Source organism: Cyclopterus lumpus, chromosome 14, assembly GCF_009769545.1.
Source record: "Cyclopterus lumpus isolate fCycLum1 chromosome 14, fCycLum1.pri, whole genome shotgun sequence".
Classification (NCBI taxonomy): domain Eukaryota; kingdom Metazoa; phylum Chordata; class Actinopteri; order Perciformes; family Cyclopteridae; genus Cyclopterus; species Cyclopterus lumpus.
In genome coordinates, this window is record NC_046979.1 from 12818587 (window position 1) to 12886147 (window position 67561).

At 40.7% G+C, this 67561-nt stretch overlaps 4 protein-coding genes across 10 annotated transcripts in view; 1 reads left to right on the top strand and 3 right to left on the bottom strand.

The window, feature by feature from the left end:
- Positions 1-3635, bottom strand: part of LOC117742842 (olfactory receptor-like protein COR8) — a 7760-nt gene extending 4125 nt beyond the window's left edge. Inside the window, 1 exon segment of the mRNA XM_034550492.1 lies at positions 3572-3635. Coding sequence (XP_034406383.1) covers positions 3572-3635 — 64 coding nt within the window.
- Positions 3636-6343: 2708 nt separating this feature from the next.
- waif2 (Wnt-activated inhibitory factor 2) lies at positions 6344-7486 on the bottom strand. The gene has a single exon (XM_034550493.1). The coding sequence runs from the start codon at positions 7484-7486 to the stop codon at positions 6344-6346; it is 1143 nt and encodes a 380-aa protein (XP_034406384.1).
- A 10824-nt stretch (positions 7487-18310) lies between these two features.
- On the bottom strand, positions 18311-25307 carry smyd4 (SET and MYND domain containing 4). Of its 5 annotated transcripts, none has more exons than XM_034549593.1 (10): positions 24931-25307; positions 24522-24666; positions 24023-24112; positions 22047-23076; positions 21047-21292; positions 20270-20478; positions 20001-20148; positions 19785-19901; positions 18934-19057; positions 18311-18788 (listed from the first exon to the last, which is right to left on the bottom strand). In XM_034549593.1, the coding sequence occupies exons 1-10, from the start codon at positions 25065-25067 to the stop codon at positions 18665-18667; spliced, it is 2370 nt and encodes a 789-aa protein (XP_034405484.1). In that variant the 5' UTR covers positions 25068-25307; the 3' UTR covers positions 18311-18664. The 5 variants fall into 5 exon arrangements, with proteins under 5 accessions (XP_034405484.1, XP_034405483.1, XP_034405485.1 ...); XM_034549592.1 differs by having other exon boundaries at positions 19998-20148; positions 24931-25275; XM_034549594.1 differs by having other exon boundaries at positions 19998-20148; positions 22047-23009; positions 24931-25042.
- A 54-nt stretch (positions 25308-25361) lies between these two features.
- On the top strand, positions 25362-60732 carry LOC117742361 (replication protein A 70 kDa DNA-binding subunit-like). Of its 3 annotated transcripts, none has more exons than XM_034549598.1 (17): positions 25362-25495; positions 26034-26084; positions 26475-26553; positions 26758-26866; positions 26963-27054; positions 27193-27243; positions 32886-33159; positions 34940-35042; positions 35172-35240; positions 38287-38479; positions 42538-42674; positions 43231-43379; positions 45823-45952; positions 52981-53157; positions 53314-53421; positions 53530-53616; positions 60002-60732. In XM_034549598.1, exons 1-17 carry the CDS (start codon positions 25463-25465, stop codon positions 60101-60103), a joined length of 1944 nt encoding a protein of 647 aa, XP_034405489.1. In that variant the 5' UTR covers positions 25362-25462; the 3' UTR covers positions 60104-60732. The 3 variants fall into 3 exon arrangements, with proteins under 3 accessions (XP_034405489.1, XP_034405488.1, XP_034405490.1); XM_034549597.1 differs by having other exon boundaries at positions 25366-25495; positions 27145-27243; XM_034549599.1 differs by having other exon boundaries at positions 25366-25495; positions 27145-27243; positions 53537-53616.
- Positions 60733-67561: the final 6829 nt, after the last annotated feature.

Below are 67561 nucleotides of genomic sequence, written 5' to 3' on the forward strand. Positions count from 1 at the left end.
GTACAAGTGAAATAAGACACAGTTGTTTTCATCAGCAGCATAATATCACAGCCATAAATGAAGGTCACCTCTATTCACTATACTGCATACAGAGCCACTGAGTAATATGAGAATATAAGAGACCCTCGTATTTTCTATTTTGGAAGTCAGAAGAGCATCCATGGAGCTTTATGTGTTTGTGTGTGTGTGTGTGTGTGTGTGTGTATATATATATATATATATATATATATACATATATATATGTTCATATGTTAATTTATTTCCAAACTGGTAAGTATTAAATTATTAAATTATTATTTAAGTACATAGACTGTCAGACAGATGTTGATTCAAGTCTGTGGTAATGTTCTCGGACATACTCTTTTATTGCATCATATCTAATGACATCATCGTAAACAGGAACTTATTCTGAGGAATTTTAAAATACAAATGAAATGGGACAGGGAATGAATGGTGAAAGCATCTGTACTGTAACATGCTTTTGTTGCATGTTTAAATTCAGTTTGTTATAGTTGGCTTGAGATTGTACTGAGAGGAGAGAGCTCTGCAAATGCTCAGAAAGTGACGGACAGGTTGTCAGAGCAGATGCTATTTCCTCTGAGGTAACGAGCCAATGTGACCGCTCAGAGGATCTGCAACTTTTCTCAAGCGAAGGACAACATTAAATATTCAAACTGCTGAAACTGCAATTTTTTCACAGCCTTTTGAAGGAGAAGCAGCCTGTTTCATACTCGTACTGCTCCAACAGGCTCGCTGGCAGCTAATTAGCAGAGCTACTGTAGATGGTGCTGTGATTGATGGGAGGGAAATTTAATGAACATCAAACATTTTATAATTAGGCTGAATATTTGTCACTAGGAATTTAAATTATTTATTCTAATTTTTAGAATTGCTTCAGTGATTACAAAATAATGTATTGAAACGTATTTGTGTGTTACTGTAATTTGAGCCACAGTGGTGTGCTATATTCACCAGTGCTACAGAAACTTAGGCAATGATTTGCGTGAGAAATGCAGAGCTATTTGTCTGATATATAAAGTATAATTCTGTTTCACAAGCATATGAATGCTCTGTGTTCTTACTGCAGAATTCAGATCTGTGAAAGCCAGCACTTTACCCATAATTGGTATTTTTCACATTAGATTAGATGTGAATTTCTCTTGATCTTAAATGTTGACGAATAGTAACTGTATACTGTTATAAGTGACTCGTATTAATTTTTTTAATGACGGCAGTGTAGCTTGAATGTTCTGAAATAAGGTGGGCATAGATCAATAAACATCTGCATGTAATTTCTCTTGGTGTTTGTACCTTCATTACTGATTTCAAGATATCATTGAAAGATGGGTATTACAGACATGGGTTATTCCATTACTAAAATTGGCTGCTCAGCATGGCTTAATAAATCATCAATAACTCGACACCATAGACATCTAATTATTCATTCAAATATTGATGGAGTGATTTCTGCTTATATGTCCTACTTGTCCTTGAGAGTACATCCCAGCCAGTAAAAGCTAATTAGTGCTTAATTAGTGCCTAATTAGTAGTAGCTGCTGATAATTCAATATTCAGTACCAGAGACAGCAACTTTGTTTGCCATACGGTCATCAGAAAGTTTGTCCGTGATTCATTAGAGAAGCAGCTATTGGAGTTAGTTGGATTTGTTTAGTTCTCATTTTGATAACATGCTATGGTGCCGATGTTATGTCTTGTGCATCAGCGTCACCTTTTCAATCATAGTACTCAAGAACGGTCTCGGCCTTTACTCTCCTTGTCTTGGTCTCAGACTCTCAGAGTCTCGGGCTCTTGGTCATGACTTAGTCTTGGTTTAGAGGGCCTTCATACAACACTGCAGGGAGGTGAAGGATATATTGGATTATTGTTATCAACAAAAAGGAGCACCTTGCTGGAAAGAACTTGATTGAAATTAACATGTGAAATCTTAGCAATTGATTTTTGATTTACAGCGAGGGATTAAGGTCTAAACTCTCTCCCAGAAGCTCATCCTAGGCTTCTGCTTGGAAATTGACAGGCAAGTCAACAGGTTTAATCAGTGAATATATCTGAGACACCAGCTTGTTAAGATAGAATCTGTCCTCCAGGTCAAAGGCCAATCGACTAGCTGTGTTTATCCACAGTCCAGGAAATAATCAAAACTCCACAGAAGGACTGCAGTCATCCTCTTTAGAACCTGATGTGGTTCTGATCAAAACCCACAACCTTTGAGCTTAGAGGCCAGACAAAAGTTCACAGTATCACACTTCAGAATATTGGTTCCCATGGTTTGTAATTACTCTGCAGAGTAGCCAGAAAATGGAAATATCGATTGGAGTAGTCCAGATGTAAAATGGGATTGATCATTCCATAATTTTCTTTCATGTCTTGTACAATACTTTTATGGTAGTCTCTGTTGGACTTACTAATCTAATCGTACTATGTGTGAGCTTTGGCTGAATGAATTAAGTCAACAAAATAATATGATGAAATGCCAAATGTTAAGTATTCCCAGAGGGAGCATATATCATCAAACAGGGCTTGGTGACCCTGAACAAAAGGATTCACTCCTGCCTCCTTGACTCCTGGGAGTCTCTCTAATGAGCTCCATTTATGACGGCATTACCACTGCCGGTTAATGACCTTCTTTAAAACAAACAAACACACTTTTTATTGTTCAAATTTAAGCTTAATTAATCTCATAAGAACCTCAGAGTTTTAAGCATGCCCTCAATTCTATACAAAAAAACTTTTTTTAAATGTGGGGGTGCATGCTAATAATGAGCTTTGAATTTTGGTCTTGAAAGCTGACATTTAAATGAAAGTAACCATTGTGAAATGATCAGCCCTTCTCTGACCGATTTTCAAAGCTGTATGTTTTTAAAAACCCTGGTGGACTTCCCCTGGGCTCTTCCTCTTTGGGGAGTCCCCATCCCCAACTTTAATTCCAATCCTCAGAAATCTGTCTAATCTTCGGGGGACTTCTGAGAGATCATCAGAGATCTTCAAGGGCAGAGAGAGAAAGTGAACAATGACAGACATTAGAGAGTATATTTACCCAGAATGCATTTCGATCTTTCATTGTGTCCTCTGTGCTGTGGACTATCAATTGATATTCAAGTGTACAGGGCTGGGTATGGTTTGAAAATTCTTGAAAGTTGCAGTACAGAGATGCCAAACAAATTCAGTCAACATTACATAGTTTGTCCACCAGAGAGCGCTGCTAAATATGTATACTTATCACAATTAATAGAAAAGAAATGCCATCAAGATTGTATGTTTGTGTTTTGTGTTTGGTTAAAATGAATTTACTTACAGCCCATATTTAGTAACTTCCAAATATAGATATCATAAAAATTGAGGAGAGGAGAAATAAAAAGCAATGCCATACACATGTCTTTGTACACCACCCCACTTTTTTTCATTCACATTAACAGCTGCTTTCTCCTTCTGTATGTGAACATTTCTGCAAATACTAAATCAGAAATGCAATATATTTCTGTTTGCTGTGGCGGTGTGTTAAAGATTTGGACATCATAAAAAGTTAAGCAGAGTCTAACCAGATAGATTCTACGCTCAACCTTCTCCTTCCCACAGAAACCACTCTGCGTCTCCTCTCCCACAATGACAAACTGCATCCTTTACCTTCAGAAGGCAGCCAAGGCACATCCAACTATCAATAACTAGTAATCACCACACTACAAATTAGCAGACTCTTTGTTATATGTCACATCACAAACTTCTCATATTTAGCTATTAGGGGAAATATGGAGGCGATTTAAAAAGTCGCCTAAAGTTCAGATGCTCAGATATGATAAAATGATCTAATAGCAGCAGCTGTTAAACAATTAAGATGATTGTTCATTTTAGACATCTCCCATAGTTTGCAGTCGGGCTTCAGACATTCACATAAAGAGCAAGAAGATGAGTCATTGCTTTGCATAAGTCAAGGACGTTTGGTGTCTGGACTGCACGAACTCTAATGAATCTTTTCTCTACTCCCCCTTTCTTTATCTGTCTCTTTCCGTTCTTTCTTTTTCACTGGGCTCAGCTTAAACCCTGTCCCTGCGTCCTTTACAAAGTCACTCAACTGGATAAAGTCATTTACATGGATGAAGGGGAGTGAGAGAGAGGAATAGACAGAAAAAGGGAGGGTGTGTCATGTAGGGCTGAGAGCAAGTTTTTTTTACAAACACAGACTGTAGCAAGATTGCAGAGGAACAAAGAATGGAACAATGACAAGTGATGTGCATAGTGATGCCTGAATGCTTTTAAAAAAACTAATTCATTGTCGTTTTGACCAACAACAGAACACTGTGTCCCAGAATCCGAAAGAAATAGGAAAAAAAAAGGGTGACGGGTAAAGAGGGAGGTATGGGGGTGTGCTGTGAGGCGACACACTGTCGCCTCACAGCAAATGGGATGCTGGTCTGAATCCGATGGCCGGCCTTCTGTGTGGACCTTGTATGTTCTGCCCGTGTCAGCATGTCACTAAGATGGTGATCAACACATTATATCTGCTAAACATCAACATGTTGGCATTTTTACTCTAAGGTTGTTTGCATACTGATTTTAGCATTTAACTTTAAGCACCATCGTATACAGAGATGCCTGTATGCACACACACAGCATATTTCTTACTCATTGTCATGTGTATTTTATTTGATGTTCTTATATATTTATTTTTCCTCATCCCATCCTCGTAGGGAGCGAACAGAAATGCCTATTTATAACCAGCCTTCTGTTTCTAAAAGATCTATTTATTAATCACGAATAATTTATTGTATTGTTGTCTTAGACCTGCCGTATTAATCATGTTTATTATGATTTACAGAAGAGTGAAAGCAGGGGAATTCAGACAGATAGTTGTGTTAGCCGCTTGTTCTCATGCACAAACACATTAATTAACCCGTACATTATGAAAATGCAGACTGTTATTTGTATATGAAACAAATCAAAATCAAAAGCCAGAACATTTTCTGTTGTTTTCACTTTCATCTATTTTTTGTCTAACGTGTCAGTTGGACTTTGTTCAATGACTTAAATGGATATTCTCACACACAAATTCCTCTCCTGCTGTTTTCCAGCTTTTCACGTTTGACCTTTAGTTAAGAGGGATGAGCTCCGGGGTGCAGAGAGATACGGACTTCACGGGTTCATTGTGATTCTCTGCGGTTTATTCGTCACAGAGCTGATGAGATTAACGCGGCCATGCCTTTCTGCTATACTGTATATCGCTCAAGCAGCAGAGCTCGACCAGCCTTGGACTATTTGGTGCATTAAAAGGAGGTGAGATGGTCGACATCTTTTCTGGTGAGAAGAAACGCTGAAGATTTGACATCTTACTGTAGTTCAGTTAAACTTACTCAAAACATCACATCATCACATGGAGCCGATGCACTCACTCACACCTGCTTGGAGCAAACTTCTTTTTTTAATAAACAAAATACGACCGGGAAACACTTCCTGTGTTTAATATCTGACACAATGCCGCATGAAGTCAACATTTCCTGACAGAGATGATAAAATGCACTGACGTAAAGAACACTGCTAACTCGCCATTTTTTATTTGACCTTTTATTTATGTTTTGGTTGGTTTTCTATGCCTACAACAGTCACATGCATGTAGATTATGTCTCTTCCTCTTCTGCCCCTTCACAGATAAACTGACCTGGTGTCAAATGATACACATTTTCAGAGATCAAAGGCTTTTCAGAAAGGCCAGGTTAGTAACTTATTCCATGTTCTTGATGACATTTGACAGTTTACTCAAGCATCACCTGCTTGCACTAACATGGCACTCACCAGCTTCCTTGCCGCATCTTCTTTGCCCAAGTCTCCTTCTCTACCACATTTCTCTCTCACCCTTTGCAATATGCACTCCCTCAGTAACACAAATACCTTGTTCTTCCTGTGGAGTCTCCTGGATGTAGGCCATTCATTTGCAATAATTTGCAAAGGGCTGCAGTTTTCAGAAATTACAGTGATTCACAATTTCATTCCAGTTTTTCAAATCAGAAGTTATATATACCTTCACTGTATATTTGTCACTTAGTTAATAATATAACTAATACTAATATAGTCTGACAAGCTGCTGTAGACTGCAAGTTAACATGATGCATGACAAGCATTCCTCTATTGAGGAGATGAAATGTGTGCAATAGTGCTAGGAAGTTTAAATATGCAGTTGTGCAAGATGAACACTTATAGTCTTAAAAGTCATTTAACTGTGTTTGTCTGTGTGCATATCCCAGTGTGAGAGGAATTCCACATGCAGTTCATTGGCCAGCTGCCGAAAAAAATGAAACTGTTTGTAAAAATCGATCGATTCTATTAATTTGGATCGTCACAGGGCACTGCCAGGGACACGTTGCCTCCCGTGCCCTCCCACTACACGGTCGGATGTTTCAGGAGCTTCAACAGCCACGTTGGCCAGTCTGGGGTCTGAGTCCTGCTCGTAGCGGTAATGGTAGACCTCCATCTGGTCCCGGCACGCATCTCTGATGTTGTTGAGCCACCGTTTGATGCCTCGCCGGTTGAGATACAGCACCATTAGAAACACCACACCGATCAGAGCCAATACTATACCGAGGAACACGTATGAAACCGCCTCCAGGTTCTCGTTCATACAATCCACGTCCTCTTCCCGGAGCTTTTCCACAGGAACCCCCCTCTTTGCCTCCGGCTCCCTGCACAGGAGACGCCCTGCATCCGGGCACTGGGATGAGTTCTTCAACCAGTAGTAAAACGCCTCCAGTTCACAGTTGCACCGAAACGGGTTTAAATCCAAGTAAACGCGTATGCGCTTTTGCTGGTACAACATGGATACATTTCCTCCTCCTATGCTCTCTATTGAGTTATTGATCAGCACTAACGCGTGGAGATTATGCATATCTAATCGCAGCAGGGGAATTGACTTCAGCGTGTTTCCCGCTAACTCCAGTCTGTGGAGGTTGCGCAAACTTTGTGTGTTGAGCGCATTTGAGAGCTGCTCTGTGGCCGGAGGTAAAATGGAGTGATTTAGATAAAGAGAGCGAAGCTCCAGTAACCCGTGGAAAGCTCTGGCTGAGATGTACTCCAGCTGGTTGTGGCTCAGATCCAGCACATGCAATCGGGGAAGTCCCAGGAAGGCGTAAGGTTCAATAGCCTCTATCCCATTATAGGACAGCGACAGTGTCGTCATTTGCAACTCCGTCCCGTTGCTCATGAACGCACCACGCTGTAAAGTTGAAATGTTTCTCCCCTTGAGTATCAAGGTAGACGTCCACTCCGGTATGTCTCCCGGCACCTCGGTGTCCTCACCATCACCGCAGGTCACTGTCCCTGAGTCTTTGGCACAAATGCAGGACGACGGGCAAGCATGATCCATCCTGACAGGAGAAAACAACAAACACGCCACTGCTGCGTAATACAAACACCACTGGTTCCAAATAGAAAAAAGACACGTTGAATTATCGACACCGTAAAATATCCACATCTTCTCCCTCATTTAAGTCTCGAAGCAGGTATGTGCCGATGTGTCTCGCAAAGAAGGTGACCGACTACTATCCGGCATGTAAAGTCGATTCAGTCCGGCTTCGGTTACTTTGAACTCTCAGAATAGAAAAGAAAATCGCTCTTTCAACAGTCACTTCCGTGCTCTGTATCTTTGTCCGGAGAAAAGATTAGTTTTTTGGGGGATATTTACGCATCGGTACGGTGGACAACAGCCGAGTGTGGCTGCGAGAAAAGCTGCAGATATGCGCTCCCTGGGTGGTATTTTTTGACGCCTGTCACTGAGAGAGAGAGAGAGAGAGAGAGAGAGAGAGAGAGAGAGAGAGAGAGAGAGAGAGAGAGAGAGAGGGGTGGGGGTGGGTGGGGGGGGGGGGGGGGGGGGGGGGGGGGGGGGGGGACGAGATAGAGATGCATGTGACAATATAAGTATTCTACTCCCAAGTCATCCTAATTCTAGTTATTCTTTTTTAAATATGATTAGTAGAAAGGACATGTAATACAGATATCACGCAGAAATGCTCTAAAAGTTATTGAGAGCAACATTATTTTAATTTTCAGACTCTTGAGTTATTGTCACGTCGTTTTTCACAGTGGAAATAAACCCGAATCCTGGCAGTTTGAACAACAAATTAGCTCCTTTATCATGAATTCAATGCTTCAATGGTTCCAGAATAATGGTTCTCCAATACAGTTTGTTGTTTCCTTTTCACATAATTTTTCCATGATTACAGTCTTCATTAATGGCATCTTGTGTTCGTTGCAAATCAGTTGCTCCAACTATGTGCAGGCAGTGGAGCCTGTTAGAAGGGGGCCTTGGTCAATTCTTTCCGATTGATCCCTTTTCCAAAGAAAGACAACTGACTTTTGGAGAGTTGGTCATGCTCTCCACGTCTACAGCATAGAGTTGGCAAACAAATCAATATGCTTGAATACATAAGCCGCTTCTATCACTGAGATATGTGATGCTGGACTGACAAGGGGCTGGGTCTGTCATGTTCTTTCTGCTGATGACTGAACTGGAAACACGGAGTTTTACATTTAAGCCTGCAGTAGTGAAGATGAAATTAATTATACTCTAACAAAACAAAAAGGGAGCTTGAAACTTTGATATTTGGGCTGACACACAACATCACTCAAATGTTATAGGCTACATCTTTTATCTGAAGTGGAAATAGTGACACTATTTTATTTTACCTACCATCATAATTAAGAGTTCATTAATAAGCTAGAAGCACATATAATGTACCTGTTTATTAAAGTATTTAAGTGGTCAGGAAGAAATAAAGAGAGATAGAAAGAAAGGCTGCTCATAGTAAGACAGAGAGAGTTAGAGGTTCAGCACCATGGACAGCTCCACAGAGAATTAGAGGCTTAAAATAATTTTGTGTTGTGCTGTGCTCACAAGGAGGCAAAGAAAGGAGTACCCCGCAAATGGATAGATGAAAGGGTGGAAAGAAGAAAAATGGCAGGCGCTGTAGTTTCTTTTCTTTCTTAAAACCTGACAACAAACATAACATGAGCCAAGGAAGAAAAATAAATGCAGACAAAGACAGGAAAGAAGAACGTTGCAGCACCCTGGATAGCTCCAAGTGCAGTTATGACCAAGAAAATAACACAATGAAAGAAGGAAAGTGAAGAAAGAAAAATGCATAAAGAAGCAGAAACTGTTTTGAGAGACTCAGGACTACCTCAACAGTATTCACAACTCTCTCTGTCACGTGTGGTCTCATTTATAATACATTAGGCACAGAAATAACTTTCAGGATGACCTGACCACAATGACCTATAAACCAAGTTCAAATCAAACCATTTGGGGTTTACTTAATTGGAGCAGATGCAATGTAGCAGTAAGCTGTCATTAGTCATTACTGACGTGTAGTCATGATCACAATGAGCCCAACAATGGGACTGTTCTTCTTTTTTCAGTCTGTCTCTCTGTGTGTTTACTGAGTAGTGAGAGCACACACCTAGATAAAAAGCTTCAGGCCATGCAGTGTGTTATGTCCTGATAAAGAAGAAGGTGTATCTTGCAAGCCTTTTTTTCATTTTTTTACAGGCATATGGCAACATCTCTCTGAACTGCACAGAAGAGGAACATGGGCAATGTATTAGTTACTATCGGATTTGTTCAACGAATGTTGTTAAACATCATCTGGATCAATACATCACTTGCTGTGTTCATTTCAATGATTTAGAATAGACCCAAACCATCATATATCTAGCCTATATGCTAGTCTCACAGCGCCAGCTGTATCCACAGGTATACTATGCAGCTGTAAGTGCACATTACATTACACCCATATGCGTTTGCTTAACATCTCTCTCTAAAACCATAGGCATCAATCTTCTGCTACAACAGCTTCCACTCTTCTGGCTTCAGACTTTTCTCAAAAACATTGGAACCCTGCTGTTGGGATTTGCACCCATTGGCAGTAGCACTGGTAAGGTAAAGGAACTGATGTTGTGCAATAACCTCACTAGGTCTCAACTTTTCCCAATAGTTTTGGATGAAGTTGAGATCAGTGCTCTATGCAGGCCAGTCAAGTTTATCTGGGGAAACCTTTTTTTATGGACCATGGTTTGTGCATTTTCATGTTGAAACATGAACTGACTGGCCTTCTCCAAACTGCTGTCACAAAGTTGAGTGTATGCTATATCATTGAAATGTCTCTTCTTTGTAACTACGGGCCAAAATCATGAAAAACAGCCGCGAACAAAAGTGCAAACAATTATGTGGACAAGAGTATCCACATACGTTTAGCACTATGGTGTATGCATAGTCTATTAGAGTGCAGAATCATAACTGACTCAATGACGCTACTTGCATCATAAAGGAAATGGAAAAATATGAGAGTAATATTGATCTTCTAATCTAACTCAATAAGAAAGCAAATAGTACTATTTCTCAAATGTCAAAGTATTCCTAAAGGACAATAAGAACCATAGAAGACAAGCCTTGTGTTTGTTTGTATTTAGCAGGGGCCGTGGCACTGGGGAGTCCTACACTGATTGCAGTTTGCTGCCATGCTCAAGAGTACTAAATCTGGAACGGGTGGACAAAAGCAGCTATGGTGACGATATAAATATAGACACTGAGAGGGCAAGAGTGAGAAACTGAGACAGGGAAGCATCAAGACAGAAAGAGATTGAAAAGGATGGAGAATGGGCTTCCGGCTGGTGCTACAGATAAGCACAGAGGGCCATATTAATGTCAGGTTGTTTTGCCTATTACGACATATGGGATAGTATTTCTTCCTCCAAACAAACAAAGACATCTGCTTAGTCCTTCTCTTCTCCTAGGACCCCTTTGCCTGCTCCACAAGTGTTTGCTCTATCTGCCCGTGCAGAGAATGGATTTAGTGGTGGCTGTTATTCCCAGGCTGTTGCTGGGATATTGTTATGGTGCCCTCCCCGTGACCTTCAGCTTGATACTGAACCTTGTAATTGATTTACTCAAAGCTGCCCATCCCTATCTCCTGAATACATTGTGTGTGTGTGTGTGTGTGTGTGTGTGTGTGTGTGTGTGTGTGTGTAAACTTGTGACCAGTTGTCAATAACCTGGGCAGTTGAGTTTTCCTCATATTCTCAGGTGTTTCATTATTTCCAGACAGCTCTGGTGCACGTGCTAAATTAGCACTAGCATGCTGTTTTTGTGTGTGTTGTTCTGTATGTACATGTGAATACATTTTGTGTGCACTGTGTGTAGAATTATGTACGCTGCAAATTCTGCAAAATTTCCTTCATCATCTTTCCTGCGTCACTCATCAGTCATTAACCTTGTTTTAATAGCCAACCTGATCTGTTCTTCATCCTCCCTCCAGCTGGTACATGGCCAAACCATGCAGGACTTTTCAATACATAATAGAGAATATAATATGATCCAATTTGACCTGAGTAAAGGACAAGAGTGTACGTACAACATGTTAAGACTGTAGAGTCTTCTGGGTCAAGGCTTGAGGGTATAACAATGCGCAACATTGTCTCTTTAACCACTATGTCAAACAGCTTTCTCCATTCTCCGATTTTACAGTAGGATATCTTCAGTGGATTCTGCCCTTCTTAGCTATGATGGATTAGCAATGTTCCATTAACTGAACATGTCTTTCCCTCTCTGTAGACTCCTTTAGATATGAAAAAACCTCTAAGAGCGTTGTATGTGCAGGATCATTACTGGCTAGAGGCACACACCCACTTATACTGCTGCTCTCTGTTAGATGGGTGCCAAGGGTCGTACTGTGGTACACCAGGGTGCTCATGGGTAACAGAAGTTTCATCTAAAATCCTTCCTTAATCTTTTTCCTTGCACTGTGTGTGTATGTTTGATGGTGTAGGGTTGAGCAGTTGAAGGACTGTGTAGCAACTGTGAATGGTTTGCACACACACACATGCACATACACACAATAATATATTTCTGACCCAACATTAAACTCTACAGAGAGGAATCTGGGTGTGATGTGCTTCAGGTGGAGATCAGAGTTCATCCATCTCCCCTCAGGCAAACTATTGCAAAATACCTCAGAGTTGAAAAGACCAATACGGATAGCAACACTTTCCCCACCACACTCTTTCTATCTCTCTCACCCTGCCATCCCAAATGCAATGTGTACCTCTATTTCTCTGATCAACCTGTCTCGCAATCTGTCTATCTGGAGACATACTCCTTAAACAGTACTCTACCACCGGATGAATAATAGATGAGGGGATGAGGGAGGAGAGGGTGGAGGTTAGGGAGAAGTGAAGAAGTGCAGTGGAGTCCAGGCAGAGTCCTGTGGGGATGAGGATGTAAATGGATCTTGCAGTAGCCGGTGTTCAACTGTCCCGGGACCATTAATTAGTCATTTAGACTTGTAATGGGTGAGCCGTAGCCAGACAGACGCAACCGGCCAAACAAAGCCAAGTCAATCAGAGGAGTTAGCTGTGGCTGTTGATCACTCTGTGTGGAAAACTAGAGGTGATCAGAGGTGATCAGTGGAATCACTGAGTCCATGTCATAACATTACACATGATTCAATTGAATATATTCACTTTTGTTGGATAATTATTGTGTTGGATCATTATATAGATAATGTGAACATTTGAATAATTAGATATAATAAAGGAGGATATTTAGATTGAATTACAAAGTGTAAGAGTCACACTCAGTTCCTTTGGATCCTTGTATTATGGTATTGTCTTGGTCAAAGAGTTTTTTAATAGTTTTGGATCTGAGGATTTGAATATAAAAACAAATGATCAGGGAATCAGAGGTGATATGAGATGATATGTATGTAAACATATATTGACATACATATCTATTTCTAAACCTCCAAAGGGTCTATGGCTTTACCCAGTTAGTATTACACAAGAATGACTCCTCCAGTAACTGGATGTCTTAGTTTACCTCTCCTCCCGTTTTTTAATAACGTTAAGTTTCTAACGATCATGTAACAAACAAATGATATGGATACTTGGCTCACACTGTCTCTATTTAGATTGAATTACAAAACGGTTGATATCTGATGTTCAGGTGACCGCTGTTTGTCCTTCTGGCAGTTAAGAGTCTATCTGTGTATCAGTGACACCTTGGAAAGTGAACCAAGGGCAAGATACTGGTAGAAAGGGTTAATCAGTTCCAGTAGTCTGTGATCCTGTTTCGTTGCCACTATACGGATAAAATGTTTTGGGAAAGAGAATTCCTTCCATTTGTCTAATAGATTATTGCACTATAAATATTGTACGGTATGTTTTCTTTGGTACAAATGTAGTCGGTCACTGATTTGAGCTCAATAAGTTAAGAGTTTCCAGAACTGGTAGAAGTCATCAGAAAAGCAAGTGGCCACGATGTCACCAATGTTTTATCACTTAGTGGCCAAGTGATAAAACATTGGTTAGTTATTTGTTAAAAACAGCATAAATAGTCAAATAAAAAGGACAAAAGGATAAAGGATTAACTAGTAACTTTTAATTTATTTTTAAGCAGTCATATACATGTGGCCTAGCCAGCCTGATATCCCTCCCTCAACATCTTTCAATAAACCTTGGTGCTGTCGGGCTGTACCAAAGGACAAAATAAGAGACGGTATTTATGTTTCAGGCAGTCAGAGTCGTAGTACCCTCCATCCATCAGCAACTAGACTGCTCATCACTTCCGGACAGGGTGAACTTCCCAAGGCAAATTGCTGTTGTTCTGCTTTGCATCAAGGGCAGCAAAACACTGTGGAGATTTGTGTCTAGTGCTCTCGCCTCTCATTTATATATATAATAATTAATGTATTTGTAGCTGCTGAGAGATGTGCAGTGTTAGATCTCCGGGACGGTGTGGTCAAAGAAGAGAGATAGCAAACCAGACAATGGTGTAAATGCACATTACATACAAAGTACATTTACTCAGGTGCTTGGGTTATTTGGTTCTTTACTTATTAATACTATTAGAGTATTTCCATTTACTCCAACGTTATACTTCTACTACATTACATTACACAGAAATGTCATACTTTTTACTTCACTACAATTATTTCTAGCTGCAGTTACTCATTACTTTGCAAACATGTACAGTATATATGATAAGCATGTGAAATACAAAGCATTGTCACAAATTCACAACTTTTTGGGATCTTTTCACATTTATAGTGAAGTGGGTTTTATTTAAATGGCTGTTCTAAGCCAAAAGAGGTTAAATAAGCCAATGTTTAACAGAAAACACGTTAGAGAAAAGTCCACATTACAGATTTGTGGAGCTGTGTTTTAATTAATTAATTTATCAACCCTTTACCCCCCCACCACCACTATCTATTTTGTGGTCTTTTGGAGGTTGACTTATCCCTAGAACCATTGGACCCTTTAAACTATATCCAGCTAGACTAGACCCCTTATCAACAGGAGGAGCAGTATTATCCCTGCCGAATTGTGTCCTTGAACACAACACCTAATGCCTTCTTCTTGTGAGGGGAGAAAATGAAAAGTACATTTACCTACAAAGAGCAATAAATAATCACATTACATTACATGGAGATATGACCGATGGAGAAGCATGAGCATTGTCATTGTCTTCATCATCCATCCATGCTTCACCACAGCGCTGAAAATATTCGTGCCATTATTTCTGAGAACAGAGCGGGACATTTGCAGAGAAAAGGAGGCAAGGATAGATGGAGGAGGAGGAAGAGTTTATCTTACATTTATTATGGTGGAGCTTATTAAAAAGGGGAGGTCATTATTTCTATCTGGAGAGTAGAGAGGGAGGGGGGGGGGGGGGGCTATTTTTAGCTTTTACCCCTGTGGCTGGTTGACAAGATAGATTTACAGTTTTATGTAAGTCTGTTTTAGAACACCAAGCCTGACTCTGACAAACTGTTTTATCAAACACACAATATCTCTTACTTATATTGTTATTGGTTTGTCGGATGAATGACTTTTACTGCAGTTAGGAAAAAGAAAAAGTTGCAGTTCTTCAGTTAATATATTTATTGCTGCAGGCAGAAATGCTGACACCACAGAATATAAACTAAGTAAATAAATAAATTACCCCAAGGGCGACTCAGTATTCCTTTTTTTATTAACTTTTTGGGGGTCAAAGTATTTCACCTGGGTTATTGTTCGCTGGAGTGGATGAATAATATTCATATCTGGGAACATCATAACAACAGAGCAGTCTCTAGTCGGGAGATGGGAGAAAGGGACAGCATCTGTGAACAGCATCTCTTTTCATTGTCTGAGATAATGTGATGACAACCTACAATTATGATAAATAAAAACTGCTCTCATGTAAATACAAGCTTATTCAATTACTCATGGTTTAAATGACAAGATACTTCTGTCTCTGAGCAGCTTCACACTGCTAGAGCAGCCTCTCTCTCCTCTGTCCTCATCCTTCTAGACCTTTCCGCTGCCTTTGACACAGTGAACCACCAGATCCTCTTGTCCTCCCTCCAGGACCTGGGTATCTCAGGCACCGCGCTCTCACTCTTCTCATCCTACCTCACCAACCGCTCTTACCGGGTAACCTGGAGAGGATCTGTGTCTGAGCCTTGTCCTCTGACTACTGGGGTCCCTCAGGGTTCAGTCCTTGGTCCTCTTCTCTTCTCTCTGTACACCAACTCTCTTGGCTCTTTTCATTCGCTCACATGGCTTCACCTACCACAGCTATGCTGACGACACCCAACTGATCCTCTCGTTTCCCCAATCTGAAACACGGGTAGCAGCACGAATCTCTGCCTGTCTGACCGACATCTCTCAGTGGATGTCCGCACACCACCTGAAAATTAACCCGGACAAGACTGAACTTCTCCTCCTTCCAGGAAAATGCTCTCCCACCCACGACCTAACTATTAACTTCAACAACTCAGTGCTGGTTCCGACTCCGACTGCCAGGAACCTCGGAGTGACGCTCGACAGTCAACTCTCCCTGACTGCCAACATTGCCGCAATAACACGCTCCTGTAGGTACATGCTGTACAACATCAGGAGAATACGACCCCTTCTCACTCAGAAGGCGGCACAGGTTCTGGTCCAGGCTCTGGTCATCTCACGGCTGGACTATTGCAACTCCCTCTTGGCAGGTCTACCTGCTAATGCCATTCGACCTCTACAGCTCATCCAGAATGCAGCTGCTCGACTGGTCTTCAACCTACCGAAATTTACCCACACTACTCCGCTCCTCCGCGACCTTCACTGGTTACCGGTGGCCGCCCGCATCCGCTTCAAAACATTGGTACTTGCGTACCGTGCTGCGAACAGATCGGGTCCAGTCTACATCCAGGACATGGTCAAACCGTACACCCCAGCCCGTTCACTTCGCTCGGCTTCTGCCAATCGGCTTGTAGCTCCTTCACTTCGAGCTAAACACTCAACAAAATCACGACTGTTTGCTGTGCTGGCTCCTCATTGGTGGAACGAGCTCCCCATTGACATCAGGACAGCAGAAAGTCTCTACATCTTCCGTCGCAAACTAAAAACACATCTTTTTCGACTATACCTTGAATAGGTAGCACTTAAATGCCGTAGGAGCACTTAAATGTCCCTTACCAATAGCACTTTGTTGTTTAGCACTTTAGTAGCACTTAAATGGCACTTACGGATAGTACTTTGTAGTTTAACTTTATTGAAGAAATTGTACTTGCTTGATTCTTGTTGTTCTGAGTTTGGACTCATGGTTTAATGCACTTATTGTAAGTCGCTTTGGATAAAAGCGTCAGTTAAATGACATGTAATGTAATGTAATGTAACCAGTTGATATAAGGCTAAACTAGCCCCACGCTAGCAGCTCTGTGAGGCTTCACAATGTTACTTTGAGCTAAATGCTAACATCAGCATGCTAACCATATAGCCGACATGATCCTAACACACTCACAATTACAATGCAAACATGCTGATGTGAAAAAGGGGATACTTGTACAACATGTCATGGTAATTGAGACATGTTACTTAAAACCATAAATACAAGAAAGGACAAAGGATTTCCAGAGACAGTATAGGATTCATCATTTGGGGACAATGGAAAGATACAGTTGTTCAGATTATTTTGGTCGGGGCCAAAGTGATGTACCGACTGGCAGAGCAACACTGTCATGCCGGGTACATGAGGCCGGTGTGGCTAAAATGCAGAAGGTTGTAATGCCATTCAAAACCTAACCTTGTATGGTCTGGGCTGCTTAGTCATAGCTGTGTGTGGCTGTGTTCCAGCAAAGTAAAAAAAGACTGTTTTAGGAGAGTGATTGCTGGTGGGTCTGCTGGCCCTCACCTTGTCCAGGAGTGAACACGCCGCTCAGCAAGCCATTCTCTGCAGATGAAATTACACCAGCCCTTGTGATTCTCATTCAACCCACAAGCCCTCTGTCTCTCTTTCTAATAAAGAATTGGATGTTGACATTGTATCCTGTAAGAGCGAGTACAAACTAATACGTTTCTATTTTTTGCTGCAACAAATCAAGAACGAGTCTTTCCAAATGGTTTTAAATACCCCATTGTACTTTAACATTCAGTTTTGAGGGACTATTATTTACTGTCAACCATTATTACCATCCATAATAGTCGGTAATAACCTTGCCTGTGTGAGAGATTGATGGAGATTTTATTTTTACATGAGCACCAGCCACATTACCATCGTCCGCATCATGTATCAGATGTCCTCCACTGTGGACAGAGGGACTGAAAGATCGAGCATCGAGGAGAATGAATAAAGGAGCAAATCCACTTAAAGGCAGATGCAGACATCGGAGAGCTTGAGGGGGTCGGAGCTCTCAGAGAGGAAGTGAGGGCCTCATGTAATTTTCAGGCTGGGAAAAAGGCAAGAGGGAATATTTTGTCCGAAAAATATCCTGGGGGATCTCATATTCACCTTTTTCTTTTTTTGGGGGATCCTGAAGGGGTATCACAAATCTTGACTTTCGACCACATCTGTCAAATTGGCTGCCCTCAAGATACTGTTGATGTCTAACTGGCAGCGGCTTTAGGAGGTCCAGCTGTGATGGAGATGTTATTTTCTCAGCAGAAGCTTTCACTCATCTCCAGTTACATCCACCAGCTACATAGAAGGTTACTAATTGATTGCAAGTGGAGAGAGGCCAAAAAGACAAAGATAATGAAGACTTAAAAAGACAAAGATAGTCATAAAGACTTTTATGTTGAAGGTATAAAGGTCAGAACCACATTTTGCTTTACGGTCACCGAAGCATGAAATTGAATTTGTCGGTGGATAACTGCTGCCACCTAAAGGTCAGAGGACTACCCATGTGTGGCTTAGGGTATTGGCAGATTTTATAGATTGATTTAGTTGCTTCAGTGTAAACCATGACAGATCTTTGACTGGCTTCAAACAAAATGCCCACAATCACAAACGTCACTCATTTACTTCAGTTTAATTCAGAGAAGTACATGGAAGCAGGACGTACCTGGTGTATACGTTGCCTCAGACTGCAAGACTATCACTGAAGCATGAAATTGAAATTATAGATGGATACATTCAGAGACCAAGAGGTCAGAGAGCTACCGTCCACTGCATGTATACCTGAGCTCTGGCTGTGCAGACTTGCAAGTCACTTCTGAAACAGTATAATTCAATGCTGACTGAATTAGTATATCATTATAACAGCACCTGCGTATATGCACACACACACACACAAGTGCTTATGAACGGTAATATAATCAGTGGCCACAAGAAGTGTTTGCATATTTTGAGTTGAACATGCATACATCACTACCCCTGTAGACAGTCCTCCATAGCTTGCAGCTCCTGTAATTCGTGACAGAGAGGGCCACTGTGAAGGCAGAGGAGTTGTCTGACTTTGGGGATGACAGAGAGGGCCGGGCCTCTGGCACCACTGTGAGAAGGAGAGGAGAGGGACACAGACCTGTTATTTCTTCAAATAATGCCAGTCAACATAATTCAATAGTGGGACAGTTCCACTGCGCATCAGACACTTTAAAGAGCATGCCCTGAACATTTCCCCTGTACTACTCCCTCACCCATTGAAGTGCAGCTGAGCTAATTTGAAGAGTTGTCGACCCAATTCAATGCTGTCTTCTCCGTACTGGGAGCCAATAGCTACAGCACTTCTCTCCAGATGGGAGGCTGCATTACTCCAGTCACCTGCAGGAACAGCAGAAAAGAAAAAAAGCATTAAGAGAACTGCAGAACTCCGAACTGCTCGTAACTCTGGTCATGACCTAATGGAGCTAGAGGTCATAATGATTTAGGGGGGCTGACAAATACATTATTGGTTTCTTGGCTTTGGCTACAACATTGAGTATTTAAGCCAATTATCACGACACCATGTGGACAATCATCACTGCCCTTGTCTAGCAGCTTCTAGTACTACTCTTTTATGAAAGTCAGCCAAGTACTAAGTTTAGGGAAAAGTGGCACGGGTTATTTATTTATGAGCTAAAATTAAGCAGCCACATTGTTGACAGGGCCAATCATGTTTACATTTTAAAACGTCTGCTGAAAGTCACTCAATGTTAATGATGCGCCTGTTATTGTCATTGACACATTTGTATGAAAGGTTATTCTGTTGTTCCTGAACACTTTAGTAGGTTTCTCTGCTGTTTGGTAGAGCGTTTGAGTAGTGATAACTTAAATTAGATAAAAGTCCAAAACTCAACAGTGAGCCATCCATTGAAGTATGTCAAGCCTAATATAAACCCCAGAGTGCACTTGGTTTTTAGAGCCAGACCTTTACAAGTGGCAACCTTCCAGTAAGTTACCGTTAACAAGCTCAACCAATTGGTAGAGATGCCCATTAATCGTGAAAGTGTGCTTTAACCACACACAACATAAGGGGTGAATCACAAAGCTCATGCATTATCATTCCCACCCATTGTAGCATATGCTCTGGCTGTTGCATCTGCCAGCTCGCCCTGTACTGGGTGCGTCTCTGCAAGGCTCAGTCCAGGCTGACTCTGGGTCCTTCTTAACAGTCTCAGAGCCTCATCTGAGGGAGGGAGGAGCAGAAGTACAACATGCAGATGTTACAAAGACCTTCTGAACAAATGATAATGATACATTACTGAATGTAGTTTTTCACAACCACCTGGTCTCTCTCTTTCCATGAGGTCCACAGCCTTCTCCAGGCCAACCTTGATCTCCTGCAGCCTTTGGATCACTTCAGATAAAGACACACGATGAGCACAGGATGACTGCGAACATATAAATCCCTTTCCTCCGTCCTCGCTGCTTTTCTGAAAATCATATGAAGATCAAGTGTAATGTAGATTAATCTGGAAAGAGGAGTTCATCAATCAAGTAGTACAACTAATCATGTATGGTTGTAAAATAATTAGTATTGTAATAAACGCCTACTTTGAGAGATCCTTTGCACTTGCCACACAGGAGTCCAGACTGGGGTCTGCCTCCAATACCCGACCACTGCTGCCTGCCCTCTGAACCCTCCTCCTCCTCCTCCTGCTGCTGCTGCTGCAGGGTACAGGCCTCACACTGACACAGGAAATAGTACTGTTCCTGCAGGAGACGCCGCCGTTCTTGGGTTGCCATTCGACTGCTGTGAGGTCCTGAGAGAGGATAATGCCACAAGTAATAGGTCACAGAAGAGAAGTAACATAACACTGCTAGAAGCAATGGCACACTCATTTCAGTGGAGAGTGATGTCTAGAAGAGCTGCATCAGGGCTGGCTGACAGACAAAATAGACCACATTTGAACACAATCCCTGAACCCATTGGCTATCGGTCTAAGAGCGGATTAGCCTCTGGGGGCAAGAAACTATTTTTCTGGGGTTTACAGTGTAGCTCGTGGATGTCAAAGACTTCACTTTTCTGCGCCCTGCTAGTTGTTTACTCTTCAATTGGCAACTTGAAATGCAAGACTGGAGTTGAGAGACAATGTGTACGATCAGATTGTTTCAGAAGTAGCCAGTTTACAAGCTATTTTCACAAAAAATGAATAATAATCAATATCAGACGATAACCGCATTTTGACCAATGTGTTCTGTCTCTTTTACTCTCCACATGGACTGTTAACCTGCTGGAACGTGATTGGTCAATACAACAAAGGTTAGAAACAGAAATATATCAATCCTTTTTGCACTCGTAGGACTTGGTAAACTTAAACATTTTCTTACCATAGCAGTGCAGGATCTCTTGTCCAGGAGTGATACCTTTAGATGCTCTGATAGTCACAGTGACTCCACGGGCTGTGCTTCGGTCCTCAGTCACACCCTCACTGAAGTCTGCAGACAGACTGGTTCCAGTGCTGAACACCAGACTGGTGTTGGGACAGCAGGAGTGATTCAGAAGACTGAGAGTTGGAAATATTGCTGTAGCAATGCGGATTTCCCTGCTGGACTGCACTGGTGAGTTTGCTGCTCCTGTAAGATGCAAGAACCAGAAACTAAAAGTTATTCTGCAACTCAAGAACATTCAAAGCCGAAGATTCAATTATTGGAAAAGCTGGAATTCTTAACATATAAACATAACAAATGTGTCCCAGTTGATTTCCTTTTGCAGTGTATGTGAATGACGGGAAGTGAACGTGGACCCAAGCTGTTGTAGAGAATGCAATTTTGTCAAAACTGTCTATAGTGGATTGTACCATTAGAACTGAATCAATCACTCAAAAAGTAATCTACAACAGTTGACAGACAAAATGCCCCAAATTCACTTCTTCTCAAATGTTTAAATTGTTCCAAGTCTTCTTTGATAAAATAAACTGGATACGTTTGAATTTTGACCATCGTACATCGAGCCGATACTAACCCAAAAAACTGAATTGGGTATCGTGACAATGGGCTTAATCTATTAAATGTAATTATATATGTATACATTAAATAGTTAAATTCCTGAACATTTTGTTGTTTCATTAAAAAGTTGTACTATATTTGTTATATCTGCTTGTGTACAATTTATTATTTGCTAAATAATAATTTAATACATTTATATCTACGTATGCATTTTTTACATTTTGATTTACAAAGCGTATTGGGATCAGGACCAAAGAAAGTCGGATCGGTGCATCTCTGGAACAAACTGCTTTCATGTGTATGAGACATACTGTAGTTATGCTTTATCATTGTGACAAAACTCAATTGGAAGCGAGGTAATAACACTTGTGAAATTAGTAACCTGTATCTTGCAGCATGAGAATTGCCTGGGCGTTACACCTCAGCTGCAGGATGTGCCTCAGAACTGCACTTCCCAGCAGCCACAGGTTCGAGTTCCAATCTGCAATGCCTTCCTCCTTGTCTGGTGATTGGCTGTCTGCCCGTAAGAGTCTACTATGGTCCCAAGAGGCAGGTGGGGGTCCTGCTTTGCTGAGCTTTAGGAAGAGTGTTGCTATGGTAACTGCACACTGGAAACGCACATCAGGGCTATGACGATTCAGGTGGTGCCGCAAGTGAAACACGCTCGGGTAAGAGTCACCGTAGTATGAAGTACAAGGATCGGTTTTATTTGAGTGACGCGGAAAGGAATCACTGGACTCTCCCTTTAGACCGCTTGGCTCTGACTCTGTGCGCTCGTCTCCGATTGGATCCCTGGCCATTTGGATGTTTTTTAACCCCGCCTTTAGAGTTACCCTCAGAGCGAGCTGTGACATCACACCCATCATCTTCAGATCTGCTCCCAGCGGACACTCCCAGCAGTGGTGTTCCTCCCAGGCGTCTCGCTGGCAGGAAGTCGAACAGTACCGGCTGTAGCTACACCCCTCACACGGCACGGGACACAGTGTTTCAGTCAAACACCTGTGACAGCGCCTGTGCTCCACTCCAAACAACACTCCTCTCTCTGCGTCCTGCCTTCCTCCCTCCCCTTTCACTTCCTCCATCCCTGGTATGAGGACACAGCTGTACGGCCTGTCATGAAGGATCACCTCTCCAGCTGCTATTGTCTCTGCAGCCACAAGGTGCCGACCTTTCTCCGAGCTCAAACCAACAGAAGCTTGAGGACAAATCCCAAATGTGAGAAGTCCAGCAGAGGCTCCTTGTACTCTGTCTGGAGCTTTGTGATTCTTTGAGGCAAGATGGTGATGATCCTCTTCTGCCGTTTGACCTACAGAGAGGTGCATGAGGCATTGTGTGCGACGGTCCTCTAGTTTGTGTAGAAGATGAGAGGGGTAGTCATTCTTTAGAGCTTTGTCAATGTCATCAAGGGATTCCTGAGAGAAAAACAGGATGGAGTGCGAGTCACAAAAACATCTAAGATTGTGAGTAAAATGAAGATGATTTACAAATTAATAACTTATTCAAGGCAGCATTTTAGCTTTCAGACGGATCAAAACATGAACCAGAGATGCCGATCTGACAAAGCTGAGAAAGGGATGATGAAGCAATTTCCGTGGGACACTCAGTAGTACTAAGGAGTTGTCATTGTTACAGAAGTAATGGCAGGAGCTTCATTGCAGATGTATTTAAACTTCAGAAGGCCACTGAATAGATAATTATCCGTAAACATTGCAGAGACTTTTCATGTGCTGTTGATACTATTTGAGTGGGGCTAAATTACTCAACGGATGAAAACTGAAATTTGTCCAACTTGCTTTATTAGAGATGAAAATAAATTAATTAGTGAAACAAAGTTGAATCAATTAGCCAATCATGAGGCCAAAAAGGCTCAATTTAAAACAAGGTATTATAGAAAATGAGCCCATGGTTTTAGAAGAACCTGGACATCTATAATAATATCGTAATGATATTTCAAGGGTTCCTGGAAAAAGTGGATTCCTGGAAATCATATATTACCAGGATGGCCAACTGAAGAATGCACTTTAATGTCAATTATACATGTCAAGTTCAAAGATAAGTTTTCCCTAAAATCCTGTGACATTATTATGAAATCTCTTATTTATGTGCTCTTGCAAAACACGTGCTATTTGTGTTGACTTAACAGCATGTTAAGGATGTAAGAATACCATTATCATAGAATTAAAACATGATGATTTTTTCCTGCAATCAAGTGCTTTTGTAAATGATCACACAACGGTGACACCATCTGTTAGATGTCTACAGGACCGTTTTCAGTCAACAAATAAGAAGCAGGTTTTCATGACACCACAAGTACAACACTATCTTATTGTGAAGTTGTAGAAGATGGTGCCATCTCACCTGGCAGTGCTGCAGATGGTAGAGCGCAGCAGAGCGGTTGGCATAGCACAGAGACAGCTGCTCCGATCCTTGAGGAGCGAAACATATGCCCTGTCATGACAGGAGACAGGAGACAGAGACGTGTTGGTTAATGCACTACTTAGGACTTTAAGGCATACTGCTATATAAAATCAAATTATTGTTACACTACTGTACTCAAATTATAAACAGTATACATATATATATATATATATATATATATATATATATATATATATGGCCTATATTTCTTTTATTCCAGACTCATGAGTTCCAGACTCATGAGTCCATAAAGCAACAAACACAAATACAACAACAATATATAAAATACAATACAAGGACACAGGTACAATCACTGCAGTTAAAAAGTCACTTGTGGTTATAGCCATCATATTATCGGATAGTGGCCTGTCTCGTGATTTAATGCTTCATTGTAGTTTATATTTTCCTGTGGAGCGATATAATACTATGTTCACCTCACCTGTGAATAGTGCAGAGCGGCTGCAGTGTAGTCTCTGGTCTTGAAGCTGGAGTTGCCCCTCTCCCTGCATTTAGCTGCTCGCTCTGCATCCTTCTGTACAGAGTATCCTGAGGAGATCGTCTTCACCAAGTCTAGATCATCTTGGCTATGAAACAGAAATGGAGACATATTATATATAAACTGTCTCTATGGTCCACAACTAAAGTAATGCTTCCATGTTCAAAATCTTCTCCAGCAGCAGGAAAGCATGGCTTTACTTTTAATTGTTTATTCCAACTTCTGCAAACCAATGTTCACAAAGATGATGCCTTTAAATGAGACAATAAACTATTTTCTCAGATTGATCAGACATAAACTGCAAACTAATTTGCAACAAATTAGAGAAGTAAGCTAACGTTTAGCTACTCACCTTGTCAGAGTTAGGGCACATTTGAAAAGCTCATCTATTTCACGCTGGGAAGTTAAGGTTTCCTTCAGCTCGGGGTCGAGTCCGATCCATTTCTGCGCAACGTGATCTTGCCACTGAACGCACGGAAGATCCATCATGAACTACATGTAAACCACATTAGTACCGCAGGACCGTTCAGGGTTTGTTTCGAGTATCTCGCGTGTCTGCGGAGCACGCGGAGCTCGACTGTCAAGGTGGCGTGGATGAAAATGTTTATCACCAACATATTGAGTATTTTGTTCAAAATAAAATGTACCTTACGGTGGAAATGTAAGTTACGCCGCCAATTTTACATTAAGAAGTTGGCCATCATGTATGCCGCGCTTATTAACTCTTTTACTTTGAAGGCATAAATGTATATCCGGTGTTGAAGTCGTTCTCCAAAGTATCGTTTGTTTCGCTCGTCTCGCGATAAGTCCCATACCTTTAACTTGTTTACGCAAACAAATAAAGCGAAAGTCTGCTTGTTTGGTGAACTACTTTACCGGGGGTCATGAGTGTAACACTCACAGGTGGAGCAGTTGAAGTAAGCATTGCAATGTATACAACTGAACATAAACGTTGCTTTTTATCTGTTCTTGAAATACAAGCTTCTAGTATTTGGCAATGTGACGTTAGCTCTGCTAGCTGCAGCTGTTAGCATTGCCAGCTAACGAGGTAACGTTAACTCACGTCTGAATCCACACGAACGTCAGCGTTAACCGACCACATTAAGATTCTGAGTGAATGGGGTGAAATTAATGCAGGTCACTTCATTTATTCAAATATTGACAGAGAACAATGCATTAGTTTTGTTAGAATGACATCTTAGTTTTACCCTTTGGGCATTTCGTCCCACACGTGTAGGGGAGAGATGATTAAAAACAATAACACCATCTGAGCTAGTCCCGTTCTGTTTGTCCACTGCTGCTTAACTTCACCTTAGGGTGGTCCAACACAATTAGCACTTCCTGAATCTACAATTAATGTTGGACTGTAACTTTGCATTAGTAGCATGGTAATGTGATGGGGCAGGATGGGGCCAGGTGGGAGATACTAACACGTCCATGTGTGTTATTGTCCAGGCGCTGTTCGACGCCTCACAAGCTGACAACGAACATGTGCTGCAGCTGCTGGTAAGTAAAACAAGTCTACTTGACCATCCAATTGGCCAAGCAAACCAATTGTTAATCAATATCCAAAAATAATCAATTAAGTATTGCCTTCATCTATGAAACTCCTAATGCTGCAGCAAAGCCCTCTGCAGCCCACAATAGATGAGCTTCTCTCAGCTGATTGTTAAAACCCATACACTCTCCTGTAACCATTGTCACATGCTGTTCCTGTGTTTCTCTGTGCTGCCAAATATAACAAGGTGATTTTATGAAGATTATTTGTATTGTTTATGGCAATATATTGTTATCTAGACAGGGCAGTATAATGAATAAATACTCATGGAATTGTTAAATGTCCAGTATGAGGCATGATGTGTCCTCAAAAAACCCTTCCTGCCATCTGTTTGTCAGGACATCCGTCGGTGTAGCAGTGTTTCTGGTCCACCCAGGTACCGGCTCAAGATGAGTGATGGTCAGCACTTTTTGTCTTGTGAGTATTTTGCAGACTGTGGGTTTGGCCTTTTGGCAGCAAATTGACAGAAAAAAGTGTTCAATCCAACAAGGGTAATATCATAATTTACAAAGAACAAAAGTAGTGCGAAGCAAATTTGCACCTCAGAAGATAATACAGTACCAATGATGGATACATTTATTTCAGCTGTACATGAATACATTTGTATGTGTGTGTATGTAGGCTTTGTGTTGGCCACACAATTAAACAATCTGATAGAAGAGAATCTCCTGGTCCCTAATTGTGTGTGTATGGTGAAGAAGACCATCAACAACACGTTGAGAGATGGCAGGTATGTGTTTTTATTTCCATGTCTTTACTTGCTGCAACCTTTGCTGTATTTGTGTTGCGTGTAATTCCCTTTGGCATTATTGTAACCTTCTTTCAGGCATGTGGTGGTTGTGTTGGACATGGAGATATTGAAATCGGCCGAGGAAACTGGAGGGAAGATTGGAAATCCAACTCCATATAATCCAACTGGTATTATTCTTTTATAATGCACATGCATGAAGTTAGTAACAGTAATCAACAGCTTCTGCAGGTCTCTCATGGTGTTTGTCCAACTTGCAGGTAAGACATCATCTTCACAATTCTCTGCCTCATGTTCTTCTGTCCCAGCATCCCCTCCATCTGCTGCAGTACCCGGACCCTCCTATAAGAACAACAGCAGTGAGTTTCACATCAAATATTTTGTATGTGATTTCATGTATAATGATCTTGTCATCTCAGTCATTATTCATAAATGCTGTCACATTTTACACTTATATGGCAGATGTGGCTTTTCGTGTTGTTGACTTTCCATGCTCAGCAGCAACTTAAGACAAATGTGATTAGCGTTGAGTTGTATCATATTTTGCAGTGATTGGAGCACAACGAGCATGAACACTTTCATAAAAACATGACTTACACTGGAGCACACTCCAGTGTAAGTCATGTTTTTATGAAAGTAGTGTGTTTGTTCAGCCATTAGCAGAAATGGACTTTTAATAGTGGTACCGAACAGTTTTCCCAAGCAACTGCATGCAAGGAAGAGATGTCTGAATAAGTAATTTTTAAACGCACCAAAAACAATGCACACAGAGGCCCTCAAGCTCTCCGTTCATGATATTACATGTCATATTGATTTATAATACTCATTTGCTGTTCAGATTACAGCAATTACATTCCTCACTAATATAAACAAGTTCTAATTTCTTCATTTAGCAAAGTTATATGCACTGAGCATTAGGGCTTTGGTCAAACTGAATACAGCTATGTTGACTAGAAGTCGCAGAATTGATTCTTTATTCTGAAGTCATGCAGAAGGAAGTCTTGAAGTGTAGTGCTTATAGAGGACCTAACCATATTACTAATGACTAATAATTCAGGAAAACAAGTTAGGATTTTCAAATTCAACATCATTTGGAATAAAATATGAGCTTCACGGTTAGATGATGAATTATTTTGGTTAACAACCCTCTGCTTCTCAGAGTTCATTCTTTTATCAGTCAGTCAAAGTCAGCTTTATTGTCAATTTCTTGACATATACAAAACATACAGAGAACTTGAAACAATGTTTCTCTCTTGTCCAACGGCATAACAGATAATAAAGTGCCAATAGATTAAAAAAACACATTTCTAAAAGACTAAAATACAGACAACATTTACAAGATATGTTTCAGAATTACAGAACTTTTTAGGAGCTAATTTCGATTATAAGTTTGGGCCTTTTTTTAATTTGAGAGAATCTGAATAATTTGACAAACTCTTATCTAACCAGCAGATGGAGCCATGTACTCTGAGAGAAGTGTGCTGTTAATTTATTTGCAATCCTCTGTTTTTTTTCCTCAATACTGTTTTGCAGCCATACTTTTGGACCAACAGAGTGTTTGTTGTTTAGCTTTCGATCTCATTTACCGTACCACACATTAACCAGCACTAGAAATTAAATCCTGGTTTTCATTCCTTTGATATTCATAGCTCTTCTGTGTTCAAAGGAGGTTGTCTAAGTGACTTCAGAACTAGATGGCCAAATGAACGCCTAATGACATTGTGCACTTTTATCATATTTCCTGCTTTGCTATCAGAAACTATCTTGACCACTGCGGCTGGTGGAGTCCATAACTCGCACCTTTCACTGTTTTACCACTAACCATTTTTTACAACACAATATGACCACCAAATAATGGTTGGGTGTCTGCCAACATGTCTGGTGCCATGTATCATGCCAAAAGTATCCTGGGTTTTATTGGATCTTCTTTTAATAGCTTAGTCTTTGTTTAACTCGTGTTGTATACCACCAAATGCTTTCAAAATCAACATTGATTTTGTTATGTGACAGGGGAGGATGTAGCCATGTGCATGGATAATGAGTGCTTGGTATATATTGTGTGTTTGTCCCTGTGTAGGTGTGTGCCTGCATGTGTGTGTTATGACTGAGGGAGATTGTGTGGGCCGATGGCTCCTCCAGTTCATGGCTTCATGAATATTGTGTTGTGGACTAAATCCCCTCGTAGTGATGCACAGACGGAGGGGAACACACACACACACACACACACACACACAGGTTTAGCATTCAATAGTTCATCAGACTTGCTTTTCATTGTTTTTGTAAATTGCATTTTCAGTAAATCGATACATTCATGTGCATTTACAAGATTGCTAAGTGCAACACATGAAGTGTTTCCATTGAGCTATGAGGCTTGTAATGAACGGGTAGGCAGCAGTTTTATTTAAGTGTCTGTGTTCAAGCCTCTGTGAAGATTTCACTGTCCTTCAGCAACATAGTCTCTTCCTTGTATCGTAGCTACTCCTAGCGGGGATGCAAAGACAGTAATTGTATTTACCAAACGTCTTCGCTCTCTCAGGGTCATTTTTAAGCAAAGGCTTCTACTCATGAAACTCAGCATCTCAACTGTCTCCAATAGCAATTACAGATCCATTGCTGCATCAGGGCATGGTATAAATAACATCAATAGACAAATAAATGTGTTTGTGGTTGAAAGAATAGAACAGACAATATGACGTTTGTCTGTTAAAGGCTGCAGATACAATAAGTCTATCCTGCTCCGACTGGACAATACAGGACTAATAATAACTGTGCAGCTCTTTAGGACAAAATAAAGCAGAAAGTAAGAAAATAAAAGTTGGCTGACGTAAATGCAGTTTATCATTCATGTCATTCTGATTCATTTTCTGGATAAATAAGAAAATGGTTGGCACTGACATTGGTGCGGTTTCTTTCTACTAGTAGTTTCCTCAATCTAGAGGCTTTTTTATTATGCATCAATGTTGCTGTCCGCTTTTTTTCTGTCCCATCAGATAAGCCCACCATTTACTGAACAGAATCTGATTTAAATGGTGTAAATCTATATAGGATACACATGTGGTTCCACGCTCCTCATCTTCTCTGAGACACATCTTTGATGATGACCCTGGTTATTTTCCAGGTCAAGGGCTAGAACGACAGGAGAAAGTGTAATTAGCTGAATGGAGAGCACTCCCTATCAGCTGCAGGCCTTCTGAAGCCTGACCTCTGTCATCGTTGGGAGAACATTTTTCCTCTGTCAGCAGAGTTTGAAGGAATAATTTCAAATGTTGTAAGCCGTTATTATTGTTTTGGGCATTTCTTGCAAGCTCTGTCAGTCACAAGCGACATTGTAACATCAAAATGTGACTCACATATTAGTATTCTGAAATGATTTTACCCATTCCTCCTCCATCTTTAGGTGTAGAGCCAAAGGTTGTGACACAGTAGTCACTGGCAGTATCTGTGTTCTCATTTAAATATTCATCAGCAGCAACCCTTGAAATAGACTACCTTTAAATTGCTTCGCAGATGATATTTAAATTCCAAAAAGAGATCTGCACTCGTTGAAGTGCAGTTAAAAAAGAAATTAATTATTCATCACTAACCATTCTCTGCAGGTTTCCTTTTGTGTTTATGAGAGAGGGAAATAGTTGAGGACACATACACTTTTACACACTATATATTTCTAATTTTCTCTCTTCCTATAGTAACTCCCCACATTTCCACACCTATCATCTCGTTCTCTCCTTTTGCTTTTTACCTCTAAACACTCCTTCCGGATTGCGTGTGTATGAATATTGATGTTAATTACTGCTTGCCTGAAAATAGCTGTTCAATTTGTGATTTCCCCAAGGAATGTGCTCATGACACACACACACACACACACACCTGCACACACACACCTGCAAAAGAGGGTATCATAGAGGTGAGTATTTGTTGTGCTCCATAACAGGAGCTTATATCAGGGAAGTGGTCTCTGTGGAATTACATCATTTTATCTCCAGCAATTCTTCCCTCAAATGCTCAATCTGGCACAATCATGGCAAAATGAGGAGTTGCCTGAACTTTATTTTGACAATAGTCAAATATCTAGCCTGAATCCCTGATGATGGAGCTGATGCGACTTTATTGTGGGAAGTGAGAATAACACCTTGTGATTCTGTGGGCCGGTTTGAACTCTCAAAAGTATTTTGGCATTATCATTTGTAAAAGAAATGTAAAAGCTGATCTGTTGTTTTTGAACCAAAGGGAACTTATTCTTTGTAGTTGTGGTGTGTTTTTTTTTTTTTGGTATGCAAGATTTTATATTGGATCTAAGTGAAAGCGCACGCTCCATGACAGATGGCATGATATAAATAAAGTAAGTAAATTTAAAACATCAGAAGACTGTTTTAAAAAGAATGATCAGCTTGATTGATTAGACATGTTTTGTATTACACACCATTATAAATATATTATGCTTTGATTTATTAGAAGCATTTGAGAGAAACAACCGTATGGCTTCATACATACTTTCATATACTTTACTGCCATTTAAAAAAAAAAAACATGTTACCCTTTTGTAAATAAGCTCAATAACCTCTTAACGTCAAACTCAATATGAAATCGTTACAGTTAATGAATATGGTTAAGACTACTATTTACAAAATACTGTGTCCTTAAATTGATATTCTGATAACTAATCTTAATTTGTACTGGAAGGCATAAGTAAAATAATTATGAGTCTTGCATAAGAAGAAAAACATTTAATCATTGGCACAAATTGATTTTAACAGGGAAATTAGTAACTCTAAAGGGAGATCTGTTTAACTTTCTCGGGCAGTTTATAATTTTGGCAGCTGCTTAGATGATGTAACAGTACTACCATTAATGTTTTCTAATTGCTGACATCCTTTTCTAAAGTGTTTAAGTTTGCAGAGCCTCGCAAGCTGGTGCTCTAACATATATTTATTCTATCTGATTTGTCCACCTCAACTACTGTTCTTGATAACCTTTGCATGTGATTTGAGGAAATAAGTGTCACCTTGATGTAACCTTGAATACACTCGCCGTATTTCTGCTTGAGAACATCGGCTCGAGCCCACATTATCCGCTACAAGCATATCTGAATCTCAGATTGAGCTGTCGGCTGTCAACTTTTTAGAGTCTTACCTTGTTATAGTCATATAGTGCAATGCTAATCAGTGGAGTCTTTTATTTGTTTCATTTCATGGTATATTAGTGAGTCCAGACCTTTGAATCCGCTCACTCCACTGCGATCAAGTTAACTGATTTGTCTGGCATCGTGACATGAAATGAAACAGCGGTTTATCCATTAAAGAAAGTGATCAGGCCGACATGTGTCACAGGCGTGATCCAACGATTACCCAATCAGCGCCATGGGTGGTCAAGCCGTTGACAATTAAAATCACCAATTGCTTTACAATTCAAACAGCACTCTGCTTAGATGTTTGGAAAAAAATATATTCTTTATCTCTGTCGTGCTAGTAGATGCTGGGCTGAGTCCCTCGAATAGCGTCCTTTTCCCTGCGTCTATTTTGGCAAATCGCAGTCCCTCCTCTACACTTCTCAAGCCTTCCTCGATTGTGTACATTATGTAAATGGTAGCTACAGTTGCCACTTATTTTCAATACATTGTTAATCCTCAATCCTTAAATTTAATATAAAACATTTTACTCTGAAAAAAGATGCCAGGTCTGTATGGGAGAACAACTCTGACACCGCTGTGTTGTTCAATCAAGGACCTCTCTCTTAGGCGTTTATTTAATCTGCTTTTAATTTCACGCACCACTCTTAAAACACCGACACAAAGTTGTTGTCATGGCAACACAATGTAAAATGGCGTTGGACTCTAGTGATTGGTCAGTTAAAATCAAACCCGAAGACATTCAAGTTTGGTATTAAAACAGAACAAGTGTAATATTTTAATACTATCAAATTGCCAACTTGTACATTTGAAGTACTCGTATACAGTAAGTTTGTTTCAAGCCTTGTTTCCCTGTGGCCCTTTCTCCTTCCCGAGGCCATGAAAAAGGTTTTGTGGGAAAGTCTCCCATGAAGGCGTCACCCATGAAGGCGGCACCCCTGAAGGCGTCACCCCTGAAGGCGTCACCCCTGAAGGCGTCTCCCATGAAGGCGTCTCCCATGAAGGTGTCTCCCATGAAGGCGTCACCCATGAAGGCGTCACCCATGAAGGCGTCTCCCATGAAGGCGTCACCCACGAAGGCTACCAGTGATTCTCCAGGTTCTTCATCAAAAGTAATTTCTATTGCAGGCCTAAACCCCTACCAAAGCAAGTAAGTTTAGTGTATGTGTCTATTTCTGCATGTGCCTGCTTTCACATACATGTATGGTTCTTTAAACATGTCTTTACTTCTGAGGTGGAATATTTCCTTTTCAAATTGAAGCCTTTCCTCTTCTGCTCGTTCATCAGCTGAGCTATTTCCCCTCATGCTGTGACTCTACTTGCCTGTTTGCTTGCTTTTCTTAGTAATACTTAAGTGTGTGCGTGCGTGTGCGTGTGTGCGTGCGTGTGTGCGTGCCCTAGTCAGCCCACCTGCATAGAAATGAAATGAAATGACCGATCTTGCCTCAAAAACAGATACTTTCAAGGCAGGTACTGCAGGGTCTTTAAAGTCTGCTGCTGACGTTTTTATTCTGTTATTTGGCCCAGTGGGGATTTGGCCAAACTCATCCCCCACCCCTTCATTCCCTCTCACAATTTCTTTACCTCCTCCAGGGTTCAATTTTACTGCCCCCCCCTCCTTCTCTTCTTATCGTTTCGTTTGGCTTAGTCTCTGACCTTAAAGTTGGACTCAAAAAAACAAGACAGTAGAGCAAGATGTAGTTCTTCAGATTGGAGTAAAGATACCCGTTCAACTCTCCCTCCATGAATGGGCTCTGATACGTAGCCCTGTTGGAAATTGCAAGCGGTAAAGATAACTGTGCCTCTAGGTGTTGTAATAAACTGATGACTGTTCTAAGTTTGAAGTTGGGGAGTACCTACAGTAAGGAAAACGGATGACTTCAGCAGCTGTGGTATGTTCGCGTGAAATGAAAAGTGCGGTTGTGTGTGTGACACAAAGTGTTTTGCACAGTGGATTATGCAGGGTATATGCCGTGTATGTTCACATGGTCTTTTATGGCTGTTTGCATAGCTCTCTCATCCCATTTTGCTGGTGTTAAGTAATAGCATCTAGAGCAGACTATAATTGGCTTTTGGCTGCCATAAACCTTGGTGTAGCAGTCTTATCCATACTGAGCAGGGAATGGGGTTCACTGTGGGCCAGCAGCTGCTCTCATGATAGGGGATTTAATTGCCGGCAAAGTTATGGTATGAATATCCTCCACTGCACAATTATCAACGCAGTCAAAAAGCTCAGTGCTGCATAAACTGCCGAGCTTGGCTGGCTGTTGTTAAAAACAGAACAAGAAGCACATATAAAATGCAGTTGGCAGATGTACAACACCGAGTTCACTCTTTGAAAAAGAAAGTTGCTGGATACTTTTTCTCCTGGAACTTTAAAAAGACACTCAAACTATTTTTTGGGGAATTGTTCCTTTGCGCGGTTGTGTTTCATGTTGGTGACTGATTGAGCGGAGTTGGGTGCTCATTAACAAAAAAGCAAATGTCTCTGCAGCATTCTTTATTGTATGTGCTGACCTTTAGACTGAAACTCTTATAGTTAAGTTGTACATGTGTTGATCAAAGAAAGCTTTTGTCATAATTTTTAAACAAAGTATTTATGTTAAGTGTTCTGTGTGCATTCACATCAAATGAATCTGTTGATGGAAAATGAAAACATGATTTGTTAACATAACATGCCCACTAGGCCTGTTTCCTTTATCAGTAAAGTAGCTGTAAAGACTGTAATAGGCCTGTCTAAACATTTCTTTCAAAACATGGTATTTTTACATGTATAATGTTAATTTTGGGGGAGTTGCTTTAGAGGGAGACCTGAAGGGAAATCATTTGATGCCCCCCCTGATCATTTAAGCATTTTGTGTTTGTGTTTGTTTTGTTGACTTTGTGAGCACTGATTCATTATTACAAGTGTCTACTGTGTGTATCCTTAGCTGGACTATCAGAGCCCGAGTCACCAACAAATCCAGCATCCGCACCTGGAGTAACTCCAGAGGAGAGGGCAAGCTCTTCTCCTTTGAGATATTGGATGAGAGTGTGAGTAGGGGAGTGGAGATACCTGAATATCTGTTCATGTGCATGCATGTCAACGTATGTCACACATGGCTGTTTTTGGTTTTATCCGTGAAACGAAATGTTGGTTAATGGAAATGTGCTCATCAACAGGGAGAAATCAAGATCACAGCCTTCAACAACGAAGTGGACAAGTTTTTCTCTCTAGTGGAGCAAGGCAAGGTGAGCAAATCCCACTCAGCCATATCCATCCTCACTTGAAGTGATAAGAGCTTCTTTGAAACTTCACTTGATAACTTTTGTACATATTTCATTTCCAATAGTTTTGAATGCTGCAAGGAGATGTTTGTACTCTCATTGTTTCAGAGCTTCCAAAATTCTTAGCCATATAATTGCTTCAATGCAATTGATAACAGCCAGACAATATCTAAAGGCTATACAATATACATAACATGAACTAACTACTTGCAGAGTAACTTTCTCAGCCATCCATTTTGTATGCACATAACACCTTAAATAAATGTATCATAAGTAAAAATAGTACATAGTAAACCTTTCTGCAAAATCAGCTCATGCCTGCAGGACTTCTGGCCAATGATGGAGCCAGAGGCAAGAATTAGAGGATTTTGTGGAGGGAATTCATTAAGTGCTGTAATATTTTTGTGAAATATATATAGATGTAATGAGCATTTGAGTGGATATATGAGGCATGGAGTATGCTGTGGAGAACAGTGTGAGAAGACTTCAGATCTGATGTTGATATTGTTTTGCTGTTGGTTCAGTGTTTGCTTCAAGTTGTTTTTATTTTGTCAGAAATGGCTGCCAGTTTGCAGGCTGTGTTCACTATGGTGGATGTGTTTATTTAGGTTCTCCTTGGTATAATCAGAATCATCATAATTGATACAGAGATTAGAATTTGTATGGGTCACTAAAATCACTTATCCTCTCCATACTGAAATGTAATCTATTACATTGGAAGATATGAGAAGAAAAAAAAGTGTACTGAAGTGCATTCTAAAGTTTGGCCAAATATGATATTAGGCTTCATCCTAGTGGTGGTCATGCAAAGGTTTATAGCCAGTGTTGGTCCTGTCAATGTAACTACCAAGATGTATCCCTCAGGCACGACTCAGTAAGAGACAATGTCAGTTAAAAAGCCAAGTAGTACATTTGAAATATTCCCAGTCTATATCGGCAACTCAACTTCATATTCGCTTTAGCTGAAATTCACAATACACTGAGTGTGTCACCCTTCTCTAACGTGTAGTAACGGCACAAGGGGATCTCTTCGCAGCAAGTATAGAGCAGATTAATGATTACAACGATTTAATAACTCATTATGTACATGGGCATGTGAAAATTCAAATCCTATCCTTCAGGTATTCTAACATTTATCATATAGAGGAGTATCAGAATTAAAGTCAGTCAAACCCTATTGCCCATTAATCTTTTTGCTAAACCGATTGCTATTTAATGTTCTCTATGCGGAATTCAGAGCATTTCTATTGCCTCCACATGGCTCTCAACATGGCGATGGCTGAGGTGGTGTGTCAGCCAACAGTGCTAGCAGCACTAACAGTGCAATCAATGGCAATGTTGCTGACGGAGCTCAAAGTGTTTACCTGCGGGAGAACCGGAGGGTGGTTCCTACTCATCTGCATCTTAAGAGAGCAGTGTGGTGCGGCGCTCATGTGCTGGCCCATTTGGTACACTCTCACGCACTAGAAGGCACGGCCTGCCGACACAGAGGGAGAGTGACTTAATTCTCTGCTCAGATACACAATCCTATACTATATCTTTATACTGCAAATAGTTGTGTTTTTGCAATATTAATGATCTGAATATCAAATTTGACCTTTTTTTAAAGAAGATTGTTGGTTGCATTTGTTAATGGATTATCTTTCAGGATATGACATGTGCTTACATGGATGCTCTGCAACCTTCCAAGAGATGATCATCCTGAAAGTGCTTTTTTTTTTCTAGGCAAACCTGGAAATTCAACTTTTGCTGTCTTTCATCTTTATTTACTCTTAACCAGTAACACATATAATAACATTTACACATCTGCACAAAAGCACACATGGTTTGCCTTTATTATAACACCAACATTATTCAAATAGCCTTTGTGGTTGCAGAGATACACCCTTTTTAGTTTGGGTATGTTATTTCGAGCACAGAAATGTAATGTCCACCAGCTGTTACAGAACTGACGGTAATACTGACCTCTGACCTTGCTGGAGGCCTGCAAAGCAAACCTTATACAGCTATTTTATTCCGGAGAATGCTTAAAATAATCATGAATATTAAGGAACAATTCATATTTGATAATTCCTTATTAATACTTATGAGGAAACAGTGGTGCCATCACATGGAACGCAGTAGATATTGCATATAAGTGGTTAAACAAATAAAAACCCCATTAATGGACAAGTGACAAAAAGTAAAATGCAAGATGGTGTATACAGATGCATGATGGCAGACTGTGAGAGATATCAACATTTTTGAGTTTGCACTCTTCTCAGGCTATTTGTTTATGCAAGACAAAAACTGTGGTGCTCAGTCTGACCACTTACAACATGCCCTTTGCATGTTCCTATATGTTAAAGCTCTTGCTCAACTCAGTCTGGCACACAGAGCTTAATAACTCAATTAACCCCGGCCATCATTTTGCTAGTCACACCAGCTCAGGTATCAGCCACTGGCAGTGACTCCCAACACAGCCCAAGATCCAATTTGGGCCCTCTGCCCTCCGAAGATAAATAAAGGAATGAATCCGTCTTCCCTTCGTGATTTGAGTATTGACAGAACAGTGAGTGGGTGTGACTGGCTCTGAGCAGCCGGAATGCTTATCACATTAGTTTCATGCTCCTATCTCTGTGTGGGGTAAATCGGAGATAGAGGACGGAAAGGAAAAAGAGGAAGCTATAGAGAGAGACTCAGAGGCAGAGAGAGGGGTTATTGGGGAGTTGGAAGAGCAAATGAGTGTGCCTCGCATATTGAGTATAATTTGTGCTGTTTAGCAGACTCACTCTATTTTCTGGTGAATTAGAGAAGTGATGGGCCTGATATGACACCACATCTTAGTTGGACCTCAAGGTTTTTCCTTTCTTATGGAAAGCTTTTGGGGGAACAGAAGGTTTGTTGTAGTAGTAATTTATTTTGCAGTGTTCACCCAATTCGATCGGTCATAGTAATTTGCAGGAAATAACCAGGCTGATTAGTTTTAATTTTATAATGCCAGCTCACCTTGCCCGCCCATTCTCTGTAGGTGTACTACATCACCAAGGCTACGCTGAAGGTGGCCAACAAACAGTACACCACACTGAAGAACGACTATGAGATGACCCTCCATGCTCATTCATCCATCGTCCCATGTGATGACAGTCAAGGAATCCCAGCTGTGCACTGTGACTTTGTGCCCATCGCTGAGCTGGAGAACAGAGACAAGGACGCCATCATTGGTAAGAGAAGTATTTCACCAATGAGACTTACACATTTCTACCATTTTACTGATGAAAGAACAAATTAAAGAGCATCTTCAGCTTCTGTACTGCGAGTATTCCCCGAGTGAAACAGAATATTTGAGTGGTGTACAGTTACAATAGGGATTCAAATTAAATCCTTTGCATTTCTGGACTGCTAGAAAGTGTAGAGGCTTAGAATGTAGAGCAACATGAAGCTACAGAGGACTGTGGCTCCACACTCGCCTGCCTTGTCGTGAAAAGTTGCAGATTGATTGGATGGATGTCATGATATTATGTATTGAAACTGGTTGGTACACTATATGTAAGCATATTTTGTTTTACAGAAAGGGAAAACAAGTTTTTTCTATGAAAATACAATTGTAAAAAAACAATGTGCATATATTGTTAAATAGGTGCACAATAGGACCAGTGATGCTAGGGGCGACTGTGGGTCAGTGGTTAGAAGGTCCGTCTTTCAATCCTAGTCGATGTGTCCTTGAGCAAGACACTTAACCCTGAATTGCTCCCTGTAGCTGTGTCTACAGTGTATGAATGTAACATGGTTGTAAGTCGCTTTGGATAAAAGCGTCAGCTAAATGACATGTAATGTAATGTAATGCTATCTAAAAGGTTTAAAAAGGCATATTTCATTACATCTCAACTTTAAGAGTGAGTGAGCCAGACAGAAATCAGGGAAGAGCTTTGAGATTTGTTTTCACATGCTCATAATGTGAAAACATTGATAATCAACTGATTTAAGATAGGTATGTGTCAAACCCAATTAACAATCTGTGGGCTCGCATCACCCCCTCCCACTCCAAACTTTGTAAACAAACTGTTAAATATAGAAAATTAAGTGTGATCCAGCAACCGTGTTGCATTTTTAGCAACAAGTTCATTCAGATATTGATTTTGGTGGATAATATTTTACCACACACCTGATTGGCTGCCATGTATTTTACATTGATTTTGAAAATCAGAAGCAAAGACCATCAGCAGCCCAGTGAGAATTATTCATTAGAACAGCTCTTGACTGAGCTGTCGTGAGCTGTGCAGTACTAATACAGAAGTAAAGAGTAAATGAGGTGAAGTTAAATGCTAAAATAGGTCTGTCTAAAGCAAAGCGGTCCATGACTAACTAATATGAAAGGCGGTCATGGAGATATTAGACGAGAGAAAATTATAGCCCACAGTAGGGGATTTGACACTGTTGCATGCGACAGAGTGCTACTCAACAGCGACCTGCATGAAGTCCTTGAGGCAGCTGTCGGGTTGGAGAATTTCCCCACAACTACTGAACTGTACAAGATTGTGTGCCAAATTACTAATGGCAGTCATGTTGATGATGATAAAAAAAAAAAGTACTTTGCAGTAAGCTTTAGTTGTGTAAATGTATTTAAGTTAATTGTAAACTCCAAATTAATTTAGATGAGTGGTTGCCCTCTGAGGAGGGAGTCGGACTATCTGTACATGACTTGTACGATAGGACTGGACCACTAAAAAGTAAAGGTAAAGTACAAAGAAATTGGTGAATGCCACACTTTAATCACTTGTTTGTGCAACTTAAGAACAAATCTGTTTGTACGATTTCTTGCATGAGGCTCATTGAGATTCCTGGTGTTCTCAGGCTAGTTGCTGCCAGTATTATAACTGTTCAGTTATCGGCTGGATCGTCCCTCCAACTGCTCTGCCAATCCAGGCAATTACAAGTCATAGATGGTAAAAGTTTGAGTTAATAGACGGGCACGTGCCAGTCTGTTATGTACCAGGTGTCGTGGAAGAATACATTATGACCGGGTCAGAAGGAAGGTTAATTTAGGCATATGGTAAAGAGGATAGATAAAATGGGGATAATGCTCATTCCACTGTTTTTGTGAAGGTTAGTTGCAGTGCCTGCTCTCTGTGCCTGACAGGGATGTCTTATCTCAGTGACAGGTAAATTAGGATGCTCCACGTATAGATTGGGGTTAAAATTAGTGATTCAACGTGTGCTCAATATTATTAATGATGCGCAAGTATGACAACGATGTTTCTGTAGTTGTGGCAATGAGGGTGTAATACAATTTTATTTATTTTAACTGGTCTTGGTCTATGTGCAAGTTAAAAAGTGAGGACATAACATTGCATGTTACAGCTTTTGGCTTTTGGTCAACTTTTTAGACTCTCATTCATCAATTGTTTTTGTTACTTATGATCAGGGCTGAGCATTGTTTAAAAGTTGTCATTACTAGTGTCAATGCAATATCTGAGTGTTGGCACACATCCAAAATCAATACTTTCCCCCCATTTCTTATGTTTTTTGAAATAGAAATCGTTTATTCACATTTCCCTAAAAAGTAAAACCACATCTATGAGCATAGTTTGTACATGTGATCACCATCCAGCAGACTGCTATTCATTCTCTTAAGTGTAAGAGTCTCTAATAAGTGTAACACATATTAGAGAATACATGAATGGTCACAATGAAGTGCAAACAACATACTGCGACCTACTGAGTGGAAGATTCATGTACGTTTACATTCAGAGCAGCATATGCATGGTTATATTAGTGTATACTATGAGCAATGCAAAGCAGCCCAGCAACACAGAGATGCTCTGAGCGGTTTACCTGGAGGAGTGTGTTTGCATTGGTCGCACAGCGGCAGCATTACATCTCCTGCGTGTCATCTGTTGTCTCTACATTCACTCTCTCTCCACTGCTGCTCTTCCTGCTCCTTTGTTAAATAGGGGATTATGGCATGGTAATGAGAACTGTCAGCCTGTTCCTCTGGTGATAATGGAGTTCAGAGGTGGGTGACATCGTCTCAATCATAATGGAATTAAAGAGGGCTGAAAGAGCGAGAGAGGAACGGGGGAGGAGGGGGAGTGGCAGAGTTTAGAAAAAGGTGAGCAGAAGTAGCAGTCAGGAGGATGATGTTCAGAGAATGACTGACTGGTTTGCAAACTCTATATTTTAATTCTGTCCAGCCAGATGGACGGAAAATGAACCAACACAAATCATTGTTTAATTAGTAGTAGTACTATGGAGCAATGTTTTTTTGCGCGGGTTTTTGTTTTGCCTGTATTAAGGACTCTATGCAATACATATATCCGGTGATTGTTTCACACTATTCAGTGATCGGCAGATGGCAACAAAGAAACTGAACATCCGGCGACAAGACTGTGAGCTTAAAAACATGAGCATAAACAATGCAATATTAAAAAATTGCTTCGTACATGTTTCATTAATATTGCATTCCCAAACAGTCCCAAAGAGTGTGTTTTAAAAAGTATGACTGAATGTTTACACAACTTTGTTTGTTTACAAGAAAACTCCAGAGGGCAAATTTAAGTTATTCATCAAGTGAAATGACAAACCCCGGCTGCTTGTCTTGGGTTTCAAATGAATGAAAATGGTTTGTAAATGTTTTAGTCAGAAAAAGGAGACACCTTTAAGTCATGGTAATTTGTCATTTATAGCCAAAAGGTTAAATCACAGAAAAAAATTGAACACACAGGTTATCTAACCTAAGCATTGAGATGCTTAGGTTAGTCTACTCTTGATTTTATCTTTTCTTTTCTTTGTTTTCAGTAACCTTGCGACACGCCCATTTGTAGTACATAAGCGCTTTATAAATAATTTGACTTGTTCAAATTAGTTTTTCATATTCGTCGCAGTAGGCCAGGCTCTACACCTCTTCGAGCTCAGCCCTGACTGCTCTTCAGTGCAGTAATCCTGAATGAAGTTTTGATGCCCTGAGCATGACAGGAAACATGAATGAGTGTGTTTGTTGTGCTTTGCAGTCTGGGCCTGGGTGTTAGCCAGCTTGTTGTGACATTTGTGTCAGTCTGCTGTGACTTTGCAATATCAGAAGTGTGTCAACTCTGCTGTGTTGTGTCTTTACTACTTTATGTAGAATGTATCCATGAGACATTTTTACTCAACACCATATGGAGACATTTTAAAAGGCTCTTGTCACATTACACAATATCTTTATCTTACTAATATTTGTCTACCTGTATTCAGGTGGTATTTATAGATGGAGATGTAAAATGACTCTCTCCCTCTTTGTTAGATGTTATTGGAGTGTGTAAGAGTGCGGAGGATGTATCCCGTATTACCACTAAGACCAGCAAGGAAGTCTCCAAGAGGGCCCTCAACCTAATAGACACAACTGGCAAAGTGGTTACGGTCACACTGTGGGGAGAGGAGGTAATAACTATAATCTCTCTCACTCTCGTTTCTCCTTCTCTTTCACTCTTTTTCTCTCTCTATCCTCACTCTATATTCAGGTAATATGTAATTAATCGTGTGTTTATGAAGGTGCCCATCCATCTATGTGCGTACCACATCTCTGTGTTTGCTCTTGCATACAGACGCGTTTGATTGGGTTTTCTGGGCTGTTAAATTTGGACCGGTCAAATCCTTCTTGTGACCTTCAGGAGTGTTTTGGATCAGAGTCCCTGATTTGAGACGGAAGGCTAAATAACTCTCGAATATGCATGAAATGGCACTATTATTCTCTAAGCTCATTCAATCTGCAAGAGCTAATCCCTCCTCTTTGCCAAAATCCAGAAATGACTTTCAAATTAACTTGTAGGTTGTCCAATTATAAAAGCAAACTATACCACATATTACTTTCTGGTCTCTGCAAACCGCAGAAACAGACTGAGCATACAAGACAATAACGCAAGTGCTTTTTCCATCTTTTGTTCTCCATCTTTCGCTCCTCAATTACTGTCTTTGACACAGTTTGTTGTTTTTCCAGGCCGAGAAGTTTGATGGCTCTCGGCAGCCAGTGGTCGCCGTCAAAGGAGCTCGCTTGTCTGATTTTGGAGGCAGATCTCTCTCTGCTTTATTCAGTTCAACAGTCATGGTCAACCCAGACTTACCGGAGGCATTTAGTCTGCGGGCCTGGTGAGTCATACTGGTGTGCACACGTACACTAACAATCACACACATTCATAAACATATATAAATAAATGTTCAGTCATGATGGTATGTATAGTGTGTGTGTGTGTGTGTATGTGTGCACGGACATCACTAGCGCCCTATAAGACACATTATGTGTGAACAGAAGGACGAATCACTACAAATAGAGATTGTGTTTTCTTGTTGGTGTAATGCTTATTATATGTAAAATATATTGGAGGGAATACTTACCACAGGGTTTACTCATGCGCGAGCACACACATACACACAAACACACACACACACACACACACGATGAACAAACCTAAGTGCAAAGACCTGATGAACACGTGTCAGGAGACTGGTGGCATGTGCCTCCTCAGTGCCCACACGGCTCTAGACATGACGTAGAGAGGATGGATGGAGGGAATAACAGGAAAGCAGAATACTGATATTTCTGGATTCCAGTGTCTGAATTGCTGCTGTACGTGCAGAGAAAGATGGGACACGGTGAGCCGCATCAAACTGGATTCATATTAGCAGTTCCTGTGGAGGGATTTTACATTATGACTCATTCACTCATTAAGGCAGTTCCCAAGTCTGGCCACCGCTGAAATATAAATGCCTTTTTTCGTGTGTGTGTGTGTGTGTGTGTGTGTGTGTGTGTGTGTGTGTGTGTGTGTGTGTGTGTGTGTGTGTGTGTGTGTGTGTGTGTGTGTGTGTGTGTGTGTGTGTGTGTGTGTGTGTGTGTGTGTGTGTGTGTGTGTGTGTGTGTGTGTGTGTGTGTGTGTGTGTGTGTGTGTGTGTGTGTGTGTGTGTGTGTGTGTGTGTGTGTGTGTGTGTGTGTGTGTGTGTGTGTGTGTGTGTGTGTGTGTGTGTGTGTGTGTGTGTGTGTGTGTGTGTGTGTGTGTGTGTGTGTGTGTGTGTGTGTGTGTGTGTGTGTGTGTGTGTGTGTGTGTGTGTGTGTGTGTGTGTGTGTGTGTGTGTGTGTGTGTGTGTGTGTGTGTGTGTGTGTGTGTGTGTGTGTGTGTGTGTGTGTGTGTGTGTGTGTGTGTGTGTGTGTGTGTGTGTGTGTGTGTGTGTGTGTGTGTGTGTGTGTGTGTGTGTGTGTGTGTGTGTGTGTGTGTGTGTCAATGCTTCAGTTTGCATGTGATTGCTTGTGTGTTATATTGAAAGCTATTCTTAGGCATCAAAATGTGTCAAACAGGGCACCCACAGCTTCAAAATGCAAATACAGTAAATATAGGTTGGGGGTTGTTGGCACCTGTGGGCTTTAATTGGTTGACTCATTCGTTAATGTCTGGTTTATGAATATTTGGCTAACTGCTCCATGAACAATAGCCATTTTTGTGTATATGTTGCATTAGTTATCACTGTCGTATGTGTGTCTTTGAGAGAGTGGAGGTACAGGCTCCATTGCTCCAGCTTTAATCTTGATCTTATTCGTCTCTGGTCAATACACCATCGCATCTGACAGTCAAAGAAAAAAAACAGTGCTTCTCTTTCCATTCGTCTCTAATCCATGATATTTTCCCCCTCATCTCTGTTGCTGTTTGGTCCTCTCTCCAGTTTACAGCGGTGAATGTATGACTGAATGTTATTTAAGAACAGACACTCCTTTTTAACATGTAGGTCTGCACTTTAAAAGACAAAGAGTATCTGTCTGACTTTAGTTCCTGTGGCGCTTTGTGAGGTTGCCTTGACCAGGCCTGCATGCATAATTGAAGGAAACTGACGAATTTGGATGATTAGATTGCTCTGCTCGGCTAGAATACAAGCAGGAGTCACACCGAGGCATTAAGATTTTAACGGGAATATTAAAAAGATAAATGAATAGGTGGAATGGGTACACAAAAGAAAGACAGGCAAGCATTATGTTGTTCTCTTTGCCTCAGCAAAGAAACAGTGTTTATTGACAAACAATGATGTAAATGTGAAAGGTGATTGAAGTACGAATGCATTTTTCCATGATAGACAGCCATGTATCTGATACAATAGATAGCAGGGTATAGATACAGTGGCTGTAAATCAGCTAAGGGATTAAGGGAGTACTTCTGTCATGGCTGAAGGCGGTTTCTTTGAGATAATACTAGATACAGTGCAGAATCGCCTTCACTGGATGCAGTGCAGTATCTAATAGCAAAATCACCTTCAAATACACACTCACTTTTTTCCACACCCTCTTTTTTGCAAAGACATGTTCACAAACCACTAATATTGATGGTGTATATTCTGTGTACTTTAATCACCTTAGTATCGAGGGATCACTTTCTCAAGCATGCCCTGTGTTTTTCATTTGAACCAACTTTCTTTTTTCTTTGTCGCCCTACACTCTAAATAATACATTTCATATTTAACACGTACAGTATGTGCATCTGTGTATATGGTGTTGAAGAGTGTTTGCGCATACATTTATTTGCAATTATTTTCTGTGTGTTTTTAACTATAGGTATGACCAGGGAGGCAATGCGATCGACGGCCAATCCCTGACAGAGACGAGGTCAGTGGGCAGCGGATCAAAGATGAACTGGAAAACACTGAGCGACGTCAAGAATGAACAGTTGGGACACGGAGAGAAGGTGCAGTGCAAACGTACATACATGCATGCATACATAGTACATACATTAAGCCTCACTCAACCCATAGCAGTGGCTCAACACAATTGCATTGGTATTTTAGATTGATTTACCTTTAAACCATTAAGCCAGTGCTTGAAGTGGGAAAAAACACGTGCCAGTACTCAACTTATTCACATGTTGGTGTGTATCAGCCACTATTAGAAATTCCCTTCTACTTCTTCTTATTTATACTTTCTTGAAGCATGTTATACTGACTCAATCACAATCAGTTGTGATTTTGATATCATTATTATACCGGGGCTATGCATCTTCTATTGTAGGCTTATAACACTCCAACAATATACCAACTGAAACATTGGCGTTTGTCTATTTGCTTACTTGTGTTGTATTTAGAATATAGTAATAATATATTACATGATGCCTGTTACCTGGAATCAACACCAGCCAACCAGACAGGCAGGTATGCATGCAGAGCTGCAGCGTGAGCACTATTCATTTAGGTTTGAGGATCAGTGTCCCAGTCAGGATGCTGGAACAAAGTTGGGACAGAAAATGCACTAATTATTTAACAAAAAGGACACTAACATTGTGCCCTACTGTGTGTCGGCTCGTCCAGATGCTCTCAACATTGTTTTGTAGAACGCTGGTGGTGCGTTATTAAATACCGTCGCCCAGAGAATCTGATATGGAGTTGATCTTTTATGATATGGAGATGGCAGAAAAGAGCACTGGCAGCTTGTGAGAAGTGTCGGTGCTGAGGAAAAAGTCATGATACGCTAAAGTGCAAAATGAAGAACTGCCAGTACTGCACACCTGTGAGTACAACATGAATTAATTCCCTGGCCCTTTTGATATCAGACACTGTATTGTCATAGATAACTGGCTTCACAATAGAATAGAGCGCTGCAACTCATTTGTTTTTTTGGTTTTGCTTGAAAATGTTGCAGATCAATTTCATTGGAATCAACAAATCAATCCAGCCCTACAATGAAATTATAGATAAATCTGTTCATGAATCAGATTTATTGTTATTTGTGGATGGGGCATTTATAGTTGATTAATGTATTCTTCCAAATTAAGTAAGTGGTGGGAATGGCAGACAATGAAGAAGTATATTAAGGGTTAATGTCTCAATTTCACTGAATGTGTTGAATTTACATTATTTGTTTCTTTGGCTTTGGTTGAAGATTGATTTAGACACGTGCATGATCAGTGCAGTCTACAATAGAAGGTTCCATAATAATTACTAATGTGTATGTCGCAGAAAACACTTTGACACTAACAATTGAACTGTATTATATATGACTTTGTAACTTAAGCTTTAGTTTGGTATACTCGCTAGCATTTGAGTCTCAACAAGGGATCTCCAGTAGATCAGGTGGAAATGAACCTGTTTTATATTACTATTTATATTGCAGTTTTATTTGGATCTCTGAGCCGGTTCTTTTTGAAAACTTTGTCTGGAAGCAGATTGATATGAGAGTCAGAAAATCCTTCTTACACTTGGGCAGCTGGCTACCGTTTGAAAGACAAATGGGAGAGAAAAAACCGACAGATGACATAACATCAGCATCGCTGCAGCACAACAGAAAACCGTTCAGTGTTGTCAGACAAGCACAGTAAACACAGGCCTTTGAGAATCAAAGAGTTAGAGCTTTACTTTAAAACCAAAGTTGTGCAGTAACACAGGAACAAACAAATCCATCATGTTGACGGACTTACGGCAAGAGCATGACTTGACATATTTCAGTTTGCCATATAGAGCTTCAACTGATGGCCTCTTATTTAAAACCAGAGAAGAATTTGTGTGAACAGACATCTGTCTCATTTGAATGTAAGCGTTTAGTCAAACATAAATCCACAGTCAGTCTTCCATTCATTGTAAATAGAGCTGTTTAATGCTGTGCCTTTCTTTGACTTCGTGGATTAGAGTCATGGTTCTCTTGTTTTAGCTGTGGGAGAGAGATAGTGATGCTCACATATTAGCAAGACTGGATGAATGACCACATGCCGTTGGAGAAGCGTGTAAGAACTCTCACATTGAACCGTGAGCCATTTTAAGAAGTGTCATCGCACAGAATAAGACTTTTCAACTAAAAGTAGAGTGAATGTAGGTGGTGTGTGCCTCTCATAAACTTTCTATCAAATTAATTAGGTTTATCTCCGACTAGTCTCCCTCATCCCTCACGTTAAATTAGAAGCCACTTACGGGTCGCTTCAAGATCAATGTCGTTTCGAATGAAAATTTCTAATTATGTGTTGGAGTTGAGGAAGCCTATAGGGCATAACAGTATTGCAGACTGAGAATGTGTAAGAGATGAGAAGATTATCCATGCATTTAAACTTCATTGATTGAAGGGAACCAGGCCACAGGAAAAGAAAGTTAACACTGAGTGAAGAGTGTGGTGACTAAGAAAGAGAAGTGACATAGGTTATTTAGAAAAGGATACAAATAGAAACGATTAACTTCAAAATGACAATGTTAACAATTCAAGCTCTGATTAATTTTTTTACCTACACTTATTCTCTTTGGAGGACTGAGGCTGCAGCTTCGAAAATAGTAATGGAATCCAAATCACTAGCTTATACTTTGAGAGATGTGTGTGTGTGTGTGTGTGTGTGTGTGTGTGTGTGTGTGTGTGTGTGTGTGTGTGTGTGTGTGTGTGTGTGTGTGTGTGTGTGTGTGTGTGTGTGTGTGTGTGTGTGTGTGTGTGTGTGTGTGTGTGTGTGTGTGTGTGTGTGTGTGTGTGTGTGTGTGTGTGTGTGTGTGTGTGTGTGTGTGTGTGTGTGTGTGTGTGTGTGTGTGTGTGTGTGTGTGTGTGTGTGAGCGAGCGTGTGCGAGCATGTGCGTGAGCCATTTCCAATTATTGTAGCTGTGTGTGTCGTTTTTTTTTGGGACAAGCATTAAAGTTGGCATGTGCAGCCACGTCAATTATGTGAAGTAGATTTTCACTTGGTTGCCCTTCCACATACCAATTTTAATTGCATTTAGGTGCCAGAAGGTGACAGAGGGATTTGGTGTGATAAGAATGAAAACTATTTTCAGACTGTTAGGCGTGTGCGCGTGTTTGAATCTTTAGGTGAGTCTTGCACATATTTGAGTGTTTTCATTGTTTTTGTGTTAGTCATGCTCCTCTTCTAGGTTCTCCTCAGTGTGCTTAAGGTTAAAAAGACTTTGCCCAAAGGCTTCTGTGTCCACATCAGAATACAGAGGGAGCCGAAAAAGAAGGGGTGAGATGATGACAAATGCGGGGGGATTCATTTAGAGTGGTCTACTTGTTATGGAAGCGTTATGGTCCAGATCCTGCTGACCTCTATCCTCACATTCTCTGTGGCATCTGCCAACATCACGAGCCTTCAACAATCACCCAAAGAAAGTGTCTGGTTCTTTTCTTCTCTTGCTGCCACGTCCACCCTCCTACCACCTTCCCCACCCATCGCTTTCCCACCTCTTCAGCCTTCGAGCGCTCCAATCTGTCCAAGTCGGCAGAATGTGATGAGGCAGGCACGCGGGCGGAAACACGAGAGTGGAGTGTTGTCGGGGATTGAGGGGGGATGGCTGTTGCTAACGGGAGAAATTCTCCTAATTAAAAGAACCTTCTTAGTAAGTCTTTGCTGTGTGGCATGGGCACTGGGTAGATAGATGGGTGGACTGATTATGAGGATGTGAGTCAATGTTAGCTAGCGGGAAGAAAGTGTCGAGAGCTCTAAGTCTGACTGACCGTATCTGTAGAGGTCGTGGGGACACAGGACAACATCAATCATCTCACAAGGGATGCAGAGAACAACAATGGCCTTTTCACATGCAAAGCTCTTACTGAACACTTTACAGAAAGTGTGGCTTGTATAACGGTGGCAGCCTTGCTCAGTCAGCGTGTGTGAATTTGGCCGGCGTCCTAGAGAGAGTCTTTGATAGACTCATTTAGGCCAACATTAGTAATGAGTCTGGCCCAGCGCTTGCATGTAGTTGTTGTTTAGAATGCATTTTAAATGCTGGCTGTAATTCCAACATCTTGTTCAAGGCCTGCTCTCCTGGTAGAAGAAATACCCTGTGGTGCAAGGAAAAATGATTTCTTTTTTTGTGATTTCTTACATGTGCATGTATATCGTATTTACTGCTCTGTGCTTTTATATCCATGAGTGTGTTTGCATGCAGGCTTCTACATCTGCGTCCCTCTTTCCAATGAGACACAGTTCATCTGCTGTGTGCACTCTTTTTATTTATATTTATGTTAATTGAATGCTGTGCTTCTCCACGGGATGGGAGAACAGCATCTTTCTCCCCAGAGTTAGCATTTCTTTCCTTTTTAGCTGTTGATTTTACACAGTGTGAGTTCTGCCGCTTTAGGTGCTAATATCTGTTTAAATTACTGCAGCATCGCTGCATTTTAATTTAAATTCTGTTTTACTGTTTACTCTATAATTTAAATTCATAACCAAAAGAAGTTTAGCCCGTTGTATCTGTATTGCAAATGTGTAAGTTTGGGTCTTTGCATATATGTGTGTGTGTGTGTGTGTGTGTGTGTCTGCGCGCGCGCGTGCATTAGCACAATTTATGTATGAGAGAGGGAGAATGGGATTCGTCTCATCTTGCATCTATTATGCATGGACTCTCAAACTCCCTTTGCTCTCTTTTTAAACTGTTCCAAGATTGTTTGGAAGTCAAATAGAGATGTGTAAACAACGTGCATCTCCCAGCTGGACTTACTTGTTGGCAACAATTTTACGTGATAATACTATTTTTTAAAATTAAATTTAATGTTTCTTTTTTCACCCTAAACAGCTTATTTATTCAAATTATTAAAAGGATGCCCTGCCTGCACTAGAAGGAGCTCTTATGCCCGTCCTTTTTTCACTTCAGTTCGATGGGCTTTGGTTTCATGACATTTGCTGTGCGCTGCAAAGTTATGATACAAAAATACCAATAGTGATTTTACAAGAAAATGACACTCATCCCATTTAGATGAGAACAGAGCATCCACACAACGGTTTGATCAAGTCAAACACAGCACATTAGAGGGAAACATTAACTCATCACTGCACCCTTCATGTGCTGATGGCATCATTGTTGTGTTCACAGTACCTGAAGCTACATGAGGGTCATAATGAATGAACATGGCCTGTACAGTTATTACCATGCAGGTCATGCATTACCTCATGTGGTTGACATTACATACACTTTATAATTGCACTTTATCTTACACTGTACATTTTACATTTTATTCTATGTCTCGCCTGCACTTTGTTGATTGTTTATTTTTTTGTCTACTGTTGTTGCTTGTTGTTGCTTGTTATGTCTGATGTCCTATGTTGCACCACCCACCACGCTAAGTTCCTTGTAGGTGTAAACCTACTTGGCTATTAAAAGTTTCTGATTCTGATTCTGAACTTGTTGGAACTGGAAACGGACACCGATTTTCAGTTATTGAAAGTTTTTTTACTGATGTTTCTTCGCCCACTGGAAATGTGTCGAAGCGAGCAGCTGATCTACTGTTGTGTCCCAGCAGAAAAGAGTTTAAAGCATTGCGTGTGCTGAAAGTCATCCACGGACCCAGCCACTGTTTTGTGATCTTAACTCCCGCACTGTGAACTCGAGAAGCCTCATTGTGTTCTTGCAGAATGAGCAACCTGGCGTCTCTTTCATTTAGCAAGATGCAGCCTCCTACATAACAAACGCTTTGATGGGTTCTGTTGTTCCTGTCCAGTCATTGTACACCTTTTTACGATGTGTGCTTTTGAAAAGCTTAGCCGCATCCTTTGCAATGTTCAGAATTCTTCATCTGGCACGCGGAAACATTACTTTTTAAGTTAAGTCACACACCTGTTTATATCCCTTTTTAATGGGTGGGTTTCTTTTTCGATCATCCAGACCCAAAATGAGACAAAGATGGTTGCTCAACCAGTACCTACCGATTCTGTAATTCGTTTTTTAAATAGTTTTTAAAGAAATGCCAGGTAGAAGTGCTCAATGAAAAATTTCGACAGTAACTGGACTTATATTATATTTTTACTCTTGTAATAATAAAACATGATAATTATCTGTTTTGATTGCACAAGTAGATTAGTCACCGCGGCATGTGGCTGCATAATATACAGTATATTAGTCATGCGGCCTCTCAAATACAGCCAGAAAGGAGACGCTGTTTGTCTGTTCAGTGTCTTAGGTTTGAATTCTCCATGCAATTGTTTTGAATTCTTACATTGACAACGAAAATGAAAATGTCTTGGTAACACAGTTTCTTTCCCTAAAGTCTAAAATTCTGGGGGGAAAAAGAATCAGATGTGTATGTTCTGAAATTTTAATGAAACAAGACCACTATAAGGCAGACACAGGGACAGCTCCAGTTATCTTCTGTTTTTAACATCTGCCAGTACTACAAGCAACCGGCAACACATTCAAAGGCTGACAGTTGAACAGGGAAACTAGATGATCCATAACACTGGTACCCTGATTTTTCCTATATCATCACTTCCTTCTTACCGCCGCAGTCATCCTGTATTTTGACAATTTACCAAATTATTTATGACTTGAATTATGCTTTTAAAGGTCAATGTTAATTAGCTGGTGAATCACACTGCTACATTGGCTTTTCTCCTTGCGCCGGCGGGAGCAATTTCACTATTGTATTTAATGCAATGTTCTTAATATATGTCTGGTCTGGATTTTGCATCCAATGATCAGACAACTACCGTAACATTCTCCAAGCAGGTGCAACCAGGTTTGACAGAGTTTAGAATAGCATACAATACATAATATTCCAGCACAAACATTTTTGTTCAAGTTTAAATAATTATAATTAGTGTTTACGGTCTGCTTTGCTATATTTTCTATTATGTAACTTGATTTGCTGGTTAGATTTCTCTTCAGTACAATATTGACTCACAGGGAAGCACCTGCAAATTAACTGCAGCTTCTTAGATGTTCAAATTGCAGCAATTTGATGTAATTTGGTAGTTTTTATTGATCTCGAAGCTCTAATTCTCATAATTTGATTTTTTCCTCAACCATTTTTGCTCTCTCCTCTCAGGCGGACTATTTCAGCTGTCTGGCGACGGTGCTGTACATTCGTAAGGAGAATTGTCTGTACCAGGCCTGTCCATCTGCAGACTGCAGCAAGAAGGTCATCGACCAACAGAACGGACTGTACCGCTGCGAAAAGTGCAACAGAGAGTTCCCCAACTTCAAAAACAGACTCCTACTTTCTGTAAGTGCATACAGGGCACATCATTTATGCTTGTTTGTCACACGTGCAGTGGCACTGACTTTGAGGAACATTTTAACTGATCACACATGCACACTCAAACGTACACACATGAATAATCTCTCGCCCTTTCATCATCTCTCTCTGTCTGACTCTCAGGCCAACTTGGCAGACTTCGGGGATAACCAGTGGGTGACATGCTTCCAGGAGACAGCTGAGATCCTGTTAGGTCACAGTGCAGAAACACTGGGACAACTCAGAGACACAGTGAGACACACACACACAAGGATATGCTACCACACACTGTTTCCTGTAAACCATTTGCCGTGACTTTGTATTTACATTGTTGTGTGTGTGTGTGTGTGTGCTTGTGAGGATGAAGCTGCATTCGATGAAGTCTTTCAGAAAACCAACTTCACAACTCACCTCTTCAGAAACAGAGTCAAGCTGGAGACGTACAACGTAAGTTGCATTAAACACAAGCACAATAGATTTTGATACAATGCAATGCAATTTAATTTCCCAGGAATGAAAGGGCAAGAATATAATGGCGAACAGTGGTGCTCGTCATTGTCCTGCAAGCTGTGAGAAATGTATTAATGATCTCTGCATGCAGGAATACTCAACCCTCATTGGCTGTCACAAACCGCTGTTCTGAACAAATACACCATCAGTACAATAATAGTAGTTCTGGGGAAATGGACTTAACCAGGATCGCGAGCAAGAGCCATTGTTGTAAAAACAGTAAATGGTCCTATTTAGGGTCAATTTCTAAATCAAACCAAAAAGTTATACTAACCACACTTAAGGTGTGTGTGTGTTTATTTTTGTTCTGAAATTGAAATTGGAAATTGCAGCACTTATTAGTCAATAATACAAGATTCTGATTTAGTATTTCGATTGGCACAAAGATGTTATGGATCAGCAGCGGTTGCAGACAGATGTGGGAGGGACTCTTTCCAAATAGTGAACAGCATAAAGTGCTACAAGGAGCTTCACAATTCATACTACAAAGATTTATTGTTTTATGCGATGCATCACCTTGTGTTGAGCATAATGCATTGAGGTATATTGTTTTAATAATAGGCTGCCTGCCATCCATGAATTTGTAACAACCAGTCTCATCGTTAGTTATTATCTTCGGCTGAACTGCAGTCCCGAGCATGTAAAGCCACAAAACAAGATGCATAAAATGCAGTATAATCATAACGCAGTCAGTCACACATGAATCCAAAATAATTTCAATTAGTATCACAGTGACAAGGGAGTTGTTATGTAGCCACCAATCCACTTTGGGTAACAGAAAACAAATACAGCTGTGGATTCATTTCTCTTAATTAGGCACTAATTAGCATTTAGCTATTGTCTGTCTAAGCCTAATTAGCTTAATTATTCAGTGGCTAATTGAGACTGGGGGCACATGCCAAGAGTCTGAGTGGAATGATTGAAATGTAGGATGATCTCTGAACGGTCTGTGTCCCGACCCCAAGAAAACCTACAAGGAACGCTATGCAAAGATCATAAATTGTTCATTATAGTCTGGAAAATAATGTAAACCCCTTTTTGAGAAGGAGTTACACAAAGTCTACATAAAGTATTGACATTCCGTCTTTATACACACAAAGGCACATTTTCTGTAGCTGCTGCTTAATTTAACATACGGTGATATTTGTTTGCCGTGAGGAGGAATGCTCACTCACAAAATGAAATAGTCTTGACTTGTCTGTTTATCTGTCAACACACCATTGCTACTCAACATTGAAGAAGAAAAAGCCTGAAGCCTCAGCAGATGCTGGAGGCTGCGATTTTCCTTACAGCCCACAATAAAGAAGTGTTGGTCAGAACATACAACAACATACCGATGAATAGTAGCAGAGATCAAAATACAGTTTGTCTTCAGGGCTGCATGACAGGAAGAGTCATACGATACAAGTCTGGATGTGCTCTGTAAATCGTCCTCTGAACACCAACAGCACATTTTTGTGGATATCTGGACCTAGAAATGGGAATCCAGAGATGTACAAGAGCAAAGAATATAAATTAAAATGTTGAACATGTCTGCAGTGTTCAAAATAATTACATGAGAATCAGTTTAACATAAGACTTAAGAGGATTTTGTGGCATCTAGTGGTGTGGTTGAAGATGTGAACCAAGTGAATACCCACTGCTCACGCCTACCGAGAGCCAGTGTTTGGTTTGTCCGTTCTGGGCTACTGTAGAAACATGGCGGTGCAACACAGCGGACTGCGTGAAGGGGAGCCTCACTCAAAACAATGGTTCCTTCTTTCAGGATATTATACACCAATGAATACATTATGGATATCATATTTCATTTCAGCCTATGAATCCCCAGAAATCCTACTCTGTGCCTTTTTTAATTAATTTCACAACAAGGCACAATAAGCACTCATCACTCACGTCTGTATTTTGCAGTACATGCCAGTATTTGAGGCAGAGACAGTGAGTTTAACGCCAATCTACAGCTATAATTGTAAGAATATGTAATGATGGAGCTGCTTATCACACTTTAAAGGTGAGGAGCAGAAGTCTGCCAAAAACCAGACATAGGTGTTGGTGACATTTATTAGTTAGTTAGTTTTCCTGCACCAATTTATTGTCATACTTTTGTAGTCTTGATCTGAAACCCAAATGGAACAACATACAAATTGATCATTTCAGTATGCCACAAATAGAGCAAATGAGGTTTGAGCAGATACCTGTTCTACACAGGGCTCATCAATGTATTCAGATTTTATTTTCAGTGGGTGTTAGTCAAAGTTTACTGTTTTTGTTTCAAAACTTCCAATACATAGACGAGCACAGAACAGAAAGAGAGTGGTTCAGTGCGTCTGTCTGCCGAACCTTCAGTTCTTTCCCATCGACTTTTGAGTGTAACACAAGACAAAAAAGATCCGACATCTACCACAGTGTCTTCATAAAAATAGAACAATGTAATGACATGTCAGAGCTCAACAAGATTAATGAAGTAACACAATTTGTACTTTGTCATTTTCCATAACAAGGGCACAAATATAGAAACACTGTGCTCAGGAGCATATTTCACAGTTGCTGTTTGTTCCCTTATTTTAGGGCAGAGCAGAGATGATAAACTATAAATGTTTGACTTAACAAGCACAATGCACTCAAATCCCCATAAGTTCTGAAGCCATCAACTATATAAACATGAACCACACAAGCCTATAGCTTAATGTTACACAGTTGGTGATAATACAAGACTTGAATTCATTACAATTGTGATACATACAGAAAATGTGATTTCTGCATTTAACCCATCCTAAACATTGAAGCAGTGGGCTGCTATAAAGCGGCCGGAAGCAACATAGGGTTCAGTGCTCAAGGACACTTCAGCATATGGACAGTCGAAGATGGGGACTGAACCATCAACCTTGTGGTTAAAGGATAATCTGCTCTCTCCTCTGGAGCAGCAGATGTTGCTGATGTTCCGACTAATGTAGGATGTTTGTGTAAAAATGACTGCAGGTGTTGGGCACAGGCAAAAGCTTGTAGGCACAGACAATAAGTAAAACATATACTGTACATGTATATAAAGGCAGGCACTTTCTGACGGTTTCCTGGTGAAGTGCACATTCTTATTGTTGCACTCAGCAGAGTGAAAATAAAGAGCTAAAGGGAGAAGTTCCCTGCCTACTTTTCTCACCTTTGCACTCCTTGTCCAACCCTGCGTGAAGTGGACTTGATTGTCATATTGTCGGTTTTGAAAAGATACCAAAAATGTTGGAAGCAGCCCCCCCCCCTCCCACACACACACACACACACACACAAGTCGGGCATCAGAACGGTGCTCAGTGAGAGGATTTCCGACGCTGTTCGGCCATCCAACAAACACTCCTGTTGAAGCATACTGGCCCCTTATCGGTCCGCGTGAGTCTGGAGCTTTGAAGATTGGAACGTGTGTTGTGTTTTGTATGTTTAGGCAGCAGCTTCATCCTTCTGTTTAGAAATATTCACATTTGGATAGCTGCTGTACCATCATACACGTCAAGTGATCTCTGAAATCACACCGTACAATCGCCACTGAGATGACCGCTACTTACCAAACAATTTCACATTTGATAGTTTATGATGTGAATACAGCTGCTGAACTTTATTGTGTATTATGAACACATCTGGTTTAAACCTAAAACTGATCAATGTACAAATAACTTTGATGAGGATGTAGATTAGAGTGTAAACCAATTAACAAAAAATGCAATATAGTATTTAAATAAAATTCCATCCTGACTGACTGCCATGTTTCATTAAGGTTGAGTACCTCAGAGGCATGAGCGTGGGCAGAGAATCAGACACTTCAGTGTAGTAGAGGCCAATCTCATCTTGTGGTGGAGTTAGAATTCAGATGATGGTAATGATCAGATTTGGCATGAAGGATTGGATTTACTGAGCTCAGACAAGTGCATTTTTTCCATAAACATCTATTTTGCATCTGTTTAAAAGACTACTAAAGATGATTAATTAATTAGAATTTGGGATTGTGTATCTGATTTCCAACTAATAACTAGATGCAATATATTGGGTCCCAGTCATGAGTGTCTATTCCAAGCTGGATGGATGTATGTTCATTTTACATTTTGTGTGTGTGTGTGTGTGTGTGTGTGTGTGTGTGTGTGTGTGTGTGTGTGTGTGTGTGTGTGTGTGTGTGTGTGTGTGTGTGTGTGTGTGTGTGTGTGTGTGTGTGTGTGTGTGTGTGTGTGTGTGTGTGTGTGTGTGTGTGTGTGTGTGTGTGTGTGTGTGTGTGTGTGTGTGTGTGTGTGTGTGTGTGTGTGTGTGTGTGTGTGTGTGTGTGAAGTGAATGGATTTAGTCTCAATGAATACATTAGTGTCAGAGGCAGGTCATTGAGAGACACACACATACACACACACATAACACACTCACTTTACATCATCAACAAACCACACTCTTGGTAATCCTCGTCAACATCACATTCAGGTCTTTCAGCCGTCCTTGTGCATGTGAAAAAAGAGAACATTTTTATATGGCTGAAGGTGAAAGCCACCAGTGTAAATGATGCACAACAATATTCATTGAGGCTGCCACTCAAACCCTTATGAATATAGATGTACGTAATGTGTCCTGTTACTTTCTTTCAGAAGTCTTATCTGACAATGAGCATTCATGACGGGGCGGGTGAAATAATTAACAAAGACACTTAACGATACAGCAGCCTTTCAGTGGGCTTCTGATGCAGCTCATCGGTTTTTAATGAGGCAGAAATGTTCATTCAACTTGACAGAAGATAGTTCATGGCCCTACCATCAGTGCTGTTTCTGTATTTTATTGATTGATTATGTCACATCTAGCGATGGTGCCAACTTTTAAAGTTGATAAGTGAATAGAAAAGTATGCAACTGTAAAATATACAAGATATAATAAGACACTGAGTCTAGAGCTACGTTAGCAGCTATAGGAGGCTGCACAGCGGTGCTTTGAGCTACATGCTAACCATGACGATGCTAAGATGCTCATGTTTGACAGGTCAATGTTTTGATATAATTCTCATTCACATTGGTTTATTGAATTCTGTTCAGTTTAATTATCCAGATTCATCTGCAAGGACCCTCAGTCTTATGTAATTTAGTTGTTCAGTACAGCATCTCATGTATTCTCTGTGAGGCACTAAGAGGTGTGTGTCGGCTATTCTTCTGTTGCCAGTGTGTGACGGTGTGTGTTTTATGCTCTCGTCAGTGTGCCAGCATCCAGAAATTGCATTGTGTTAATTCTTCAAGGAAAAACCCCACCATCTGAAATTGAGTCAGCGAGTAGGGGTTGAATGTTAGGCCCCTGGGTAATTGTTTTCTCCAAATGTGATTGGGATGTTAGTATACACACATTAAATTAATGAGCTGTCGTTCACAGTTTCTCGGCTTTTGGAAGACCATTATTTTTAAATAGATTGTCACCTTTTGTCAAGTGACACCTTAATTTTCCTGCTATCCTCAGGTAGATGCAAATTGAAAATACTAATAGAGGTTTTAAACCATATATAAGATAATGGACAAATGTTAAGTCCTCGATGCTGGTTATTTTTTACTGAATTGATGATTGATTAATGATTTGTCGTGGGATTATCCCTTCTGGTGAGATTTATAATGTCAATTAGTTTTTGGCCTCCTGTCTTCATGAGAAGCCCCTACATTATTTGAAGACGTATGATGTGAAGTACATCCCGCTGATGGTGGCAGTTGCTACATATTGTTGCAACTCAATGACACTGAACAGTGTGGCTTAAGCTTTCTAAAGATAAATCTGCATGCACATTATAACAAGTGATTCCCATGTGGCATTATATTTCTACTCTTCTTGAACAATAATGTGGAATAAGTTAAATTAGAACATACTTTTATAATTCTGTTTCTCTTTTCAAATAAAGATACAAATGTAGTAAGCGTGCTGCTTTTGTTGAATTAAAAGTGGTACATTCCACCTCCCTCACAAATTGCAGTCACCGCAGAGGTTTTCAAGGTTCTCGAGTTGGAGACCAACATAGACCCACGTTTGTTGAAAAATCCTTGAATTCATCATTTGCATCAGCAGGGATTCCCAAAAAGGGTGACAAGTGAAGGTCGCCGCATGATTTCTTCTTGTTTAGTGTGTGAAAGGTATTCAGTTTCATCCACATAACCGATTAGAAAAGTCTTTTCATGAACACTATTTTTTTCATTCACAAACATTTAAAAACAGAACCTGTTGGTTTCAGTGCATTCTCTTAGAGCATTCATTTGTTGAATGATGTTGATCATAGAGAGTTGAAATGTCAATTCATCAGATGTTGCTGCACTTAACTCAAGATGTGCCTTCCCTCCTCAGGATGAGAGTCGGGTGAAGGTAATCGTCATGGAAGTCGAGCAAGTTGACCACAGGGAATACAGCAGGAGACTGCTCGCTAACATCCGCAAATTGGCCAGCTGAATACAGTCCCAGTCATCCAAACGGCTGCCTGGGGATTACACAGTTCTTCTACTGGTCTCTGACTGGTGTCCAACTGTTTCCACCATCGAGCGTTTCTGACGGAGCCAGCGGGGCGGTCAGTGATTCATCTGATTAAATGGCAGCCGAACAAAAGACTGTTCACTTCCTTCAACGGGCCATTTGTGAAACATGATGGAACCGACTTTCAGCTTTTTAATTTGTTGACATTTTAACAAAGATTACACATAACTGTGTTTGAGATTTGCACACATTTTTATTGTATTTCACGCATTGTACATGCTCACAGGGTTTTCAGTTTGATTTTTTTTTTAAACAAATGACTCATCTTAGTTTCTAATCTGTGGTGGTGGTGCTCAGTGTTAGTTGAGTAAGACATAGATGAGTCAGATAGTATTTAATTTTCATTGTTTCGTTTGAAATATGAAAGCGTGGCCAAAGTGTGTGGGAGATTCACGTGCTGGCATTTGTTTTAACTGTTTTACTGACAGTGTCTTCAGCTTGTTCTTCTTCAATTATTCTTTTAATTTAAAAAAAAGAAAAAGTGTTTGGTTTGTTTCTGTACTTCCCAAAAATGTAAAAGAAAATTGATTAAAATTATGTCCGAATAAGATTAGTGTTTGTTTTCATCACTGTTCTACAATTAACACCCTTGAAAAGCAATTCATTTGATTTCCCTAAATCCTCCTCACCCGACTGTCACATCTTTTGTTCTGTATTTCACGTGTAGGAACAGAAAAGTAGGCATTTATGTTTAGCAGGCAATGTGAGGGATCTACTGACCACCCGGCTTTTCTTTAGCCTCAGTAAAACAAACCAGTGTGGATTTTTAGCAAAGACCTAAATTCATTTTAATCAATACATTTTTCTATTGATCATCAGGAATTATTGATATATCTACTGCTTGGGAGTACTATTAATGGGCAGTTGTACTGTTGTTGACATCATTGTCAAATCCAATGAACATTTTCAGCCACGTTTGGTTTCACTTGGTATACGTTCACACACTGGAAAACAAGGCCGGCGCTCTGGTGCCAGCCCTCTGCTAAAGGCGTGGCTCAAGGGCATGGCACTGATTTATGTTGGCAGCAAGCCATCAGTACCATCTCCTGCCTGCTGCCATGCTGAGTGTGGAGCTTTGGGAGATTAAACACACACACACTGATCTTTTCATCCCAGTGTCACCTTTCCCTTAACTTGTTCTACTATCGCTGTCTTCCTCCTTTTATTTTGTTCAGTACTCTAAGGCCAAAGTGTCTAATCAACTATTTTTAACAACACTGAGCAGACCTAATATGTGCAATGTAGTGGCTTGACATAAAATACAGACATACATTTTAAACCTAGAGTAAAAAGTATAAAAGGAATTAAGAGAATGGTTAAAGGTTTCTTTTGATTCATGTGCCACTGATGAGCCCAAGGAAATGGTCCCACACGATTCGAAACGTAACAGTTCACATGACACATTTTGAAGTTCGCTTTACTCTAAAACCGTGCCAGTTTTTTTGTTCTGGCATAAGCAGGTGCACAGGCTGTAACTCTGTTCTGTTCAGCAAATCTAAAAAGCAGTCTGTGAGATCCGAAAGTCATTTCCAACTTAAAGCCATGCTGGTGATTGAGACTTAAGATGGAGACATGTCAGTCTGCAGCCCCAAGGCATTATGGGACAGAGAGGGACACTGAAGAGATTAAGAGAAATACTTTTTTTTGTATTACCCCTAGAGAACTTTATCTAAATGTGATGTGCTAAGCAGTAGTGAACTGAATTGCTGTTACGGTTGTCATATCTTCTTTTTGGGAATGTGGGACCTTCAGTCTGGTGAATATGCAGTTTGTCTCTATCTGCAGAATGTGAGGCTACAAGGACAGCGAATGGAAATGAGCCGCGGTTATCACGGAGGTCGTAGCCCTGATCACAGTCTGTATGACTGCAGTCTTATCTTAGAACACACTGTAGTTCAGTCAAGCCCTGGTGTGTGTGCGTGTGTGTGTGTGTGTGTGTGAGTGAGAGGACCAGTTCTCAGAACCAGTATATGTAACGCCCACATTGTGTAACAGTACAACATGGAACCATCAGTTTACTAACATGTATAGTGGAGACACAGGTATTGTAGGCGTAACACTGGAAAGAAGCCATTGTAAACACGTGGCATTTAGTGAACCTACCTGTGAGCTCAGAAAAAACGCCCTGTTTTCATCTTTGTGACGATGCATTTTCCAGCTGTAACAAAAAGGGTTTTTTTAATAGTTTATTCATTAGAATAAAATCATGTTCTCAACACATCAGGGAACACTACATCCTTCAGTTTATTAGAAAAATTCTAATTTACCAAATGAGGCGATGTAAATAAAGCTGTCAGACATTTGTAGTAAATGGTACAGTTCTTGCCTCTGGGATGTAGTGAAGTAGAAGTGGAAAGTGGCATTAAGTGGAGATACTCAAGTACAGTACAAGCAGTACATGTTAAATTGCACCACTTGTAAATTGGCACGCTCTAACCGGAGCGTGAGGAAGCTGTCAATTAAGCAATAGGCTTGTTTGAGATGGGCCAGGACTCTGCAGAATTGATCACCAGGGATCAACGCATCATGCAGGCCGGTTAGATTAGTGTCCGAGTTGATGCGCTGACGTCATGCACATGTGGGCAACGATGACCTGAATTCAGAGCCAGGCGCCGCAGTTGCTCTTTATCGACTGCAAAGCCCAGGGCATGATGGGAAACGCGGGCTGTTGGCTGAACGAAGAGCAGATTGGCTCTTTGCTTTGACAACAAATGCCATGTTTTGTAGGAAATCCAGATTTTCTGTGTAATTGTGATATTTAACGCTAGATTGAAAGCACCTGCACGGTGGGCCGCACCCCCATTTACACGGCTCGTATGATGTAATGGTCCTAAAGTGGTGTGACAGCTGCACAATAACTGCTCAAAGAAGAAAACATCCTTCTTGCCGCTTCAACGCCGATACAGATTATTAATACTCCCTCGTCTAGATCGTTCAGCGGTTGAACCGATTACGGGTCAGATAAATGTTACAACTCTTTTTGTATGATTGCACGTGTTAAAAAAAACACAACATGCTTTTCCCGGTCACTTTAATAAGATCAGTATGCTCGGAATTGTTTGTTCAGGACGGGGGGTCAGCTTGGCTTTGCCCATTACAAATCCCACATGGTTATTTCCAGCAGAGTCAGTTACTTTTAGATATGCCACAGCGGCGATAGCTTTCGTGGATGCGTCAGAAAAGACGCACAATTCCCTTCTGACAGCTGCTGGGGGTGAAGTTGTAGTGTAGGCTCTGGGAATAGAAAGCTGGGTAGTGGGATGCTGACGGTCCTATCCAAAGATTCCACGATGTAGCCACTGGCCCTTCTTCCTGTCGCTTTCTCCAGCACATGTTTTCAGTGAGTAAGGAGCACTTGGACTTTGGTCATTGAAGACTTCGAAGAACTGTGAACGAACTAGTGATCTGTTGCTCTGTTCGTCCAGAATCACGTACATCTTCACTGCTTTGTGAGCGTGGCCGGCTGGATACACATTCACAAGGGATATTTTAGAGCAGGATCGGTCCGTTACGTCTCCGCCACAGACATCTGTACATTTGGTGGTGACATGGGGTTGTGGAGAGCTATCCTTCTCCCCGCCATGCTCTGGAGCAGAGTCTTTGCCTTCAACCCAGGAAGCAAGTCCAGGATGAAGTGCTGTGTGGTGTTTTTCACTTTTACATTCATAACAACGAACATTAAATGTGCAGTACCTTGCAATGTGTGATGATGAAGCACAGCATCTGAAACAGACGTTATTCTCTTTTAAGAATGTCTTACGGTCTTCGATGGGCATTTCTCTGAATGCACGGCATTTACGTATAGGGTGAGGTTTTTTATGGATTGGACACAGTTTGTCACAGTCATTGAATTTCGTTGAGGGCTCCCTAGGATCAGAGATGGCTTTTGGAAATATCTCTGTTTTGTGAACAGAGACTTCTCGCTGTCTGTTTGGCTTCCAAGCTGTTTTTTCTGGCCTGGGAGACATGTCTGAGTGAGAGACAAAGTTGAAACTTGGGTCATTTTTGACACTAGCTTCTTGGCTAACAAAGTTTACGAAGCAGGCAAAGGGGGGATATGAAACGTGATGTTGCCGCTTGTAGGATGACCCAACTGACGCCCACTTCTCCTGCAGACCGAAGGGGAGCTTCTGTACAATTGGGTTGACGCCTCTCGTTGTATCGAGGAAAGAGAGGCCGGGTAGGTCTCCTTCAGCTTTGGCTGACTCTAGTTCCATTAAAAGATCACTCAACTTTGTTAGTTTAGAATAATCTTGATTTGTTATTTTTGGAAAGGCGTCGATACGTTTGAACAGAGCATCTTCTATTACTTCTGCGGAGCCATAAGATTGTTCAAGTCTGTCCCATATCATAGCCAAGCCTGCTGCTGGATGATTGATGTGTATTGCTCTTATGTGCTCGACGTGTTCTGCTGAATCTTTGCCGAGCCACTTAAACAGGAGATCCATTTCCTTGCTTGGTGTCAGGTCCAAACCTCTGGTTGCATTCTAAAAAGACCGTTTCCAGGCTCTGTAGTTCTGAGGTCTGTCGTTGAATTGAAGTAGGCCTGTTGCCACAAGCTCACGACGAGCAAAGTATCTCACGAAGTCGCTAATGTTGGAGTTGTTATTATTGGTGTTTGAAGATGTGGGATAGGATTTAAGAGCAGGATCGCCTTTGTCGTTTTGAGGTCCAAGACCTTGCTCAGGAGTGGCATTGTGGTTGTCAAACCGAACATTGCGTGTCCCATCGAGCTTTTCATCTTCATAGATGTAAGGCTGCTGTGAGATGAGGCGAGTTGGTTGAGAAGCTACATTGTGGCCATGTGTATGATGGGAAGCCATATTGGCTTGGGCCGGATGGAATGAGTTGGCTTCAGATTTGATAGATGAAGCTGGAGTTTCGTAGTTAGAGCTTGACCCTCTTATTGCTCCAACACCATCATCATGCAGCTGAGCGTCTGTGTTTTGTGATTCGGCTTGATCAATCACATATTGTTCTGTGCGTTGTGCAGCTTCCAAAGGACTGGAGTCCAAATTTAACATGGAACTATGTCTTTCACTATTTTTATCTACCACAGCTTCAAGGGCTTCGGCCTCAGCTACGGCTGCAGCAGTTTCTTTCTTGTAATTGAGCATTTCTATTGAGGCTTCCAGCTTAGCTTTTTCTAGCTTTAGGCTCATTTCCTCTTCGGCGTAGGACATGCGTGCCTTTGCTCCTTCTGCTCTCGCTCTTGCCTTTGCTGTAGCAGACCCCTTTGATGATACACTTGAGTATGTAGCAGAACATGTAGCGCGGGACCGCGTCTTTAATGAAGTTGCTTTCTCGGACATGGTGTTGTCTTGTGACGTACCTCTGTTTAGACACCGCTGTGATGGTCATCCACTGGCTGCGTGAGATGACGTTGTTAGTAGTGTCTGCCAGCTGGCTGCGCTATCTTGCCCGCTAGAAAGCCGTTGTTTTACTATGCTGCCCTCAGTATATGTGCCATGATACACCTTGGCAGTTAGACAAACTCTTTCCTGACATCACGACTTTGAAGACAGTTGTCCGTTGTCCACAGGTTTATTGACGTAAGAAAGAGTAAAACTAAAACACACAAAGGGCATAATGAATACAAACAAAATGCTTTCTTTTTAACCTTACACATACACACAATATAAATATACAGATTCTTCAATGAAATAACTTGCTTTATTTTTAACCGCTACTTTTATGTATTTACTAATGATTTACACATGTGTTCCTATAAACCACTGTATTTTAACATAACAACTATTTATTCATATTTATTCTCCAAACTAAACATTGTCACAAAAATAATCATCTGCGATCATAAGTAACAATAAAACAAATCAATACATACCAACGATGCCATCAAAAGGCATAAGATGCAAGCAGACTCAACTGGATTGTAAACTGAGCCATGCTCTTCCTTCACTTCCTGATTACAAGTCCCCTAACAAGTTACAAGACATTTCCTGTTTCAAAATAAAACGTCCTGTTTCAAAATAAACATATAACTTACTGATTTGACAATTGTAACAAAACAATCCGAATAACTTTTCAGCCTACTTTCAGCTGTTGTTACCACATGACAGACTTCCACAGACCGCTTCCTGACATTTAACCTTGGGAGGAGTATCGATTTTGTTTTGGTCGACGGTTGAAGTTATACATTTTCATCTGGCTGGAATGCACCCATCAAATCTCAATCTTTAATGCCTCTGCATTTACACATTGTTTTCTGATCCGCCCAAAACACATGAAGAGTCCAAGAGTGAGTGAAGACTTTGGGTGTGTAGAGGCGGTAACTGTACCTACAGTGAATACAACGTGTGATGTATACTTGTGTAAGATCATGATAACACTACGATAGTTAGGGTAACAACGTTTAAACTATACAGAAAATTTAGAGATTAATACAGTTCTTTTTCACTGCAATATATCTGGATTTTGAGGAGTAATACGTGCCCATTTCATGATTACCCTTGTGTGTTTTCATAATGCAATTTTGCTTCAGTTTCTTTATATGAATCTCAAGCAATTATCATTAAGATACAATATTCCTCGGGCCTTCCACTGTTACGCTGAGGAAAGTAAAACCACTTGTGAGTTACTCTTGAATACTTCCTAATTGGAGATCGGCACCAGCAGCAGAGTAATGCAGAACACTTAGATGGAGAAGGGCTCGCTTCATCAGTTCAGTTGCTTCTGCATTAGCGGCCCTGAACAATCCGCCTTGCTGACACTGTATGTTGCTGTGATGCAGGATGTATATCTGTATGTTTCTGTGTACTGGCTGTGGAAACAAATATCACTCTTGAACAAATAAATCTAATCTAGCCCATGGCAATGAGGAAATATAGTTTGTATTAATACATTAAACAAATGTGAAGATTAGCCTAAACAAAAAACTGAACACTGCATCCAGTCAACTATCTTCATGTTGTGCTTTATCTGCCAGTCTTACAGAACATTGTGATTGACAGCTGCCTATTTCTGCTCTAAGACTTCTCAGTGGTGTCAAGGACACTGAACTCTCTCAAGGTTATTTATAGGTTCTGTTTCCTGTGAGTGAGTGAATGTATGATCTCAGTCCTCCCAGTTTAAAGGGTTCCAGAGGCAGCAGCAGGATGCAGGATCTTTCATGTTGCATGCTCTTGGCAGCGAGGTGAAGATTTCTCACTTTCAACTTTGTCATTCTTAAAGGCGGTCCTTCTTCTGTACAGCCCTTCCTTCTTGCCACTCTTTACATAAATTACCCAATCCCCCTTAACTCTCTACTCATTCCATTATTCTCCCCATCTGTCTTTTCCTGTCCACCTACAGTATCAGTTGTTTTTTCACACATTGTTTCCACCATCCTCATCATTCTCTCTCCGCTCATCGATTTCT

What these genes read in the sequence shown, in the direction of transcription:
- waif2 (XM_034550493.1), bottom strand. Translation starts at nt 7,486, where the DNA reads ATGAGGGAGAAGATGTGGATATTTTACGGTGTCGATAATTCAACGTGT.
- smyd4 (XM_034549592.1), bottom strand. Translation starts at nt 25,067, where the DNA reads ATGATGGATCTTCCGTGCGTTCAGTGGCAAGATCACGTTGCGCAGAAA. An exon ending in CCGCTCTGCACTATTCACAG is followed by an intron (nt 24,113 to 24,521) that starts GTGAGGTGAACA and finishes CTGTCATGACAG; the next exon opens with GGCATATGTTTCGCTCCTCA. An exon ending in GCTCAGCTGCACTTCAATGG is followed by an intron (nt 18,789 to 18,933) that starts GTGAGGGAGTAG and finishes TCCTTCTCACAG; the next exon opens with TGGTGCCAGAGGCCCGGCCC.
- LOC117742361 (XM_034549597.1), top strand. Translation starts at nt 25,463, where the DNA reads ATGAGTGTAACACTCACAGGTGGAGCAGTTGAA. An exon ending in TCACAGGTGGAGCAGTTGAA is followed by an intron (nt 25,496 to 26,033) that starts GTAAGCATTGCA and finishes GTTATTGTCCAG; the next exon opens with GCGCTGTTCGACGCCTCACA. An exon ending in TCACACTGTGGGGAGAGGAG is followed by an intron (nt 42,675 to 43,230) that starts GTAATAACTATA and finishes TTGTTTTTCCAG; the next exon opens with GCCGAGAAGTTTGATGGCTC.